Here is a 72,089-nt window from a genome sequence, read left to right as displayed (position 1 = left end):
GGGAGCCTCAAAATATCATATATAGACAAAGGCATTATACTCACACATGCTCCTAAATCACACATGCAGTTAGAAAATACCACACCACCAATAGTACAATTAACCATACATGGACCTGGGTCACTACACTTTTCAGGTAAACCTCCCATTAAAGCAGATATGGAACTACCTAAAGGAATAGTTTCTAATTCTTTAATTTTGTCTTTATGTATACATAAATCTTTTAGAAACTTGGCATATTTAGGTACCTGTTGAATAACATCAAAAAGAGGAACAGTTACCTCAACCTTTTTGAATATTTCTACCATTTTGGGATCAGGTTCCAGCTGCTTCCTGGGCTTCCTTGCAAGTTGTGGAAATGGAATGGGAGTGGTGTCTTCTGCAGTGTCTGCGCCCTTTGGTGCTTCCTCCTATGGTTGAACTTCTTCTTTTTCATCTATATCCTGTATGTCCTCTTCCTCTTTAACATCTTCTATTTCCACTACCTCTTCAGCTGAGGCATGTTCTGGTGGGCTTGGCTCCTCCTGATTCCTCTCCTGTAGTGTGGTTCCAGACCTTAGGGTGATGGCATTAATGCCACCCTTTGGATTGGGTAATGGTTGAGAGGGAATTCCACTGGAGCTCAAAGACTGGTTATTGGAGTTATTCATTGATCCAATCTGTGAGACAAGAGCTTGCAGGGTAGAGTTCAGACCATTTAGTGTAGCATAAAGGTTATTTTCCATGGTCTGTTGTCTTCGATCAATAGATTGTAGTAAGTCATCATTAGCAGATGAAGAAGGATAAGTAATTTGAGAGGTCTGCTGTTGGGTATTCTGTGGTCCTTGAGATTGCCTCAGGTGAGGTGCTCTGTAAGGCTGGTTCTGGTTCTGCTGCCTGTTGTTGTTGTTGTTATTCAACCTCTGATTTCCCTAATTGTCTCTGCCTCCTCTGTTGTTGTTGTCCCTCCAATTCTGGTTAGAATTGTCCTGCCATCCATGGCTGTAATTGCCACCTTGATTGTACCCTTGGTTGGGGCGGTCATAGAAGTTATGAGTGGCTGCCACAGTGTTGTCTTCCTGCTGGAGCTGCGGACATTCGTCAGTATAATGGCTATAATCAGCACAGATTTCGTAAACTCTTTGTGGGACTAACTGTTGGTTTTGCTGTCGTGGAAAAGGTTGAGCTTGCTGAACTTGTTGTTGATTCAATTGCATCTGCTTCAGCAAGTTGGTCATTTCACAGATACTCTGAGTTAGAGCAGCAGCCTCTCTGCTAGAGGATACTTCTGCAATGGCTTTTGAACGGCCTTGTTTCTGCCTGTGATTCCGAGTAGATTCAGCTAAGTCGCTGATCAATTGCCATGCCTCATCAGTGGTCTTGTACTTTTTCATAGACCCATTGCTAGCACTTTCCAATGTGGTCTTATCTTGGGGCCTCATGCCCTATGTGACGTAACTGAGCAACACTATCTTGTCAATCATATGGTGGGGGCATGCTTCCAGAAGATTATTGAAGCGCTCCCAGTATTCATAGAGAGTCTCAGATTCGTCCTGAACAATCATGGAAATGTCTTTCCTCAGTTTATCAGTAACTTCAGCTGGAAAGAACTTTTCCAAAAATTCTCTTCTAAGTGTATCCCAGTTGGATACAGTTGTTGCGGGTTGAGTGTAGTACCACTCTCTTGCCTTTCCCTCAAGAGAAAATGGGAAAGCTTTCAACAAAATTGAAGTTTCATCTGCACCATCACGCCTGACAGTAGAACAGGCTGCTTGAAAATCTCTCAGGTCCTTGATAGGCTCTTGAGCAGGTAAGCCATGAAACTTGGGCATCAAATTGAGCAGTGCAATCTTTATTTCAAAGTCTGTAGCCACCGCTGGGGGATGCGCTTGAAATGGTTGCATTATAAAATCAGGGGCTCCAGCCTCCTGGATAGTAACTCTCCTAGGTTCTGCCATTTTACTTGTACGTAAATCAACCGAATCAGTAGAACGGGAGTTGGTTTCTTCCTTAAATGACATTTCAGATCCGCCCTCAGAGAGGACTAACCGACACCGAGCTTGCCTTATTCATGAAATAGTTCTTTCAATCTCAGGATCGAATACTGGCAAGCTTGGATCAGGAAGTGAACGCGTCATCTGGTGAAAGAAACAAGCAGCTCATTGTAGCAAGATAAAATAAATTACAAATAAATAAATTCCAATTACTAACTTTAGCACTCTATTACAACTCCCCGGCAACGGCACCAATAATTGACGTAGCAGAAATTGGCGAATTAAGAATTGTTATGAGATATGCGTTGCAAGTATAGTTCTTAACCAACTAGAAATCCGCTTATCAATTTAGAAGGATTGTCACAAAAATTAAAATTAAAATACTGGGAGTATGAATCCCAGGTCATCTCCCAATGAGATGCAGAAAGGTGTGCTATTTTATTAATCAGATGTTTTCAAAAAGGGTTTGAGTTGAATAAACAGGAAATTAAATTGGAGAAATTAAGTAAGTTAAATAAAAGCCTTGACTGGGAGTAGATTAGTTGGAAGCCCTATTCTTGTTGAAGTACTCTCAAGATTAATTGATAATTGAAGGTTGTTCTGTTTAGTTATCCCTTACTAGGTAAGGGAAAGTCAAACAAGTTGGAATGCTGTTTCTATTCACAAGTTCCAATCCGCTTAATTGAAAAGGATTAATGTCAGTGACTAGAGAGAATTCCAACAATAAACCCAATTACAATTTTTCTTTTAAGCATCCCAACTCAAGGGTTCCTTTCAATCAACTCCCCATCAAGTTAGGAAACTACTCGCTCATTGTGAATGTAGAACTCATAACATAGGAAAGGGAATTAAAGAAAGACATGATAAATAAAACTCAAAGAAATTAATTAAAAATAAAAGTAATTCTTGTATTAATAAATTCTAAAAGAATCCAATAGTAAAATTAAGTAAATTAAAGGACATGGAAGAGTAAAGCCAAGTAAAGAAAACGAACTAGAATGACGAAGTCTTGATGAGGTAATAACTCTTCTCATTATCCCAATGCAAAGAGCAATAGAAATAAAAATCCTAAGAACTATGAATGTGTAGAGAGAAACCCTAGAGGAGGAGTAAACTAGATCTAAAAAAAACAAAAACTGTGTAGAATGAATGTTGTCCTTGGTTTCTGCATGTTCTCTGGCTCTAGTATGCTTTTCTGGGCCGAAAACTAGGTCAAAACAGGGCCCAAAATTGCCCCCAGCGAATTCTGCAGATTATGCAGATCGCGCACGTCACGCAATCGCGTCATTCATGCGGACGCGTCATTCGGCGTTTTGCTTTGCCACGCGGGCGCGTCGTCCACGCCTCCGCGTCACTTGTGCTATTCCAATCCGTGCGGTCGCGTGAGCCATGCGGCCGCGTCGCTGCGATTTCCTCTCTTTCGCGCGGTCGCGTGAGCCATGCGGCCGCATCACTTCTCGCTGATCATCTCCTTAATTTCTTGTGTTCCTTCCATTTTTGCAAGCTCCCTTTCCAATATCCGACTCATTCATGCCCTATAAAGCCTGAAACACTTAACACACAGATCACGGTATCGAATGGAATAAAGGAGAATTAAAATAAATAATTAAAAGTCTCTAGGAAGCAAGTTTTTAAGCATGTAATAATTTCAGGAAGGAAGTATAAATGCATGCTAATCATATGAATAAGTGGGTAAAGATCATGATAAAACCACACAATTAAGCACATTATAAACCATAAAATAGTGGTTTATCAGATAATCAGGAAATTACCTCGAAAGAGGAGGATAGTAAACCAGAGGAAGAAGATGATGAATTTGAATAGAATATATGTACATATAGTTCTGTGATATGTATTTCTTTAAGAAAATTTGCGGAGAATGTAATATAGGTAGCTTTGTTTCAGATATTTCAATTCCAAGTCATTCTGTATCTTGAATTTAAATTTTTGATATTTCACATTAGGTTTAAGGCACTATTTTAATTATTAATTATTAGGGGTACATTATAGACGGATGGGAAAAATATATTTTAAAAGATAAAAAGACTACCGTCGGAACTACCATCGAAATATTCCAACGGTAACAGCCCAACCATTTTTCAAAAAAAAAAAATTTAAAATCGTTTTCGTCGGATTAATCCGACGATAAGTTGGCGGGTAATGTATGATTTGGCGCCAACGATACCATTGGAAAAATTCTGCCGATAACGTTCATCATAATTCATTTTCATACTCATTATATTCTATCACAAAATTCGACGATAGTTACTGTCAAAAAAAAAATATGACGATAACTATTTACCGGCGAAGTTTATACCGTCTGATTCATTCCGATAGTAAATTTGACGGTAATTTAATTACCATTGGATTTTAATTATTTTTTCGATGGTAAATCTGATAGTACTCATCATTTTTCTTGTATTGTATGAGTGGAAAAACATGTGACTAGGATGAATTCTTGGAGGACAATTATCAAAAGTGGTAATTATTTGATCACTTATTTTTACTGTATCAAAAGTCGTAATTATACCACTATGGGAGATACTGGTATCATATATTATTTCAGCTCCAAAATATCTCTAAAATATTATGGTGAAGTTAAACAGAATAAAGAATATTCGTAAAAGTTTATTATCGGTTGAATTTGGACCCAGTAGTTAAATGTCATCATTAAGAAGTATTTTCTGTCTTATATAAAAGTTAATATTTTAACGGGAACTTTTTTTATTTTTGATGTGGGTCCGTCTTGTTAGAAAGAAGTGAATCGTGATTCTCGAATTTTGCAAATTCTCATAATAGAAATTCCAAAAAATCATTCTATGAAAAATTGGGTTCTTACATTCTACCCTACTTAAAAAATATTTTGCGCTCAAAATTTTAGTTACTTGAGAATAGATGCAAAAACATCTATCCTCATGATAGTCTCTAGTTCCCACGTGTACTCTTCTATTTCATCTCTTTCACAGGCTACCTTAACTAAGGGAACCATCTTGCTTCTCATCTGTTTAACACTCTAATCGACAATCCTTACTGGTGGTACTTGGAATGTCGAGTCATTCTGTAACTGTACTGTCTCAGGCTCTAAAATATGACTCTCATCAGGATTATACTTCCTAAGTTGGGAGACAAAGAATACATCGTAAAGATTTGACTGATACGGAGGAAGAGCTATATGGTATGCAAGTGGTCCGACTCTCTTGAGGATCTGGAAAGGACCTATGAATCTAGGGTTTAGCTTTTTAGTCCTGAGACTACGACTTACACTGGTAGTGGGTGTAACTTTTAGGAAAACATGACCACTCTCATCGAACTCTAAGGGTTTCCTTCTCTCATCGACCTACACTGGTTTTCTTGAACTAGTTCCAGCTCCGAAACACTTGACTCGCCTTGCTCATACCAACATAAAGGTGACTGACTCTTACATCCGTAGAGAGCTTCATATGGTGTCATCCTGATATTTGCATGATAACTGTTATTGTAAGCAAACTCTAATAACGGCAAGTACCTATCCCAACTATCCCTCTAGTCCAAAGCACAAGATCTCAATATATCTTCTAAGGTTTAAATGGTTTGTTTTGATTGACCGTCTGTCTGAGGATAATATACGGTACTCATGTACAAACAGGTCCTAAATAGCTTCTGAAACACTCCCTAAAACTTTAAAGTGAAATGTGGGTCTCTGTCTACCACGATATTGGAGGGTACACCATGTAATCTTACCCGAAAGTAGAGCTAGCTATTTTTTCCAAGGAGTAATTTGTTCGGATAGGAAAGAAATGTGCTGACTTAGTCAATCTATCCAAAATTACCCATATCGCATCATACCCCAAAGCAGTCCTCGGCAATCCTATGACGAAGTCCATGGTAATCACTTCCCATTTTTATAATGGCACTTTGAGAGGCTAAAGAGTCCTTGATGGCTTCAGAAGTTCAATCTTAACTTTCTGGCAAGTGAGGCATTTTAAAATGAATGCTGCTACATCCTTCTTCATTCTTGGCCACCAGAACATCCTGCTACATCCTTTGTCAAAATCTCTCATAGAAAAACTTCGTCGTTCGGCACATATATCCTATCCTTATACCTCTGATAAACCACTATTTTATGATTTATCTTGTGCTCAATTGAGTGTTTTTATCAATTCTTCACCCACTTATTCATAAGAATTGCATGGTTTTAAAATTCCTTCCTTATTCTATGATATATGTGAAAACATGTTTCCTATGCCTTAAAAATATTAATTTTAATTATCCTTTATTACCATTTGATGCCGTGATCTGTGTGTTAGGTATTTTCAGGCTTCATAGGGCAGGAATGGCTTAGAGGACAGAAAGGAAACATGCAAAAATGGAAGAAACGTGCAAAATGGAGTTTTGAAGAAAATGGCAGCGACGCGCACGCATGGACGACGCGGATGCGTGCCTGGCGCAGAGCACAAATGATGCGTACGTGTGAGTGACGCATACGTGTGGCAAGGAAAATCTCCAATGACGCGCACGCGTGACCCACACGCACGCGTGACGGACGCCACGTGCAGAAAATTGCAGAAAATGCCCCCAGCGATTTCTGGACTCTTTTTCGGCCCAAATCCAACCCCAAAAACACATAATAGAGGCTGGAGAATGAGGGAATCAAATCATTCATTCAATGAACATTCAAAATACACAATTTTAGGTTTTAGATGTAGTTTTAGAGGGAAAGAGGCTCTCTCCTCTCTCTTAGGTTTTAGAATTAGGATTTTTCTTAGAGTATGGTTATTTCTTCAATCCAGGTTCAATGTTCCTTTACTTTAGTTTCTCTTCTACCTTTATTCATTCTAATACTTTATTTGATTACTTGATGTTGCCAATTTGGTTTATGAATTCCTATGTTTAATTTGATTTTCCATTTAATATAAATTGAGGTATTTCAGATTTAAGATTGTTTTCTTCCATTTATGATATAAATAATTTAGATTTTTCTCCTTTTGGCTTTGGTTGAGTAATTGGTGACACTTGAGTTGTCAAACTCAGCTGTTGATTGAAAATTGAAAATTGCTTATTAATTTGGATCCCTCTAAAGCTAGTCTTTCCACAGGAGTAGACTAGGACTTGAGGAATCAAATTGATTAGTCCACTTGACTTTCCTTTATTTAGTAAGGGTTAACTAAGTGGGAGCAATAACAATTCTCATCACACCTGATAAGGATAACTAAGATAGGATTTCCAGTTCTCATACCTTGCCAAGAGTTTTTCTAATTATTAATTTATTTTTTTCTTGCCATTTAAATTACTTGTTCCCTATTTCAAAAACCCAATGATACTTTTCCATAACAATAATAAATCATACTACCCTGCAATTCCTTGAGAGACGACCCGAGGTTCAAATACTTCAGTTATAACTTTTATTGGGTTTGGTTATTTGTGACAACCAAACTTTTGTATGAAAGGATTCTCTGCTGGTTTAGAAACAATACTTGCAACGCGATTATTTTTATAAAATTCTTTACTAGCGGAAAGTCTGGTTCGTCAAAATGGCGCTGTTAACGGGGAATTGCAAACGTGTGCCTTATTATTGGTTATTGTAAATATTTTATTTTGCTTGTTTATTTGTTTCTGTTTTTATTTTTGTATTTAATTTTTATTAGCTACTATGAGCTCTCACCCCCGTTGCTTTGAGTTTGGTTCTAATGTTGTTGAAAGGAATAGAAGCTATAACAAGAACATGCATCAAGGTCAAAACAATCACAGATGGAAGGAGCAACGAGGATCTAATCAACCCTTTCGGTAACAACACTTTCCAAAGTACCAGGGACAACGACCATTCTACGATGCATACCCAAACAATAGTTATGGTGGACCCTTTCGTGACAAACCACCTCCACCAAATTACTATGGTCAAGAACCATTCTGAGGTGCATACCAAGATGATCGATACGGTGGACTCCCTTGTAGTTACCAACAAGCCCCATCATATGCCTATAAACTACCTCCTCAACATAGCATTGAACCACCATACTCACAAGCCAACCACAACCATTCACCTCCATATGACCCTAATCCATATCCACCACAATCCTAATCCAATTATTTCCAAGAACCACAACTCCCATATGCACCATATCCATGTCCATCGAACCAAGAATCACAGGATCGTCTCAAGGACACAGTGAACCAATTTCATGCAACCCTTCATCAATTGGAGCAAGCGATAAATCGATTAGCCCCCAGTACGAAGGAGACACTAGAAGCTCCGGTGGACAGTAAAGAGCATAACTTTGTACTGGAACAAGTAGAGGAAGCTAAAATTATCGAAGAAGAAGAATTAGTTGAAGACTTAGGAGACGCCGAACTTCCATGGGAATCGAGAATTGTAGAGAATCCCGCCAAGATATTTGCAACTGATGCTAAGAAAGATAATGCACAACCCCCAAAGCATGTATCTTATGAAGAACTGGACGGAACAGATCAAGAAGCAATTTTTCTTGGTAATGATGATCATAAATCAAGCTCTCCTAACGATGACCTCGCAGTCATAATTGAACTCCTTGAGTTAGAAGAATCTTCCCCAAGTGAATATGAGGATGATGTGGAGGTAGACTTTTCTCAACCTCCAACTTATGACTTGAGTGATGAGGAAGAAATTGAAGACTTTGATCAAGACGAGGTTGCAATTGAAGAGATTTGTCAGGAAATGGAAGAATTCACAGAGGAGTACAAGGAAGTGGAGCTTGAAGAACCACTGGAAACACCTCTCCCAAGGCCATTACCACCCAATACAAACTTCAAGTGGGTAAAATCCTTAGCGTTTATCTTTACCTTTCAACTTGAATATGGTTTGCTTGAAACCAATGGCCAACTTAAAGCTCTTTGTGGCTTTAAGAGTACAAGGGAAATGGTTAGTAATAGGAGCTGGCATCCAAAGTTCAATACGGTTCCATGCTCTAAATGGAAGTGCAAGGATTGGTATAGAGCTCGATTGAATGAATTTCAGAAGAAGTTTGGATATCTCAGTGGAAATTTGGGTTGTGTACCGCCCGGTTGGAATAATGAAGATAGAAGTGAAGACGGGCACAAAAGCAAGGTTTGGGATCCTGGAATTTATCATGAAAATCAATACTCCTAGAGCCTGAAAACCTGCTTTAACTCGCTCAAAGGCTTTACGTGCTTAGTACGGGACCCCGGAGGCTATTGGAATTGCAAACGTTGGTGGAGATTTCTGGATGAGTTCAAGCACAAGCCACCATAACAGGGAGCTCAACAGATGTCCAACTTAAGGACTTTAACTAAAAGTGCTAGGTGGGAGACAACCCACCGCGGTATGATCATTCCTTTTTCAATTTTAATTTTATTTCGTTTTGTTTGTTTTTAGTTTCATTTTATTTTATTTTATCTTATTTTCCCTAAATTCATTCATAACATCCGCATCAGCATCTGCATCTTGCATTCTGCATATCCAAAAAAAAAATCACACCACGCGTGCGCATGGGCCACGCGTGGGCGTCGATTTTAAATCAACGTCGCCATCCAACGCCCAGAAAGTTGGGCTGGAATCATGATGCTGGTATGCGTTAGGCATAATTTGGGCCACACGTATGCGTCAACGACGCGTACGCGTCATTTTCATTTACACACACCACGCGTAAGCGTGGGCAACGCATACGCGTCACGTGAAAATTTTGCCTCCCCTAATTGAAACAGAGAGTTGCGCCAATACGACGCTGGAATTGTGCGTTTAGCACATATCTAGTCGACGCATACGCGTGTCTCACGCGTACGCGTCATTTTCCTTATCCCTCATTCACACGTTCGCGTCAATGACGCTTTCTCGTCGTTGCACTTCTGCCCCAGCCACGCTCTCGCGTGATCCACGCGTCTGCATGGATTTGAAATCACTTAACCCCCCCCCCCGACGCGAAACCCTAACCCCAGCGTCACTTTTCCCCCCTCCCCAACGTTCCACCCCCATCTCTCTCTTCTCCCCCAACCTCCTACTGCCACCGCCGCCCAGCCTGCCGCAGCGCCGCCGTCGCCACCCCTCGCCGCACCGCCCTTAGCCCCCCCCCTTTTCCCCCTTCTCTTCCTCTCTTTTCCTCCTCCTTCCCCCTCTCGCACCACCACTGCCCCTGCCCTGTCACCGCCTAGCCCGCCGTAGGGCCACCGTCGACGCGCTCTGCGGCCGTACCACCCCCTTCCCCTCCTTCTTTTCCTCCCTTCTCTTCCCCTCCCTCTTACACCCCCTGCCACCACCGAGGGACTTCCAATGCCATCGTGCCGCTTCCCAGCGCCGCCGTTGGTGCCAGGGCATTTTGTCCAGTTTCACTGACCTATTCTTTATGGTTTTAAGGTAGTTTCATGCATTTTCTTAGAAAATAAGCAAGTTTTGGGTAAATAATCACTTACGTCTTGATTCAAGCACACATTGTGAATTTTACATGATTTCATGAGAATTACGCATGAATTGAATGACAAATTGGATGATGCATGTCTCATAACTTGGACTAGAGCTTTGATGCACTTTATTGCTTGATTTCAGGACAAAGGAAGCAAGGAAGAACCACGTTAGCAGCCACGTTAGTCTAACTAACGTGACCTCTAACGTGGAAAGGGAGCTAGCTTGCAACGTTAATGAGAAAAGTAATCGCCAATAACGTCCTCGAAGCCATCACAGCCCACGTTAATTGCCACGTTAACTACATTAACGTGGTAGTTAACGTGGAAGAAGAAAATGAAGCCAACGTTAGTGACACTCACCTTTGTCACTAACGTTGGACCAAGCTCATATTGGCCACGTTAAGAGCCACGTTAACTCAGCTAACGTGGACTCTAACGTGGGGAAACAAAAGAATGACCAACGTTAGTGACACTCACCTTTGTCACTAACGTTGAGCTAAGCCACTTTGAGCCACGTTAGCTGCCACGTTAACTCAGTTAACGTGGACTCTAACGTGAAGGGAGCAAAGAATCGCCAACGTTAGTGACACTCACCTTTGTCACTAATGTTGGGATGAGCCACTATGAGCCACGTTAGCTCCCACGTTAACTACATTAACGTGCAAGCTAACGTGAGTAAAAGGGATGATGAGCCAACGTTAGTGACACTCACCTTTGTCACTAACGTTGGAGATGGCTAGCAATACCACGTTAAAAGCCACGTTAACCTAGTTAACATGAACTCTAACGTGGGAAGTAGGGGCATTTTGGAACGTTAGTGACAAAGGTAAGTGTCACTAACGTTCTCGAAGATGTGGCAAGCCCACGTTAAAGGTCACGTTAGCCACACTAACGTGAACTCTAACGTAGGGAGAAAGGAGGATTCTCAACGTTATTGGAAAAAGTAAGTCCCAATAACGTGTGCGAAGGACCAAGAGGCAACGTTAGTGGTCACGTTGGTGCCACTAATGTTGAAGTTAACGTGGACCATTCTTGGGTTAGAAATGTTAGTGAAAAAGGTGATTGTCACTAACGTTCTCGAACCCACACTTTCACTTAACGTTAACGCCACTAACGTCCTAAGCTAGAATCCGTGCCTACTTCACACTTTCTCTCTGCAAGTAAAGCTAAGCCCACTGAAGAAGATAACTACTTAAACTCAAGATCCAAAGGCCCATATCCAAGACTCGAAGAGCCAACTAGAAGATCAGAAGCATAGTATAAACAGGGAGAGCTTTGAACTAGAAAGGAGCTTTTGGCATTATTAGAATTACTCTCTGTATTTTATTTTCTCTGCAACTTTTAGTTTAATTCTCAGAATGTACTCTCCATCTATGCTTTTCATTCCTAGAGCTATGAATAACTAAACCCCTTTCATTGGGTTAGGGAGCTCTGTTGTAATTTGATGGATCAATAATAGTTTTCATTATCCTTCTTCTCTCTTTTCTCTTGATTTTACTAGAAAGCTTTCAATATTCATCCAATTGAGTAGTTATCTTGGAAAAGAAGTTATTCATACTTGGATCTCTTCTGAACCTTGGAAGAGGAATGAAGAGATCATGCTAGAATTGCTTTCTCATGTTGGACCAAATTGGGGTTTGGGCGGATATGGTGACATATAATTCTCCCAATACTTTGATTTGGAAATACATGTGGTATAATCAGTGACCACACTTCATCTCTTCTCATGAGAAATTAGACCAAAGAATTGGCTATTGATCTGATTTGAGAGATTGAATTACCAAGGAATTGGAATTCAATCACTTAAGATTGCCAAGGAGATCAATGAATGCATTGATTGAGGAAGAGATGAAAATGAACTTGATCCGGAGAATGCAACATCTCCTAAGCCCAATGAACTCCCCATTTCTGATCTTACCCATCCTCTTTACTTTCTGCTATTTACTTTCATGTTAAACTCCCCTTCCCCATTTAAGATTCTGCAATTTACCTTCCGTCATTTATTTTCTGCAATTTACTTTCCCGCCATTTAATTTCCTGTAATTCTCAACCCAATTTCTGCTTAGCTCAACTAGAACATTCTTCCAATTAAAGTTTCTTGCCCAATCAATCCCTGTGGGATTCGACCTCACTCTATTGTGAGTTTTTACTTGACGACAATTCGGTATACTTGCCAAGGGAGATTTGTTAAAGGACAAGTTTCCGTGCATCAAGTTTATGGCGCCGTTTCCGGGGATTGATTTTGTATCAACAATGATTAAATTGGTGCATAACTAGATTGAGCATTTGTTTTTATTTTGTTTAATTTAAGTTCATTTGAGTAATTTACTTTCTGTTTAGCTATTTTCTTCCCTTTCCCCTACCCATTTTCTTAGTTGTTTACAATTCAGTCACTAACCCACTAACTGTTTGATATATTGCATCGCTCACACTGACAGCATTTATGTAAAAATTACTGTCTGCATCTATCTCTCTTGCTTGTGCCGTGTTGGTTGTATGACAGGTAGAAGAAGCGGGGCTTCAACTTCCTTTGATTCTGAACCTGAGAGGACCTTTCTTAGATTAAGGAGGGAAGCAAGAGGAAAGAGAGTAGTTGGTGCTGAGAAAGAGGAAGAGTACTTTGAACCAGATATGGATGAGAATATGGAGAACCATCATGAAGAAGAGGCTCACAACCATGGCCGAGAAGGTCCAGCACATCAGGCTAGGCAAAGAGAAGAGTTCTGGGTTCTTACATCAATCCAAACCCAGGAAACTGTGGAAGTAGCATCCAAAGGCCAACCATACATGCCAACAACTTTGAACTAAAGCCACAACTCATCACCCTTGTTCAGAACAATTGTTCATTCGGAGGAAGTGTCCAAGAAGACCCCAATCAACATCTAACTACCTTCCTGAGGATATGCGATACTGTGAAGTCTAATGGTGCTCATCCTGACACTTATAGACTACTTCTGTTTCCCTTCTCACTCAAGGACAAAGCATCTAAATGGCTGGAATCCTTCCCAAAGGAGAGTTTAGCAACCTGGGAAGATGTGGTGAATAAGTTCTTGGCAAGATTCTATCCTCCTCAACGGATCAACAGGTTGAGAGCTGAGGTACAAACATTCAGGCAGCAGGATGGTGAGACTCTATATGAAGCACGGGAGAGGTTTAAGGACCTGACAAGAAGATGCCCGCCAGATATGTTCAATGAATGGGTGCAGTTGCACATTTTCTATGAAGGCCTTTCGTATGAATCAAAGAAGGCAGTAGACCATTCATCCGGGGGATCTCTGAACAAGAAGAAGACCATTGAAGAAGCCATAGATGTCATTGAGACTGTAGCAGAGAATGACTACTTCTATGCTTCTGAAAGAGGCAACACTAGAGGAGTGATGGAGCTGAACAATATGGATGCACTGCTAGCTCAAAACAAGATGATTACTAAGCAATTAGCTGACCTCACCAAGAAGATGGAGAGGAATCAAGTAGCAGCAATCTCCACTTCAGCAGCAACCCAAGAAGGAGTGAATGAAGAAACAGAGGGTGATCAGGAACAAGCCAACTACATTGGGAATTCACCTAGGTAGCATCATGACCCATACTCCAAAACATATAATCCTGGTTGGAGGAACCACCCAAACTTTGGGTGGGGAAATCAACAGGATCAAGGCCAAGATCAGAGACGCCACAACCCCAGCAACAATGCAACTCACCAACATTCCACACAGAGATCATATCAGCACCCACCTAACATCACACCTCAACATCCATACCAAAGGCAAAATGGCCCTTCTCACCCCTCCAATCTCAACTCACCATCATCTAAAGATAGACTCTCCAGGATTGAAACCCTACTTGAAGGCATGTGCAAGGAAATTCAAGATAACAAGGTGTTCAAAGAGGAGGTGCGAGCCAATATCAAGAATCAGGGAGACACCATCAAGAGTCTGGAATTTCAAGTGGGATACCTATCTGAGAAGATTCCCAAACCTATTGATAGCTTTCCAAGTGACACAGAGAAAAATCCGAGAGGTAAAGCAAAGAAAGTCAGATGGGAAGATTGCAAGATGGTTACTATAAGTGATAAGGAGACTGAGGAAGAGCTGAACAAACCATCAGAACAATCTGAAGATACATCAGCAGGAAAGCAGGAAGAGAATCCTCATGAAACCACGATTACGCAGAAAGAGTTGCTGAGGCTCTATGCACCCTTTCCCCAATTACTAAATGGTGGTGTAGAGAAGAGAATATACTCAAGGTTTCTTGACATATTTGCATCCCTCCATGTAAACATACCATTCATCAAGGCTCTCCAACAAATGCCCTCATACATCAAGTATATGAAGGAGCTGCTGACCAGGAAAAGCTCACTCAAGGGAGGACAAATCATAGTGATGAACAAGGAGTGCAGTGCTCTCATTCAACCAGAGCTGCCTACAAAAAGGAAGGACCCAGGGAGTTTTCACATCTCCTGTGCCATAGGAGAAACAATGTTTGACAAAGGACTCTGTGATCTGGGAGCAAGCATCAACTTAATGCCTTTATCCCTTATGAAGAGGCTGCAAATCAATGAGCTGATGCCCACAGACGTAGCCATCAGGCTGGTGGACAAAACTCAAAAATAAGCAATTGGAGTGGTTGAAAATGTGCTGGTGAAGGTTGGGAACTACTTCCTTCCCACAGACTTTGTCATACTGAAAATGGAAGAAAGTCACCTTCACCCAATCATATTGGGAAGACCATTCTTAGCTACAGCCAGAGTGCTCATAGATGTGGAGCGAGGAGAGCTAATACTAAGGATACATGACGAACAACTCACCTTCAACGTCTTCAAACCCTCACAAGAAGCAAGCCAGGAAGGCAAGGAACTAAGGGCAGAGCATGACAGAGCAATGGTGGAAGAAAAAAGCATTGAAGCACAAGCTGTACACCCTGGAATTCCTTTGGGTGATGAACAAGAGAATCAGCAGCTGTCATAGCTAAAGGAAACTCAAGTGGAGCCAAAACCACCAGAATCATATGAGACCAGCAACAAAATCTCCCTAGGGAAAGAGACCACAAAGAGCAGGATAACAGCAAAAGAAACAAAGAAGAAAGTACCAAGGAGATGGAGGAATAAAAAGATCCCTACAGAAGATTTCTCTCCAGGGGATAAAGTGATCTCAGCTTACTTCCTAGATATCCCACCTCATCTCCCCACCATCCCATCTCAGTTACCTAAGGTTTTCACCATCAACAAAGTTCTCTCCCTAGAACATGTGGAGATCATTGATGAAGCCAATGGATATAGGTTTACTACAAGAGGGGAAGATCTGAAGCATTACCAACCACCATGACAAAGGCAGAACGTCAAGCTAGTGACGCTAAAGAAGCGCTTCATGGGAGGCAACCCATGTTTTACATGCTTTTAAAAGTAGTTAATAAAGCAAGGTTCAGGGATTTCAACTCAACTTGACATGCACTTGAATGAATCCTTTTGTGCAACATATAGTGAGGAACAAGTTTGGTGTTCAAGGCACACTAAGAGAACATAAATGTAACCCATATCATGTCACTCTTAGGGGCCTTGAACAAATCTTTTACACCACATGGCACCAAACTAAGTTTGGTGTTGCCAATGTTGCATACATGGATGTTGAGTTAGTCAGTTGGTGTGCACTCATGAACAGCACTTAGTAGTTAGAAACAAAAACTTTAAAAAGTAGTTATTCTTTTAATTTTGCCGCCACTTTCCACAAGTTTTCTTTTAATCACATTTCTTTTATTTTGTAGGAGAATTGATGGGACAGTTGAAGGGTTCGGCTACCACAAAAGGATAGGACTATACACGTGTCTCCAAGGGGATTGCATTGGGAATTGTTGCCATGCAACATTGGAAAAAGAACAAGCTTGGAAACTGAACCAACACCATCATAAAGTTGATGATCCTTGTGCTCATCCCATGCTAAACCCCATCCGTCCATCACACAACCACCCCATCAATCCACACCTTCTATTCACTCACCACTTCTCTATATAAGTGGTTCTTAGTTCATAACCCTTCCACATTCCAATTCCCATTCCTTATACTCCACACCTCTGGAAATCAAATCCCTTCACTACACCCAATCTTAACCCAACCGAATTCCCTTATCTATCCATACCTTCCACCACCTTCACACATCAACTCCTACTCATGGCATCATCAAGCTCCAAGAGGCAAAAGAGGAAGGAACCGGTGGAGAGCATTCCTTTTGATGAAGGAAAGTTCAAAACTGCATTCCATGACCGTGAATTTGAACGGATAAAGCTCAAGAAGATATTGCCTGAGTTAACATTCCAATTCAACGAAGATGAATGCCCACAGATTCGAGAGAAGATCGAACAAAGGGGTTGGCAAAGGCTCACGAACCTAGAAGCAAAGATAAATGCAAACCTCATCAAAGAATTCTATGCAAATGTGGTCAGAGAAGACAAAACCAAGGCCCCCACCTTCAAAAGTTACGTGAGAGGAACAGAGGTGGACTTCAGCCCCAATGCCATAACAAGGGTTCTTCAGCTGAAATCACCACATTTTGATGAGCCCAGTTATCATGTGAGAATAAGTAATGGCCCCGACAATGATGAACTTGAAGAAATTGTGAATGATATGTGTGTTATAGGATCTGACTGGGAAAGGTATTCAGATAGAAGACCTCGGTTCATCAGGAGAGGAGACCTCATCCCGGAAGCCAAGGGATGGTTTGAACTTGTGAGGAGATCTATCCTCCCAGTTGCAAACAATTCTGAGGTCAACGTAACTCGAGCTACTATGGTACACTACTTAGTAAAGGGTGGACGCATCAATGTGAACGAAATTATAGCTGAGGGGATTCAAGAATCAGCCGAGAAGAATGATCCAGGTGCTAGACTTTGGTTACCCAGCACCATCCTCTTAGGCTGTGTACGAAAGCCAAGGTAGTCTTCGAGGACAGCAACCCAACTTGAGTAAACCCTGGAAGGATGGTTACGCTCCAGCGTATAACGTATGTGACACCCGCCCAACAACAAAGAAGGCCTCAAATAGGGAGAAGAACACCACAAGAAGAACCTCACCAAGAAGAACCTCAACAGAAAGAATATCAGCAAAAAGAGTACTATGATCCAACCAACATCAACTTGAATCACATTCACGGAGCCATCGAGGAGCTAGCGAGGAGTTATATGGAGGGACAAGAACAACAATTGCACGTTCAAGCCCAAAGGATGGATCGTCAAGAAGAACTCCTTTCTAATTGGATGAATCAATAAGGGGAGTGGCAGAAACAGCAAATGAAACATTATTCCCAGCTCACTCAAGTCATTAATCAAGTGACTGAAAGGCAAGAGCGTCAAGATAAACGCCTTCAAGAACTCAACCAACGCCAGCTAGCTCAGACGAAGGCATTCAATGAGTTCAGCGTACTGAATGAAGGATGGCAACTACATAGGGAGGAGTTTAACATAAACACTCAAGCCAAGTTGAACTATATGTCTAGTCATATGCATAATCTACACTCTGCAATCCCTAGGTATGATGAGGTCCAAAAAGATCTCACAGAACAAGAGAAAAGGAAGGTGAAACAGCAGAAGAAAACATTGAAAAAGAAGATGGAAGATGCTGGCTTCTGGAAGAAGTTGTTTGGAAAAAACAAGGGAAGTGGGAGTGCAAGCACTCAAGAAAAACACAAGGAGGACAAACAGGAAGGAGAGCATGAGCACCCCCAAGAGTAAAAGGTGGTGGAGTTCCCTCATTGTTCCATCTTTCTTTTTCAAGTTTTTTTTAAATAAGGAAAATCATGTATGAAATAGAACATGCTTCCATAGTAGCTTAGGAATTTTCAATTCTGTCTTTAAGTTTGCTTTTGCCTAGGTCTATGCTTGCTAGTCAAATTGCCTGCCTTCATTTTCATCTTGCTTATTGTATGCTTGTCCTTTTAAGTCCAATAAAAAGAGATGTTATGAAATACCAGAGTGATGTTCAATTTGTGGAGTAAGTTCTTAGATTTGTGGTGTAGTAATCACTTAGCTAAGTTGGTTCACCAACAAGGTGGGAAGGCAACTATCTGTCCTAAATCATATGCTTGAAACACACCCTATGAGACTAAGTAAATAATAAGATCCTAATAAGAAAAAGAAAAAGAACAATAAGGGTTGAAAAAGAAAGAAAAGTTAATAAAGAATAAGGCTAGGCACCAAGGGCTTGAATCTTGAGGGATGTGTCTGTGGTGCTCTTGTACCAAGGATCTGCTTGGATGAATAAGTTCTTAGGAGTGCTTCATCACTTGGTAACTTGGGTTAACTAACCCGGGATGATCAACTGAAAATCCACTATCAAGAGCAACCTTGCTACAGAACATTTAGTAACCCAAAGAGGTGCTGGACACCAAGACCTCAAGGAAAGAAAATAACAAATCATGTGCCTGTGGTGTGCATGTATGGGGGAGAGAGACTTGAGGGAGTAAGTCCTTAGGGGTGTTTCAACACCTAGCACCTTGAACTAACTGGTTCGGGAGTGTTGGCTGAAAGCTTATCTTAAAGAGTCACCCCCTCACAGAACACTTAGCCTAAGGAAGAAATAAACCTTGGAAAGACAAAGGGATCAATAAATAAAAGTCTCAAAGGGTGCAATCAAGTGAGTATTCCAAGGCATGATAAAGGTCTGAAAGCCAGTAAAGGAATGAACCTAAGTTGCTATGCATGAAACCCCATAAAACCAAGAACATGACTTCCACAATAATGATTCATTCATTTTGTCATTTCATTCATCATTCTCTTGTTCCAGTACTTGCTTAGGGACAATCAAGCTTTAAGTTTGGTGTTGTGATGCCAGGGTATTTTGGCCAGTTTCACTGACCTTTTCTTTATGGTTTTAAGGTAGTTTCATGCATTTTCTTAGGAAATAAGCAAGTTTTGGGTAAATAATCACTTACATCTTGATTCAAGCAAACATTGTGAATTTTACATGATTTCATGATAATTATGCATGAATTGAATGACAAATTGGATGATGCATGTCTCATAACTTAGACTAGAGCTTTGATGCACTTTATTGCTTGATTTCAGGACAAAGGAAGCAAGGAAGAACCACATTAGCAGCCACATTAGTCTAACTAACGTGACCTCTAACGTGGAAAGGGAGCTAGCTTGCAACGTTAATGAGAAAAGTAATCGCCAATAACGTCCTCGAAGCCATCCCAGCCCACGTTAATTGCCACGTTAACTACATTAACGTGGTAGTTAACGTGGAAGAAGAAAATGAAGCCAACGTTAGTGACACTCACCTTTGTCACTAACGTTGGACCAAGCTCATATTGGCCACGTTAAGAGCCACGTTAACTCAGTTAACGTGGACTCTAACGTGGGGAAATAAAAGAATGACCAACGTTAGTGACACTCACCTTTGTCATTAACGTTGAGCTAAGCCACTTTGAGCCACGTTAGTTGCCACGTTAACTCAGTTAACGTGCACTCTAACCTGGAGGGAGCAAAGAATCGCCAACGTTAGTGACACTCACCTTTGTCACTAACGTTGGGATGAGCCACGTTAACTCCCACGTTAACTACATTAACGTGGAAGCTAACGTGAGTAAAAGGGATGATGAGCCAACGTTAGTGACACTCACCTTTGTCACTAACGTTGGAGATGGCTAGCAATACCACGTTAGAAGCCACGTTAACCTAGTTAACGTGAACTCTAACGTGGGAAGTAGGGGCATTTTGGAACGTTAGTGACAAAGGTAAGTGTCACTAACGTTCTCGAAGATGTGGCAAGCCCACGTTAAAGGTCACGTTAGCCACACTAACGTGAACTCTAACGTAGGGAGAAAGGAGGATTCTCAACGTTATTGAAAAAAGTAAGTCCCAATAACGTGTGCGAAGGACCAAGAGGCAACGTTAGTGGTCACGTTGGTGCCACTAACGTTGAAGTTAACGTGGACCATTCTTGGGTTAGATATGTTAGTGAAAAAGGTGATTGTCACTAACGTTCTCGAACCCACACTTTCACTTAACGTTAACGCCACTAACGTCCTAAGCTAGAATCCGTGCCTACTTCACACTTTCTCTCTGCAAGTAAAGCTAAGCCCACTGAAGAAGATAACTGCTTCAACTCAAGATCTAAAGGCCCATATCCAAGACTTGAAGAGCCAACTAGAAGATCAGAAGAATAGTATAAATAGGGAGAGCTTTGAACTAGAAAGGAGCTTTTGGCATTATTAGAATTACTCTCTGTATTTTACTTTCTCTGCAACTTTTAGTTTAATTCTCAGAATGTACTCTCCATCTATGCTTTTCATTCCCAGAGCTATGAACAACTAAACCCCTTTCATTGGGTTAGGCAGCTCTGTTGTAATTTGATGGATCAATAATAGTTTTCATTATCCTTCTTCTCTCTTTTCTCTTGATTTTACTAGAAAGCTTTCAATATTCATCCAATTGAGTAGTTATCTTGGAAAAGAAGCTATTCATACTTGGATCTCTTCTGAACCTTGGAAGAGGAATGAAGAGATCATGCTAGAATTGCTTTCTCATGTTGGACCAAATTGGGGTTTGGGCGGATATGGTGACATATAATTCTCCTAATACTTTGATTTGGAAATACATGTGGTATAATCAGTGACCACACTTCATCTCTTCTCATGAGCAATTAGACCAAGGAATTGGCTATTGATCTGATTTGAGAGATTGAATTACCAAGGAATTGGAATTCAATCACTTAAGATTGCCAAGAAGATCAATGAATGCATTGATTGAGGAAGAGATGAAAATGAACTTGATCCGGAGAATGCAACATCTCCTGAGCCCAATGAACTCCCCATTTCTGATCTTACCCATTCTCTTTACATTCTGCTATTTACTTTCATGCTAAACTCCCCTTCCCCATTTAAGATTCTGTAATTTACCTTCCGTCATTTATTTTCTGCAATTTACTTTCCCGCCATTTAATTTCCTGCAATTCTCAACCCAATTTCTGCTTAGCTCAACTAGAACATTCTTCCAATTAAAGTTGCTTGACCAATCAATCCCTGTGGGATTCGACCTCACTCTATTGTGAGTTTTTACTTGACGACAATTCGATATACTTGCCGAGGGAGATTTGTTAAAGGACAAGTTTCCGTGCATCAGCCGTGCCGCCCACCAGCGCCACTACACCACCACCCTCTCTCTTCGTTCAATTTATGTCACTGCGCACACCAGGTTCCACTGCACTCCGATTCCTTTCCCGTTCCAGTTCGTTAGTTTGCATATTTTGTTTCAATTCTGTTCAAATTAGGATAGTTAGAGATGCATGTTTATAGTGGATTTTAGGTGGTTAGGTAGCTAGGATGTGGTTAGTGGATTTAGGCCTGATAATTGCGCCGTTCTTGCTGCTTGCTTTATCTGTTTTGCAATTTTGAAATTGTTGTGCTATTGATGGTGCTCATAATCTGTTCATTACTGTTTAATGTTGTTTTGATATTATTCCATTTAAATTACAATTCTTGCTGCAGATTGAATTCATTTTTTCTAAATTCATATGACTTGCTATTTGATACTCTTTTATGCACTACTTTAATGTCATATGAACTGAATTTCTGCTGCTGTTTATTACCCGAGAACATCCAATTTATAGCCGGAATGCTGCCCGATTTTCCGCACATCGTTTCACTCAACCCCCATTCATAAATTGGCTTTGGTACTTTTGAACTCTGCAATAATTGATTTCAACCAAGCCAATTCATGGATGAATGGGCTAGCATTCCTAATCATTCTGGTTCCCTTCTTAGTTAAATCACATTATTGATGATTTTATTCATTTTGCACTTCTTTTTATCATCATTAATCTGCATTCTCTGCTTGAATGTGAGTTGTTGGTTCTTCAAGTTTATGCAATTTTTGTTAATCAGGAACTACAATACCATGCCACTCACTTTAACTACACTTTTTAACTCTTAACTGCATTAACCTTCTAACTTCTCTCTTAGTTTTTCAACTACCTACTTTCAACCCATTTCAAAGCATGATTATTGTTGTTCCTGATAAACAAGCATTCCGCATATCATAGATCTTGGATTGTGATTTTTATTTCAATTCTTTGACTCTTAGCTTGCATACAGTCCAACATTCTACATCTATCAAACTCACTTCATGCTTCTATTGTTATTCTATTCCTCTTTTGCCCAGCTATGCTTCTATTGCTCAAATACGATTTGCTTACCTATTTTCCTGCGTTAGTTTAATAAACTGTATCCTGGAACCTCTGCTTTTCAGGATGTCTGACCCAAAAGGCAAAGGAAAAGCCAAAACAGGCATAGGAAAAAGGAAAAGAGGAAAGTCCTCTATGGCTATCCTGGATATCCTGCATGATGATTCCTAGCGGGAGAAGAATTTTACTCTGCAAGAAAAAGCTGACCATTTAGTGCCTACAACCGACCCAGTCAAGTTTGCCAACCGATACTGTGAACTGAAGTATCCAGTCTTTGAAACTTCAAAGAACTTATATCTAGAAAAGACCCTCCAAATTCCAGCCGAATTACTACAGTACACCATAGACCAAATCAAACAGAGAGGCTGGTTCTTTCTGGAGAGGAACTTGACTAAGGTAAATGTATCCTGGGTCAGGGAATTTTACTGCAACTATTTTAAAATGACCCTGGATGCAGTGCAGCTCAGAGGCAAACAGATTCTAGTTACTGAGGAGGCGATTGAAGACGTCTTCTATCTCATGCCTAAATCTGATCAACCGGATGGTTATCAGCAGGCTGAAGACGATATGAGATTTATGAGGTTTGATTGGGAAGCAGTGAAGTGCACCATAGCTATTGACCCTGCTGTCCCATGGGTTATGGGTAAGTCAATAGTGACCCCAAAAGGCATCAAGATCAATTACCTAAACGATGAGGCTCAGCTATGGCAACAAATCCTAAGCAATTATGTGATGCCGAGCACTCACGAGACTGAGGTGCCAGCTGCCATGATTACTTTTATCTGGTGCGTGATGGAGGGCAAGAACCTGTACCTTCCCAGATTTATCCGGTATTCCATGTCCAGGGTTTATGTCCGAGGCACTCTGCCCTTCCCCTATTTGATTACTCAGATGGGCCGCTGAGCTGAGGTACCCTGGGAGCTTGCGGATGAGAAGCCACCAGTTGCCGACTGCAAGAAGTTCATCCCACATGGCAGAAAGTTCATGGCTCTGGGATACAGACCACCCTTTCTCACTGCCTCTGCTAATGCAGCCACATCCTCTGATGCTCCTTCAGCACCTGCCGTACCAGCCACCACCACAGCACCTTCACCTGCTTCCGAGCCCATTTACCACTTAGTGCACCGCCTCTTTGAGCGGCTAGACCAGATGGAGCGCCGCAACCAGCGGCGATATGAGAGGTCTGAGAGTCGCAGCAAGCGACGCTATGAGCATTTGAAGTTGATGATCCGGTCAGGCCACGATGACATCCCCTCCGAGCCTGACACACCATCATAGCCATCTGAGGAGGAGGCGGATGACCAAGAGGAGGATGCACGAGCAGAGGCTTGATGAGCGGATAATTTATACGGTTTTTGGCATTGTTTTTAGTATGTTTTTAGTAGAATCTAGTTGCTTTTAGGGATGTTTTTATTAGTTTTTATGTTAAATTCATATTTCTGGACTTTACTATGAGTTTGTGTGTTTTTCTGTGATTTCAGGTATTTTCTGGCTGAAATTGAGGGACTTGGGCAAAAATCAGATTCAGAGGTTGAAGAAGGACTGCTGATGCTGTTGGATTCTGACCTCCCTGCACTCAAAGTGGATTTTCTGGAGCTACAGAACTCAAAATGGCGTGCTTCTAATTGCGTTGGAAAGTAGACATCCAGGGCTTTCCATCAATATATAATATTCCATACTTTGGCTGATTTTATACGATGCAAAAGAGCGTTGAACGCCAGTTCTACGCTGCTGTCTGGAGTTAAACGCCAGAAACACGTCACAAGCCAGAGTTGAACGCCAGAAATACGTTACAAACTGGCGTTCAACTCCAAAAGGAGCCTCTGCACGTGGAAAGCTAAAGCTCAGCCCAAGCACACACCAAGTGGGCCCCAGAAGTGGATTTATGCATCAATTACTTACTTTTGTAAACCCTAGTAACTAGTTTAGTATAAATAGGACTTTTTACTATTGTATTAGACATCTTATGATTTTTTAGTTCATCTTAGGATCATATTGATTACGTTTGGGGGCTGGCCATTTGGCCATGCCTGGACCTTCATCACTTATGTATTTTCAAACGGTAGAGTTTCTACACTCCATCGATTAAGGTGTGGAGCTCTGCTGTTCCTCATGAATTAATATAAAGTACTACTGTTTTTCTATTCAACTCAACTTATTTCGCTTCTAAGATATTCATTCGCACTTCAACATGAATGTGATGAACGTGACAATCATCATCATTCCCCCACAAACGCGTGCCTGACAACCACTTCCGTTCTACCTTCGATTGAATGATTATCTCTTGGATCTCTTAATCAGAATCTTCGTGGTATAAGCTAGATTGATGGCGGCATTCATGAGAGTCCGGAAAGTCTAAACCTTGTCTGTGGTATTCTGAGTAGGACTCTGGGATTGAATGACTGTGACGAACTTCATACTCGCGAGTGCTGGGCGTAGTGACAGACACAAAAGGAGGGTGAATCCTATTCCAGTATGATCGAGAACCTTAGATGATTAGCCGTGCTGTTGATGCGGGAGAAACTTGTCTCTCAACAAATCTCCCTTCGGCAAGTGTACCGAAGTTATCGTCAAGTAAAAACTCACAATAGAGTGAGGTCAAATCCCACAGGGATTGATTGATCAAGCAACTTTAATTAGAAGAATGTTCTAGTTGAGCTAATCCAAAAATTGGGTTGAGAGTTGCAGAAAATAAAATGGCGGGAATGTAAATAACAGAAAAGTAAATGCTAGAATTAAAGGACTGGAAGTAAATGACTGAAAATAAATTGCAGAATTGTAAATGGGAATGGGGGATTTGCTCATAAAAGTAAATGGCAGAAATTAAAGAGAATGGGTAAGATCAGAGATGGGGAGTTCATTGGGCTTAGGAGATGTTGCAATTCTCCGAATCAAGTTCATTTTCATCTCTTCCTCAATCAATGCACTCATTGATCTCCTTGGCAATCTTAAGTAATTGAATTGCAATTTCTTGCAATTCAATCTCTCAAATCTTGATCAATAGCCAATTCCTTGGTCAATTGCTCATGAGAAGAGATGAAGTATGGTCACTGATTATACCACATGCATTTCCCAAACCAAGTATTGAGAGGGTTATAGTCACATACCCATCCAAACCCAATTTGGTCCAGCATGAGAAAGCATTTCTAGCTTGATCTCTTCATTCCTCTTCCAAGGTTCAAAAGAGATCCAAGTTTGAATAGTTTCTCTTCTAAGATAACTACTCAATTGGATGAAGATCGAAAGCTTTCAAGTAAAATCAAGAGGAAAGATAGAAGAAGAATAATGAAGATTAGTATTGATCCATCAAATTACAACAGAGCTCCCTAACCCAATGAAAGGGGTTTAGTTGTTCATAGCTCTTGAAAATGAAAACAAAGATGGAGAATACATCATAAAACTAGAAATTTGCAAAGAAAGTAAAATACAGAGAGTAGTTCTCCTTTTTCCCCCAGCTTCCAGAACTTCTTTACAATTCAAAGCTACTCCTATATATACTACTCTTCTCAGCTTCTAGTTTACTCTTCAAGTCTTGGGCCTTTGGATCTTGAGTTTGAAGCAGTTCCTTTCTTTATTTGGGCTTGGCTTTACTTGCAGAGAGAAAGTGCGAAGTGGGCAGAGACTTCAGCTCAGGGCGTAAGGAGTGTTAATCATTTAGTGAAAGTCTAAGTTCGGGAACGTTAGTGACACTTAACATTGTCACTAACGTTCCAATGCACCCCTTTGCCTCACGTTAAAACCCACGTTAACTAGGTTAACGTGGCTTTTAACGTTGCCTTGTCAACCTTCGAGAACGTTAGTGACACTCAACATTGTCACTAACGTTCCAGTGTGCCCCTTCTTGCTTCACGTTAAAGCTCACGTTAACTAGGTTAACGTGGCTTCTAACGTGGCCTTTGCCATCCTTCGAGAATGTTAGTGACATTCAACATTGTCACTAACGTTCCAATGTGCCCCTAGGTCTCACGTTGGAGTCCACGTTAACTAGGTTAACGTGGCTTCTAACGTGGCCATCTTTTAGCTATCCCAACGTTAGTGACAATGTTGAGTGTCACTAACATTGGCTCATCCTTCATTTCTCATTGTTAGCTTCCACGTTAACCAAGTTAACGTGACTCTTGGGGGTTGTGTGGTTGCTTCAACGTTAGTGACAATGTTGAGTGTCACTAACGTTGTCGACAACTCTTCATCCTCTACGTTAGTTCCCACGTTAACCAAGTTAACGTGGGAGTTAACGTGGTACTTTGCACCATAGGCCAACGTTAGTGACAATGTTGAGTGTCACTAACGTTGGCTCAACTTCTCTTCTCCACGTTAGAGTTCACGTTAACTTGGTTAACGTGACTCTCTAACGTGGGCATTGATGGCTTTTTGAGAGTGTTATTGGCAATCACTTTTCTCATTAATGTTGCAAGTTACCTCCCCTTTTCTTGCTTCTTTTTGGTCCTGAAATCAAGCAACAAAGTGCATCAAAGCTCTAGTCCAAGTCATGAGTAATGCAACATAATATTTGTCACTAAACTTATGCAAAATCCTCATGAAATTATGTAAAATGCACAATGTATGCTTGAGTCAAGGCATAAGTGAATATTTACCCAAAACTAGCTTATTTCCTAAAGAAATGCATGAAACTAACCTAAAAACAGTAAAGAAAAGGTCAGTAAAACTGGCCAAGATGCCCTGGCATCACAACACCAAACTTAAAGCTTGCTTGTCCCTAAGCAAGTACTGGAACAAGAGAATGATGAATGGAATATCCAGAGGAATGAGTCATCCTTGTGGAAGTCATATTATTGATTTTATGGTGGTTTCATGCATAGCAACTTAGGTTCATTCCATTACTGGCTTTCAGACCTTTATTCTGTCCTAAAACACCCACTTTGTTCATATCCCATGAGACTTTTATTCATTGATCCTTTTATTGTTATTACAAGGGTTGTTTGTGTTATTTAGGCTAAGTGCTCTGTAAGGGGGCAACTCTTTAAGATAAGCTTTCAGCCAACACTCCCGAACCAGTTGGTTCAAGGTGCTAGGTGTTGAGACACCCCTAAGGACTTACTCCCTCAAGCCTATCCCCCATACATACACACTACAGGCATTTAGTTTATTTATTTTCTTTTCTTGAGACCTTGGTGTCCAGCACCTCTTTGGGTTACTAAGTGTTCTGTAGTGAAGGTTACTCTTGATAGTGGACTTTCAGCTGATAATCCCGAGTTAGTTAACCCAAGTTACCAAGTGATAAGGCACCCCTAAGAGCTTATTCATCCAAGTAGATCCCTCACACAGGAGCACCATAGACACTTGCCTCAAGCTTAAAACCATTGATGCCTAGCCTTATTGCTTACTCTTTTTCTTTTGTTTTTCACTTCCATAGTTATTTCCCTTTTCTCTTCTTAGGATCTTGTTATTAACTTAGTCTCATGAGTGTATCCAAAGCAAAGTATTCAGGATAGATAGTTGTCCTCCTAGCCTTGTGGTTGAACCAACTTAGCTAACTTATGACTACCCCAAAGATTCATGAATGCACTTCCACAATATAAACTCCACTATGGTCTTTTACAAACATAATCATTCTCTTTTTATTTGATTTAAAAGGGACAAGCTTACAAGTAGGTTAAGTGATGGTGCAGTGACATTTAAACCAGAAATCATGGACCTATTCAGATGCAAAACTTAAAAGACAGAATTTAAAAAGGGTTCAACTACGAGTAACTGCAAATCAAAAGTGCATTCGGACCTCCAACTTTCAACAATTCTAAGTACAATGGAATTAGGTAACAATACAACCTTCGGGTGATGATCTCTGGTCCCTCTCTCTCTTTGTCATCATCCTAGTTTTTGCTACCTCGCTTCTTTGGGTGAAGGTGCACCATTTCCTTATAAGATTCCTACAAGGTTACTGGAAGTTGCTTGTTCCCAAAGCACTTGAGACATAGTTAGCTTACATGTATGCTTGTGCCTCTTGAACTCAATTTGGTGTGTGAACACCAAACTTAGTTCTTTGCCCAGTACACAACATTGCATATATGCAGAGACCCTCATATCTTGTTATCAACAAAGCAATGATCACCTATAGTCTAACTACATCTAAGTGATTTCTCTTGATTGGATGGAGCTAGCAATGTTTTTTGGGAGTGGAGTGTAATTCTAACCAATGTCCTTTAGTGGAACACCAAACTTAGAATTACACTATCACTCTTGGATTGTTCTGGTGTGGAACACCAAACTTAGCTCCTTACAATACAGGAGAAACAACTTGTGACTTTTATTGAAATAAAGATGAAAGTGAAACTACCTGAGGTTGGGTTGCCTCCCAACAGAGCGCTCTTTTATCGTCGCTAGCTCGACGAGTCCTTAATTACTTGAGATGGTACTTTACTCTGGGGTCTTCCCCCATGTTGCCCAGATAATGCTTGAGTCTTTGTCCATTCACTGTAAAAGTCCTCTCTGAACCTTCATCCGATTTCGATGTGGCCATATGGTGATACTTTTGTAACCAAGAAAGGTCTGGACCACCTTGACTTGAGTTTTCCTGGGAACAACCTTAATTTAGAATTGTAAAGGAGTACTTGCTGCCCTTTTTCGAAACTCCTGGGTGCCAAATGCATGTCATGTTTTCTCTTTGCCTTCTCTTTATACATCTTAGTGTTTTCATAGGCTTGTGACCTGAATTCCTCCATCTCTTGCAGCTGCAAGATTCTTTTTGCACCAGCAGCATTCCTGTCAAAATTTAGTATCTTGATAGCCCAAAGAGCTTTGTGTTCCAGCTCCAGTGGTAAATGACAAGCCTTCCCATAGACTAATTGATATGGAGACATTCCAAGTGAAGTTTTGAATGCTGTTCTGTATGCCCACAGAGCATCATCCAACTTCTTCGACCAATCCTTTCTAGATGCGCCCACAGTCTTTTCCAGGATCCTCTTCAGCTCTCTGTTGGATATCTCAGTTTGCCCACTTGTTTGAGGATGGTAAGGTGTGGCTACTTTGTGTTTTACCCCATATCGTAAGAGGAGAGCTTCTAGTGGTTTGTTACAAAAGTGGCTCCCTCCATCACTGATGAGGGCTCTTGGGACTCCAAACCGGCTAAAGATATTCTTCCTGAGGAAGTTCATGACTACCTTGTTATCATTAGTTGGGGTTGCAATAGCCTCTACTCACTTGGAAACATAATCTACTGCTACCAGGATGTAATTGTTTGCATATGAGGTTGGGAATGGTCCCATGAAATCAATTCCCCACACATCAAACAGTTCAAGTTCCAAGATGAAATTTTGTGGCATGGCATTTCTTTTGGGCAGGTTTCTAGATCTTTGGCATTCATTGCAGCTTTTTACTAGTTCCTTGGCATCCTTGAAAAGAGTGGGCCAAAAGAATCCGCTTTGTAACACCTTTGCTGCAGTTCTGTCCCCTCCAAAGTGCCTGCCATAGCATGAACCATGGTAGTTCCACAGGACTTCTCTCCCTTTCTCTTTCGAAACACATCTTCTAAGAATTCCATCTGAACATTTCTTGAAGAGATATGGCTCGTCCCAAACAAAGTATTTTGCATCATTCATGAGCTTCATCTTTTGATGTTTATTGATCCCTGGGGGTAATGTCCCAGTTGCCTTGAAATTTGCAATATCTGCGAACCATGGTGCTTTATGAACTATCATCAACTGCTCATCAGGGAAGAGCTCGTTCACATTTGTATCATTTTTTCCACCTTGATCATGAGGGATTCTAGATAAGTGATCTGCCACCTTGTTCTCCACTCCCTTCTTGTCTCTGATTTTAATATCGAATTCCTGCAACAGTAAGATCCACCTTATTAGTCTTGGCTTTGATTCTTGCTTGGCAAACAAATATTTAAGTGCTGTGTGATCTGTAAAAACGATCACTTTAGCACCAATGAGGTATGATCTAAATTTGTCAAATGCAAAAACTATTGCTAGCAACTCTTTTTCAGTAGTGGTATAATTTCTTTGAGTTTCATTAAGGACTTTGCTAGCATAGTATATCACACGAACTAGGTTATCTTTCCTTTGTCCTAACACTGCCCCAACTGCAAAATCAGATGCATCGCACATCAATTCAAATGGTAGGTTCCAATTAGGTGGGGAAATGATAGGAGCAGAGGATAACCACATTTTCAAATGTGCAAATGCTAGTATGCATGTTTCATCAAAGATGAATGGTGTATCAGATACAAGAAGATTGTTTAAGGGCTTGGCTATCTTTGAAAAATCTTTAATAAATCTTCTGTAAAAACCAGCATGCCCTAAAAAACTTCTAATTGCCTTGACATCACTGGGTGGGGGTAATTTTTCAATAAGTTCTACTTTAGCTCTATCAACCTCAATGCCTTGGTGAGAGACCTTGTGACCAAGGACTATCCCCCCTGTCACCATGAAGTGGCATTTTTCCCAGTTCAAGACCAAATTGGTCTCTTGACACCTTTTTAATACCAAGGCGAGGTGATGTAGGCAACTAGGAAAAGAATCTCCGAATACCAAGAAATCATCCATAAAAACTTCAATGAATTTTTCTATCATATCTGAAAAGATAGAAAGCATACAGCGTTGGAAAGTTGCAGGGCCATTACATAACCCAAATGGCATGCGCCTATAGGCAAACACTCCATACAGACAGGTAAATGAGGTTTTCTCTTGGTCTCTTGGATCAACCACTATTTGGTTGTATCCTGAATAACCGTCGAGAAAACAATAATAAGCGTGCCCTGCAAGTCTTTCCAACATCTGATCCATGAATGGAAGGGGAAAATGGTCCTTTCGTGTAGCCTCATTGAGTTTCCTGTAGTCTATGCACATCCGCCATCCTGTGACGGTCCTTGTAGGTATGAGCTCGTTCTTCTCATTGGTAACCACAGTGATCCCTCCCTTCTTTGGTACAACATGTATGGGGCTAACCCAAGGGCTGTCCGAAATTGGGTATATGACTCCTCCTTGCCAAAGCTTCATAACCTCTTTCTGTACCACTTCCTTCATGATTGGGTTCAGCCTTCTTTGGGATTGAATGGATGGCTTGGCGTCATCTTCCAATAGTATTTTATGCATGCATATGGCTGAATTGATTCCCTTCAAGTCAGCAAGGGTCCATCCAATGGCATCCTTATGCTCCCGCAGCACCTTGAGTAGCTCGTCTTCTTGATCTTGACTGAGGGATGAATTTATGATCACTGGGTGGTTTTCATTTTCTCCTAGATATGCATATTTGAGAGTGGGTGGCAATACTTTGAGTTCAGGTTTGGGTGCTTCTGATTTTTCGTTCCCTTCCTTTGGTGCATCTGGTATATGTATTTCTGCTGTAACTGCCTTTTCACTTAATTCAGCTTCTTCCTCCACCAATCTCTCGTTTTCTTCAGGTTCATCTTCTTCAAAATTCTCCTGCACTTCATCCTCAAGTGCATCTAACCTCATGCATTCCCCCAATTGTTCCGGTGGGTAACTCATGGCCTTGAACACATTGAATGTCATCTTTTCATTGTGTAATCTCAGGGTGAGGTCACCCTTCTGAACATCAATGACAGCCCCAGCAGTGGCCAAGAATGGCCTTCCCAAGATGATGGAGGTCTTGGCATCTTCCTGCATGTCCAGCACCATAAAATCTGCTGGGAATATGAAATCTCCTACTTTTACTAGCAAATCCTCGACTATCCCGTGAGGGAATTTGAACGACCGGTCTGCCAGTTGTAGAGCCATTTTTGTTGGTTTAGCCTCCTCAATTTTCATCTTTCTCATCATAGCTACTGACATCAAATTGATGCTGGCCCCTAAGTCACAAAGAGCTTTTTCTACTGTGATTTCTCCTATAATACAAGGGATCTGAAAACTCCCAGGATCCTTCAGTTTCTGAGGTAGTTTATGCTGAATGATAGCACTGCACTCTTCAGTTAGTATCACAGTTTCATTGTTCTTCCAACTTCTCTTCTTAGTCATTAGCTCCTTCAAAAACTTGGCATAAAGTGGCATTTGTTCTATGGCTTCGGCAAATGGTATGTTGATTTGTAGTTTCTTGAAGATTTCCAAAAATCTCAAGAATTGGTTGTCATCTTCCTTTTTCTTCAATAGCTGGGGGTATGGAGCTCTTGAGATGTTTAGTTGGGGTATCTTCTTTTCTTTCTGCAGACTTGGCGTGGGGGCTTGCATTCCATCTTGCTCTTCTCCCTTTTCATTTGAGCCTTCTTCTTGTGGTTTTTGGGGATGTTCCTTCAGTTCCTTTCCACTCCTAAGTGTAATAGCTTGACACTCCTCCCTTTTGCTTGAATGGGCATCATAGCAAAAATTGTGGTTAGGAAGTTGCTTAAACAGATAGCTGATTTGTGTTTCCAGTTTTGTGATGGCAGCATTTTGATTCTGCATGTTTGACTGCACTTCCTCTCTGAATGCTTTACTGTCTTGAATGTCTCTGCATATTCCTTCAATGAAGGTTTCAATCTTAGAGAGCTTGTCATCAATTGATGAGTGGTTCGGAGCAGATGTGCTATTTTGGTTTTGATAAGTATGTGGAGAAGTGTTGTTGTGGGGGTGTTGAGATGTCCTCTGGGTGAATTGTTGGTGCGCTGCATTGTTGTTGGAGTTGTAACGTCTCTGGTCTTGGTTTTGATCTTGCTCACTTTCCCACCCAAAGTTTGGGTGGTTTCTCCATCCAGGGTTGTAAGTCTTAGAGTATGGATCATAGTTTTTCCTTGGTGAATTCCCAATGTAGTTGGCTTGCTCCTGACTCCCCTCTGCTTCTTCGTTCACTCCTTCTTGTGTTGTTGATGAAGTGGAGATTGCTGCTACTTGGTTCCTCTCCATCTTCTTGGTGAGGTCAGCCAGCTGCTGGGTAATGAGCTTGTTTTGGGCCAACAGAGCATCTATATTGTTTAGCTCCATCACTCCTCTTGTGTTCCCTCTTTCGGAAGCATAGAAGTAGTCATTTTCTGCTACTGTTTCAATAACATCTATGGCTTCCTCAATGGTCTTCTTCTTGTTCAAGGATCCTCCAGATGAATGGTCTACTGCCTTCTTTGACTCATAAGAGAGCCCTTCATAGAAAATGTGCAGCTGGACCCATTCGTTGAACATGTCAGGTGGACACCTCCTTGTTAAGTCTTTGAACCTCTTCCATGCTTCATACAGAGTCTCACCATCTTGTTGCTTGAAGGTTTGAACCTCAGCTCTCAGCCTATTGATTCGTTGAGGAGGGTAGAATCTTGCTAAGAATTTGTTCACCACATCCTCCCAAGTTGTCAAGCTCTCCCTTGGGAAGGATTTCAGCCACTTGGCTGCCTTGTCTCTGAGTGAGAAGGGAAATAAGAGCAGTCTATAGGCGTCAGGATGAACACCATTAGATTTCACTGTGTCACATATTCTCATGAAGGTGGTCAAATGTTGATTGGGGTCTTCTTGAACACCTCCTCCAAACGAACAGTTGTTCTGAACAAGGGTGATGAGCTGTGGTTTAAGTTCAAAGTTGTTGGCATGGATTGTTGGCTTTTGGATGCTACTTCCACAGTTGCCTGGGTTTGGATTAATGTAAGAGCCCAAAACTCTTCTATCCTCCCCAGCATGATTTGCTCCACCTCCTTTGCCATGGTTGTGAGTCTCTTCTTCATGATGATTTTCCATGTTTTCTTCTATGTTTGGTTCAAAGTATTCCTCAAACTGTTCCTCCTCTTCTTCAGCACCAACTACTCGTTTTTCTTTTGCCTCCCTCCTTAGTCTAAGGAAGGTTCTCTCCGGTTCAGAATCAAAGGAAGTTGAAGCCCCACTTCTTCTCCCTGTCATACAACTAACAAGTACAAGCAGAGAAATTAGGTGCAAACAGTATTTGTGTCAGAATTGCTGTTAGTTGTGGGTGATGCAATATATCAAACAGTTAGTGGGTTAGCAAACAGAATTGAAAATAACAAAGAAAAATAAAAGAGTAGAGGGAGAAGGGAAGAAGTTTAACTAAAACAAAAAGTAAATCACTCAAACAGAAAATGAAATTCACAAAATAAAATGCTCAATCTAGTGATCTTCCAATCTAATCATTGTTGATGCACAATTAATCCCCGGCAACGGCGCCATAAACTTGATGCGGGGGAAACTTGTCTCTCAACAAATCTCCCTTCGGCAAGTGTACCGAAGTTATCGTCAAGTAAAAACTCACAATAGAGTGAGGTCGAATCCCACAGGGATTGATTGATCAAGCAACTTTAATTAGAAGAATGTTCTAGTTGAGCTAATCTAGAAATTGGGTTAAGAGTTGCATAAAATAAAATGGCAGGAATGTAAAATAACAGAAAAGTAAATGCTAGAATTAAAGGACTGGAAGTAAATAACTGAAAATAAATTGCAGAATTGTAAATGGGAATGGGGGATTTGCTCATAAAAGTAAATGGCAGAAATTAAAGAGAATGGGTAAGATCAGAGATGGGGAGTTCATTGGGCTTATGAGATGTTGCAATTCTCTGGATCAAGTTCATTTTCATCTCTTCCTCAATCAATGCACTCATTGATCTCCTTGGCAATCTTAAGTGATTGAATTGCAATTTCTTGCAATTCAATCTCTCAAATCTTGATCAATAGCCAATTCCTTGGTCAATTGCTCATGAGAAGAGATGAAGTATGGTCACTGATTATACCACATGCATTTCCCAAACCAAGTATTGAGAGGGTTATAGTCACATACCCATCCAAACCCAATTTGGTCCAGCATGAGAAAGCATTTCTAGCTTGATCTCTTCATTCCTCTTCCAAGGTTCAAAAGAGATCCAAGTTTGAATAGCTTCTCTTCCAAGATAACTACTCAATTGGATGAAGATCGAAAGCTTTCAAGTAAAATCAAGAGGAAAGATAGAAGAAGAATAATGAAGATTAGTATTGATCCATCAAATTACAACAGAGCTCCCTAACCCAATAAAAGGGGTTTAGTTGTTCATAGCTCTTGAAAATGAAAACAAAGATGGAGAATACATCATAAAACTAGAAATTTGCAAAGAAAGTAAAATACAGAGAGTAGTTCTCCTTTTTCCCCCAGCTTCCAGAACTTCTTTACAATTCAAAGCTACTCCTATATATACTACTCTTCTCAGCTTCTAGTTTACTCTTCAAGTCTTGGGCCTTTGGATCTTGAGTTTGAAGCAGTTCCTTTCTTTATTTGGGCTTGGCTTTACTTGCAGAGAGAAAGTGCGAAGTGGGCAGAGACTTCAGCTCAGGGCGTAAGGAGTGTTAATCATTTAGTGAAAGTCTAAGTTCGGGAACGTTAGTGACACTTAACATTGTCACTAACGTTCCAATGCACCCCTTTGCCTCACGTTAACTAGGTTAACGTGGCTTTTAACGTTGCCTTGTCAACCTTCGAGAACGTTAGTGACACTCAACATTGTCACTAACATTCCAGTGTCCCCCTTCTTGCTTCACGTTAAAGCTCACGTTAACTAGGTTAACGTGGCTTCTAACGTGGCCTTTGCCATCCTTCGAGAACGTTAGTGACATTCAACATTGTCACTAACGTTCCAATGTGCCCCTAGGTCTCACGTTGGAGTCCACGTTAACTAGGTTAACGTGGCTTCTAACGTGGCCATCTTTTAGCCATCCCAACGTTAGTGACAATGTTAAGTGTCACTAACGTTGGCTCATCCTTCATTTCTCATCGTTAGCTTCCACGTTAACCAAGTTAACGTGGAAGTTAACGTGACTCTTGGGGGTTGTGTGGTTGCTTCAACGTTAGTGACAATGTTGAGTGTCACTAACGTTGTCGACAACTCTTCATCCTCTACGTTAGTTCCCACGTTAACCAAGTTAACGTGGGAGTTAACGTGGTACTTTGCACCATAGGCCAACGTTAGTGATAATGTTGAGTGTCACTAACGTTGGCTTCTCTTCCCTCCTTAACGTTAGAGGCCACGTTAACTAGGTTAACGTGGCTTTTAACGTGGCCACTTATGAGTAATTGCCAACGTTAATGACAATGTTGAGTGTCACTAACGTTGGCTCAACTTCTCTTCTCCACGTTAGAGTTCACGTTAACTTGGTTAACGTGACTCTCTAACATGGGCATTGATGGCTTTTTGAGAGTGTTATTGGCAATCACTTTTCTCATTAATCTTGCAAGTTACCTCCCCTTTTCTTGCTTCTTTTTGGTCCTGAAATCAAGCAACAAAGTGCATCAAAGCTCTAGTCCAAGTCATGAGTAATGCAACATAATATTTGTCACTAAACTTATGCAAAATCCTCATGAAATTATGTAAAATGCACAATGTATGCTTGAGTCAAGGCATAAGTGAATATTTACCCAAAACTAGCTTATTTCCTAAAGAAATGCATGAAACTAACCTAAAAACAGTAAAGAAAAGGTCAGTGAAACTGGCCAAGATGCCCTGGCATCAGCTGTGATAGAGCATTTGGACCATTTTCACAAGAGGATAGGATGCAGCCATTGACCACGGTGATGCCTCCAGACGATTAGCCATGCAGTGACAGCGCATCGGACCATTTTCCAGAGAGGATGAAAAGTAGCCATTGACAATGGTGATGTCCTTACACTTGTAAATTCTCACCAATGATATACATAAGTGTTTCTATCTTTATTTTCTGTCTATTTATTATTTATTTTCGAAAACTCCATAACTATTTTATATCCGCCTGATTGAGATTTACAAGGTGACCATAGCTTGCTTCAAGCCGACAATCTTCGTAGGATCGACCCTTACTCACGTAAGGTTTATTACTTGGATGACCCAGTGCACTTGCTGGTTAGTTGTATCGAAGTTGTGAATGAAAAACAATTTATTAAGACGTGCGTACAGAGTTTTTGGCGCCGTTGCCTGAGATCACAATTTCGTGCACCAAGGCTGCGCAGGCAGGACCCGAGCAGGCTGCGCCACATCATGAGGAGCCCCAGCAGATACAGCCAGCCGATCCACAGGTCCCTTTACAGACAGAGCCTCCGCTTCAGCAGGCAGATCCCCAGACACTCACACAGACTGCAGCCCCTCAAGCCACCATAAAGACACCAGCAGAGCACCCTTCCGGAGATGACACTTCTTCACACCCTTCTTAGATATTTAGCTTAATTTTCACTTTTAGCTTATTAGTTGTGATATAGAAGATATGGATTATTTAGTTTAGTTTACCCTTTTAGCATATAATAATTTGGTTTAATTGAAAATAAAAGAGTAAACTAGAAATTTTAGGCTTTCAGAATCACAACAATCCACCCACTTTATATATATATAACAATAAATGTTGGTAAATTGACAACATTTTTCAAAGAAAATACTTATTTTTATACGAGCCACTCAAAGATTCACATTGAGTTGAATGGAAACTCTTAATTCCTACTTGCATGATATACATAACTGATATATGGTTTTTGAGCCAAAGAACACACAACCCGTGAGTTTTTGAGCCTAATTGCATGGTTACATTATTTAACCATAGTTTTCATTCCTGTGTGTTTTTCCCTTCTTCACTATAATTGCAGACTTTACTTTGTTTCATTCTATATGTCCAATATTCAATGTATTTACATTCTTGCATATGATTGAGGCCATCACTTGTTCTTTGCTCACTTTTTCCAAAATAAGACTATCCTTTTATGTCACCCTTGTTAGCCTCCTTGAGCCTTTTAATCCTCTTCTATTCTATAACCACATCACTAGCCTTAAGCAGAAAAACAAATCAATTATCCCAAATTGAATCTTTGGTTAGCTAAAGATAGAGACTGTGTAACAATTAAGTGTGGGAAAATGTGGGAACATGGGTTGATAGGAAAGGATTAAATGGATAAAATAATCAGAATTTGGGAGCATGCTCGTGTGAAACTTAAATAATTAAAAGAATCCATGTGCATTGATAATGTTATGTTTTCTTTTTTAAAAAAAAATCTTTTAAGTAAATAAATAAATAAGGGGACAAAATTACCCCAATAATAAGTTTAGTAAAAAGATCAATGCACATAGGATAAAATTACAAAAATTTTGATGCATGAGTATGTGACAAGAAAGTGGGAAAATTATGGGAAGCTAGGCATAATTTTAAAATTGTACAGAGTATGTATATACTAAGTGAGATCTTAGACTAATCAAGGATTCAATTTATAGCTCACTTAGCCTTATATATATGCCCCACCTTTACCTTATCCCCATTACAACCTTGAAAAAGACCTCATGATATTTGCATGTGTACATTGAATATTTGTAGATTGGTTTGATGAAGAACAAAGTTTTAGAAAGCATGACTAGAGAAGAATAAAGTGATTAACCCCAAACACTGAGTGACTAGAGTGTATACACAAATCCAGTGAGGGTTCAATGGCTCATTTCCATATATCCATATTTAATTATTGATTATCTTGCAAGTTTGTGAAATCTTTTGATTAACTCAACTCAATTGTGAATGTGTTTTAACATAATTTAGCCTTGGCTGTGCATATATGTTTCCTTGAAGAATTTAACTCAATTTAACCACATGTAAGCTCTATATATATAGGTGGATAATAATTAGAATTGCATGATGCATTTTGGTAGCTTGCATTTAGAATAGATTGCATTGCATAAGATTTCACCATTCTACTTTCACTCTTTTTCATTTTCTCTTAAAATTAGCATGAGGACATACTATTGTTTAAGTGTGGGGAGGTTGATAAACCACTATTTTATGATTTATCTTGTGCTCAATTGAGTATTTTTTATCAATTCTTCACCCACTTATTCATAAGAATTGCATGGTTTTACAATTCCTTCCTTATTCTATGATATATGTGAAAACATGTTTCCTATGCCTTAAAAATTTTAATTTTAATTATCCTTTATTAGCATTCGATGCCATGATCTGTGTGTTAAGTATTTTCAGGCTTCATAGGGCCTGCTTAGAGGACAGAAAGGAAACATGCAAAAATGGAAGGAACGCACAAAATGGAGTTTTGAAGAAAATGGCAGCGACGCGCACGCATGGACGACGCGGATGCCTGCCTAGAGCAAAAACGCAAGCGACGCGCACGCATGGATGATGCAGACGCGTGCCTGGCACAGAGCACAAATGACGCGTACGCGTGACTGACACATATGCGTGGCAAGGAAAATCTCCAATGACGCACACGCGTGACGGACGCCATGTGCAGGAAATTGCAAAAAATGCCCCCAGCGATTTTTGGACCCTTTTTCGGCCCAAATCCAAGCCCAGAAAAACATAATAGAGGCTGGAGAATGAGGGAATCAAATCATTCATTCAACGAACATTTAAAATACACAATTTTAGGTTTTAGATGTAGTTTTAGAGGGAGAGAGGCTCTCTCCTCTCTCTTAGGTTTTAGAATTAGGATTTCTCTTAGAGTATGGTTATTTCTTCAATCCAGGTTCAATGTTCCTTTACTTTAGTTTCTCTTCTACCTTTATTCATTCTATTACTTTAGTTGATTACTTGATGTTGCCAATTTGGTTTATGAATTCCAATGTTTAATTTGATTTTCCATTTAATATAAATTGAGATATTTTAGATTTAAGATTGTTTTCTTCCATTTATGATATAAATAATTTAGATTTTTTCCCTTTTGACTTTGGTTGAGTAATTGGTGACACTTGAGCTGTCAAACTCAGCTATTGATTGAAAATTGGAAATTGCTGATTGATTTAGATCCCTCTAAAGCTAGTCTTTCCACAGGAATAGACTAGGACTTGAGGAATCAAATTGATTAGTCCACTTGACTTTCTTTTATTTAGTAAGGGTTAACTAAGTGGGAGCAATAACAATTCTCATCACACCTGATAAGGAAAACTAGGATGGAATTTCCAGTTCTCATACCTTGCCAAGAGTTTTTCTAATTATTAATTTATTTTTTTTCTTGCCATTTAAATTACTTGTTCCCTATTACAAAAACCCAACGATACTTTTCCATAACCAATAATAAATCATACTACCCTGCAATTCCCTGAGAGACGACCCGAGGTTCAAATATTTTGGTTATAAATTTTATTGGATTTTGTTACTTGTGATAACCAAACTTTTGTACGAAAGGATTCTCTGCTGGTTTAGAAACTATACTTACAACGCGATTATTTTTATAAAATTCTTTACTAGCAAAAAGTCCGGTTCGTCAAACTCTTCAACCCCCTCAAAGAACTCAGGTTAAACACCCCCGATCCACCATTATCCCTATCATAGATCCACAGACGAAGACTGATGAGCGGATAATTTATACGCTTTTTGGCATTGTTTTTAGTATGTTTTTAGTAGGATCCAGTTACTTTTAGGGATGTTTTTATTAGTTTTTATGTTAAATTCACATTTCTGGACTTTACTATGAGTTTGTGTATTTTTCTGTGATTTTAGGTATTTTCTGGCTGAAATTGAGGGACTTGAGCAAAAATCAGATTCAGAGGTTGAAGAAGGACTGTTGATGTTGTTGGATTCTGACCTCCCTGCACTCAAAGTAGATTTTCTAGAGCTACAGAACTCAAAATGGCGCACTTCCAATTGCGTTGGAAAGTAGACATCCAGGGCTTTCCAGAAATATATAAAAGTTCATACTTTGGTCGAGTTTAGATGTCGCAAAAGGGTGTTGAACGCCAGTTCTACGCTGCAGTCTGGAGTTAAACGCTAGAAACACGTCATGAACCAGAGTTGAACGTCAGAAATACGTTACAAACTGGTGTTCAACTCCAAGAATGACCTCTCCACGTGTAAACTTCAAGCTCATCCCAAGCACACACCAAGTGGGCCCCGAAAGTGGATTTATGCATCAATTACTTACTTATGTAAACCCTAGTAACTAGTTTAGTATAAATAGGACTTTTTACTATTGTATTAGACATCTTGGGACGTCTAGTTCTTAGATCATGGGGTTTACAGAAGTAAGTAATTGATGCATAAATCCACTTTCGGGGCTCACTTGGTGTGTGCTTGGGCTGAGCTTGATATTTACACGTGGAGAGGTCATTCTTGGAGTTGAACGCCAGTTTGTAACATATTTCTGGCGTTAAACTCTGGTTCGTGACGTGTTTCTGGCGTTTAACTCCAGACTGCAGCGTAAAACTGGCGTTCAACGCCCTTTTGCGTCATCTAAACTCGACCAAAGTATGGACTATTATATATTTCTGGAAAGCCCTGGATGTCTACTTTCCAACGCAATTAGAAGCGCGCCATTTTAAGTTTTGTAGCTCCAGAAAATTCACTTTGAGTGCAGGGAGGTCAGAATCCAACAGCATCAGCAGTCCTTCTTCAACCTCTGAATCTGATTTTTGCTCAAGTCCCTCAATTTCAGCCAGAAAATACCTGAAATCACAGAAAAACACACAAACTCATAGTAAAGTCCAGAAATGTAAATTTAACATAAAAACTAATAAAAACATCCCTAAAAGTAACTGGATCCTACTAAAAACATACTAAAAACAATGCCAAAAAGCGTATAAATTATCCGCTCATCACAACACCAAACTTAAATTGTTACTTGTCCCCAAGCAACTGAAAATCAAATAGGATAAAAAGAAGAGAATATACTATAAATTCCAAAATATCAATGAAACATAGCTCCAATCAGATGAGCGGGACTTGTAGCTTTTTGCCTCTTGAATAGTTTTGGCATCTCACTTTATCCATTGAAGTTCAGAATGATTAGCATCTATAGGAACTCAGAGTTCAGATAGTGTTATTGATTCTCCTAGTTCAGTATGTTGATTCTTGAACACAGCTACTTTATGAGTCTTGGCCGTGGCCCTAAGCACTTTGTTTTCCAGTATTACCACCGGATACATAAATGCCACAGACACATAATTGGGTGAACCTTTTCAGATTGTGACTCAGCTTTGCTAAAGTCCCCAATTAGAGGTGTCCAGGGTTCTTAAGCACACTCTTTTTTTGCTTTGGACCTTGACTTTAACCGCTCAGTCTCAAGTTTTCACTTGACACCTTCACGCCACAAGCACATGGTTAGGGACAGCTTGGTTTAGCCGCTTAGGCCAGGATTTTATTCCTTTAGGCCCTCCTATCCACTGATGCTCAAAGCCTTGGGATCCATTTTATTTACCCTTGCCTTTTGGTTTTAAGGGTTATTGGCTTTTTGCTCTTGCCTTTTGGTTTTAAGAGCTTTTGGCTTTTTCTGCTTGCTTTTGTATATATTTTTTTTCGCTATTTTTTTTTCTTCTGCAAGCTTTTGTATTCACTGTTTTTTCTTGCTTCAAGAATCATTTTTATGATTTTTCAGATTATCAAATAACATGTCTCCTTGTCATCATTCTTTCAAGAGCCAACATATTTAACATTCATAAACAACAACTTCAAAAGACATATGCACTGTTCAAGCATTCATTCAGAAAACAAGAAGCATTGTCACCACATCAATATAATTAAACTAAGTTCAAGGATAAATTCAAAACTCATGTACTTCTTGTTCTTTTGAATTAAAAATATTTTTCATTTAAGAGAGGTGATGGATTCATATTCATTACTTTAAGGCATAGACACTTAGACACTAATGATCATGTAATAAAGACACAAACATAGATAAACATTTAACATAAGAAAACGAAAAACAGAAAATTTAAGAACAAGGAATGAGTCCACCTTAGTGATGGTGGCATTTTCTTCTTGAGAAACCAATGATATCCTTGAGCTCTTCTATGTCTCTTCCTTGTCTTTGTTGCTCCTCCTTAGTTGCTCCCAATAATTGTGTGGGGGAAAATGTATCCCCTGAGATATCACAGGGATCTCTTGATTTGCAGTCAAATGTTCTACCACTGAGCTATAGATCCTTTACATGAATCTCTCCATCTCCCATGACTTGGAGGTGGAAGCTTTTGTCTTCCCTTTTCTCTTCTCTCTCTTTTTTTTTGAGGTTTCTCTGGCCTTGGGTGCCATCAATGGTTATGGAAAAGCAAAATAAGCAATGCTTTTACCACACCAAACTTAGAATGTTGCTCGCCCTCGAGCAGGAGAAGAAAGAATAGATGAAGAAGAATATGTAGAAGAAACTAGGATTATGAGGAGGGAAGGTGGGGATCCTGTGGGATCCACAGATCCTGAGATGATCCTGTGAGGTTCACAGATCTTGAGGTGTCAAGGATTTACATCCCTGCACCAATTAGGCATGTAAAATGCCTTTGCATGCAATTCTAGCGTTTAAACGCCGAACTGATGCTTGTTCTGGGCGTTCAACGCCCAGATGCAGCATATTTCTGGCGTTGAACGCCAGCTTCATGCTTGTTTCTGGCATTCAGCGCCAGCTCCATGCTCTGTTCTGGCGTTGAACGCCAGCCAGATGCTCCTTACTGGCGTTTGAACGCCAGTGAACTCCTCCTCCAGGGTGTGCTGTTTTTAATGCTGTTTTTTATTTTTCTTCAATTTTTTCAGTTGTTTTTGTGACTCTACATGATCATGAACATATGAAGACATATAACTAATAAAAATATAATTAAATAAAAATTGGGTTGCCTCCCAACAAGCGCTTCTTTAATGTCAATAGCTTGACAGTGGGCTCTCATGGAGCCTCACAGATGTTCAGAGCATTGTTGAGACTCTCCAACACCAAACTTAGAGTTTGGATATGGGAGTTCAACACCAAACTTAGAGTTTGGTTGTGGCCTCCCAACACCAAACTTAGAGTTTGACTGTGGGGGCTCTGGTTGACTCTGTTTTGAGAGAAGCTTACTGTGCCTCTTTTCCATATTTACAGAAGGATGTCCTTGAGTTTTAAACTAAAGGGAGTCCTCATTCAATTGAAGGACTAGTTCACCTCTGTTAACATCAATCACAGCTTTTGCTGTGGCTAGGAAGGGTCTTCCAAGGATGATGGATTCATCCTCATCCTTCCCAGTATCTAGGATTATGAAATCAGCAGGGATGTAAAGGCTTTCAACCTTTACTAACATGTCCTCTACTTGTCCATAAGCCTGTTTTCTTGAGTTGTCTGCCATCTCTAATGAGATTTTAGCAGCTTGCACCTCAAAGATTCCAAGTTTCTCCATTACAGAGAGTGGCATGAGGTTTATTCCTGATCCCAGGTCACATAGAGCCTTCTCAAAGGTCATGGTGCCTATGGTACAAGGTATTAGGAACTTTTCAGGATCCTGTTTCTTCTGAGGCAATCTCAGTTGATCCGATGCATTTAGTTCATTGGTGAACAGGGGAGGTTCATCTCCCCAAGTCTCTTTACCAAATAAATTGGCATTCAGCTTCATGATTGCACCAAGGAACTTGGCAACTTGCTCTTCAGTAACATCCTCATTCTCTTCTGAAGAGGAATACTCATCAGAGCTCATGAAGGGCATAAGGAGGTTCATTGGAATCTCTATGGTCTCTAGGTGAGTCTCAGATTCCTTTGGTTCTTCAGAGGGGAACTCCTTATTGATCATTGGACGTCCTAGGAGGTCTTCCTCCTTGGGATTCACGTCCTCCCCTTTCTCCTTGGATTCGGCCATGATGGTTATATCAATGGCCTTGCACTCTCCTTTTGGATTTTCTTCTGTATTGCTTGGGAGAGTACTAGAAGGGGTTTCAGTGATCCTTTTACTCAACTGGCCTACTTGTGCCTCCAAATTTCTAATTGAGGACCTTGTTTCATTCATGAAACTTACAGTGGTCTTGGATAGATCAGAGACTAAGTTTTCTAAATTAGAGGTATTTTGTTCAGAGTTCTCTGTCTGTTGCTGAGTGGATGATGGAAAAGGCTTGCTATTGCTAAACCTGTTTCTTCCACCATTATTAAAGCCTTGTTGAGGCTTTTGTTGATCCTTCCATGAGAAATTTGGGTGATTTCTCCATGAAGGATTATAGGTGTTCCCATAAGGTTCACCCATATAATTTACCTCTGCTATTGCAGGGTTCTCAAGATCATAAGCTTCTTCTTCAGAAGATGCCTCTTGAGTACTGTTGGATGCAGCTTGCATTTCATTCAGACTCTGAGAAATCATATTGACTTGCTGAGTCAATATTTTGTTCTGAGCCAATATGGCATTTAGAGTATCAATTTCAAGAACTCCCTTTTTCTGAGGCGTCCCATTACTCACAGGATTCCTCTCAGAAGTGTACATGAACTGGTTATTAGCAACTATGTCAATAAGTTCTTGAGCTTCTGCAGGCGTTTTCTTTAGGTGAATGGATCCACCTGCAGAAGTATCCAATGAAATTTTAGCTAATTCAGATAGACCATCATAGAATATATCCAGGATGGTCCATTCTGAAAGCATGTCAGAAGGACACTTTTTGGTCAGTTCCTTGTATCTCTCCCAAGCTTCATAGAGGGATTCACCTTCCTTCTATCTGAGGTTTGAACATCCACTCTAAGCTTACTCAGCTTTTGAGGAGGAAAGAACTTGGCTAAGAAAGCCTTGACCAGCTTATCCCAAGAGTTCAGGCTATCTTTGGGTTGAGAGTACAACCACACTCTAGCTCTGTCTCTTACAGCAAAAGGGAAAAGCATGAGCCTGTAGACTTCAGGATCTACTCTATTAGTATTAACAGTATCACAGATCTGCGAGAATTCAGTTAAGAACTGAAAGGGATCTTCAGATGGAAGTCCATGAAACTTGCAGTTTTGTTGCATCAGAGAAACTAGTTGAGGTTTAAGCTCAAAATTGTTTGCTCCAATGGTAGGGATGGAGATGCTTCTTCCATGTAAATTGGAATTAGGTGCAGTAAAGTCACCAAGCATCCTCCTTGCATTATTATTATTTTCAGCTGTCATCTCCTCTTCCTGTTTGAAAATTCCTGTAAGGTTGTCTCTGAATTGTTGTATTTTAGCTTCTCTTAGTTTCCTTTTCAGAGTCCTTTCAGGTTCAGGATCTGCTTCAACAAGAATGTTCTTGTCCTTGCTCCTGCTCATATGACAAAGAAGGGAACAGAAAATAATAATAGGGATCCTTTTTACCAGAGTATAGAGGTTCCCTTGTTGTGAGTAGAAGAAGAAAAGAATGTAATGTAAAGAAAGAGAAGGGAGGAGAATCCAAACACAAGGGTGAGGATAACAGAGATGTGAGATGTAGAGAAGTGTTAGTAAATGAATAAATAAATAGAAGGAGATGAGAGAGAGAGAATTTTCGAAAATTATTTTTAAAAAATGGTTAGTGATTTTCGAAAATTAAAAGAAGAAATAAATTAAAATTGAATTTTGAAATAATTAGTTAATTAAAAAGAATTTTTGAAAAAGAGGGAGATATTTTCAAAAATTAGAGAGAGAGAGTTAGTTAGGTAGTTTTAAAAAAGATAAGAAACAAACAAAAAGTCAATTAGTTAGTTGAAAAAGATTTGAAAATCAATTTTGAAAAGATAAGAAGATAAGAAGTTAGAAAAGATATTTTAAAATCAATTTTTTGAAAAAGATATGTTTTAAAAGATATGATTAAAAAGATATGATTTTGAAAAAAGATAAAAAGATATTTTTGAAAAGATATGATTGAAATTAGTTTTGAAAAAGATTTAATTTTTAAAATCACAATTAATGACTTGATTCACAAGATATGATTCTAGAACTTAAAGTTTGAATCTTTCTTAACAAGTAAGTAACAAACTTGAAATTTTTGAATCAAAACATTAATTGTTGATAATATTTTCGAAAATTATGAGATAAAATAAAAAAAAATTTTGAAAAATATTTTTATAATTTTCGAAAATAAATAAAAAAATGAAAAAGATTTGATTTTTGAAAAAGATTTTGACAAAGATAAGATTTTTAAATTGAAAATTTGATTTGACTCATAAGAAACAACTAAATTTTAAAAATTTTTGAAAAAGTCAATCCAAATTTTTGAAATTTATGAGTGAAAAAAAGGAAGATATTTTTTTTTATTTTTGAATTTTCAATAATGAAAGAGAAAAACATGAAAAAGACTCAATGCATGAAAGTTATGGATCAAAACAATGAATGCATGCAAGAATGCTATGAATGTCAAGATGAACACCAAGAACACTTTGAAGATTATGATGAACATCAAGAACATATTTTTGAAAATTTTATATGCAAGGAAAACATGCAAGACACCAAACTTAGAAATCTTTCATGTTCAGAGACTATGAATGCAAAAATGCACATGAAAAACAAGAAAACACACAAAACAAGAAAACATCAAGATCAAACAAGAAGACTTACCAAGAACAACTTGAAGATCATGAAGAACACTATGAATGCATGAATTTTTCGAAAATTTTATGCAAACTTTAAAACATGCAATTGACACCAAACTTAAAATTGACTCAAGACTCAAACAAGAAACACAAAATATTTTTTATTTTTATGATTTTATGATTTTTTTTATTTTTAGAAAATTATTTGAAAAAGAAAAATAAGGATTCCAAAATTTTTAATATGAATTTCAGGAATCTTGCACTCTTAGTCTAAAGCTCCAATCTGAGGGTTAGACATGGCTTAATAGCCAGTCAAGCTTTAGCATGTAAATCAAGTGGATCAGGAACAGCAGCAGGTGGATTAGCAAGAACTAGCTTGCTCTTGATAATGTTAGGTTGGAAGCCCCAGTCCAAATGAATTTAGACATGGCTTTATAGCCAGTCAGACTTCAACATGCTTCATGAAACTCTAGAATTCATTCTTAAAATTTCTGAAATAATTTTTGAAAACAAAGGGAAAATTTTTGAAAGATTTTTGAATTTTTTTTTTTTGAAAACTTTTTGAAAATAACATAAGAAGAAAATTACCCAATCTGAGCAACACGATGAACCGTCAGTTGTCCAAACTCGAACAATCCCCGGCAACGGCGCCAAAAACTTGATATATGCGAAATTGTTACTCAAAGGTTGTAAAATTTGTTGTTCGTTCTCTCCCTAGTAATGGCGCCAACAAACTGGTGCACAATACCATGGTCCAAGCATAACTTCACAACTTCGCACAACTAACCAGCAAGTGCACTGGGTCATCCAAGTAATAAAACCTTACGTGAGTAAGGGTCGATCCCACGGAGATTGTCGGCTTGAAGCAAGCTATGGTCACCTTGTAAATCTCAGTCAGGCGGATATCAAATGGTTATGGATTTTTTGAATAATAATAAATAAATAGAAAAGATAGAAATACTTATGTAATTCATTGGTGAGAATTTCATATAAGCGTATAGAGATGCTTTTGTTCTTCTGAATCTCTGCTTTCCTGCTGTCTTCATCCAATCAGTCTTAATCCTTTCCATGGCTGGCTTTATGTAAGGGCATCACCGTTGTCAATGGCTTCTTTTCATCCTCTCTGTGAAAATGGTCCGATGCGCTGTCACTGCATGGCTAATCATCTGGAGGCATCACCATTGTCAATGGCTACATCCCATCCTCTTGTGAAAAAAGTCCAAATGCTCTGTCACGACATGGCTAATCATCTGAGGTTCTCGATCATACTGGAATAGGATTCACCCTCCTTTTGCATCTGTCACTATGCCCAGCACTCGCGAGTTTGAAGTTCGTCACAGTCATTCAATCCCAGAATCCTACTCGGAATACCACAGACAAGGTTTAGACTTTCCGAATTCTCATGAATGCTGCCATCAATCTAGCTTATACCACGAAGATTCTGATTAAGAGATCCAAGAGATAATCATCCAATCTAAGGTGGAACGGAAGTGGTTGTCAGGCACGCATTCCTGGGGGAATGATGATGATTGTCACGTTCATCACATTCATGTTGAAGTGCGAATGAATATCTTAGAAGCGGAATAAGTTGAATTGAATAGAAAAACAGTAGTACTTTGCATTAATCCTTGAAGAACAGCAAAGTTCCACACCTTAATCTATGGAGTGCAGAAACTCTACCGTTGAAAAATACATAAGTGAAAGGTTCAGGCATGGCCGAATGGCCAGCCCCCATGATCTAAGAACTAGACGTCCCAAGATGTCTAATACAATAGTAAAAAGTCCTATTTATACTAAACTAGTTACTAGGGTTTACAGAAGTAAGTAATTGATGCATAAATCCACTTTCGGGACCCACTTGGTGTGTGCTTGGGCTGAGCTTGAAGTTTACACGTGGAGAGGTCATTCTTGGAGTTGAACGCCAGTTTATAACGTATTTCTGGCGTTCAACTCTGGTTCGTGACATGTTTCTGGCGTTTAACTCCAGACTGCAGCGTAGAACTGGCGTTCAACGCTCTTTTGCGTCATCTAAACTCAGCCAAAGTATGGATTATTATATATTTCTGGAAAGCCCTGGATGTCTACTTTTCAACGCAATTGGAAGCGCTCCATTTTGAGTTCTATAGCTCCAGAAAATCCACTTTGAATGCAGGGAGGTCAGAATCCAACAGCATCAGCAGTCCTTCTTCAACCTCTGAATCTGATTTTTGCTCAAGTCCCTCAATTTCAGCCAGAAAATACCTGAAATCACAAAAAAATACACAAACTCATAGTAAAGTCCAGAAATGTGAATTTAACATAAAAACTAATAAAAACATCCCTAAAAGTAACTGGATCCTACTAAAAACATACTAAAAACAATGCCAAAAAGCGTATAAATTATCCGCTCATCAATGACTTGGAATCATTTTGTCACAAACAACGTAGAATTCAACCAATAATACAACTTATTAAAATTTTTAGAAAATTCAGCAGAGTTTCTTCTATAATTAGAATCTCCCACCAAATCCAATTATCATTTCAAACAATTTAAACAAAAAATCAACCGAACTTCTACTTAATTCAGACACATCCACCAAATAAATTTATCAATTTTGCATAGAGAAAACAGTTGCAGGCATAAATTAGAACAAACAGGCACTCAATAAAATATCAAATCCTAACCGTTCTAGTGTGCAACCCCTTATTACTCCACAGTTTTCTAACAAACAAGGATTTCGAGAAGGTGCCTCGGTTCTGAAATTCTATCTTAGAGAAAGTAAGTCCAGCATATATAAAACATAAACAACATAGTATATTTAGAGATAGAAAATCAACCTGAGAACTACACAAACAACCTACGATTAAAGCTACACGACTTTAAAAAAAATCCTAAAATAGAAGTGAACTTAGTAAAATCTAAAAACTAATAATCAAAACTTAAAAAATCTAACCTGAAAAATTAATAAAGCAAGTAAAAATAAAAAATTAATAATCCTAAATGTATATTTACTTTCATCAAATTTTAACATGAAAAATTTGTAATTGATCTTATGTTTTAGACAAAAAATTAAAATTAACAACTTATAACTTAGTAATCGTCATTCTAATTGCATATTTTCTAACACATAACAAATTGAAATTTTATAAACTAAGGTTTAAGGTTTAACTAATCTAAATTTCTTGGTCAGTGAGTTACCTAGAGACAGTGGCAATGCAAAAAACTTCTCTGGCAGGGTAGACTCAGCATGTACGATGCAGTGGTAGCGGCGATGACCAACTTGCAAGACTGTATTTTGGGTTTTAGTTAAAAAAATGAAAATGTAGGATACAATATAAAGAGGAAGGACGACAACCTTCCCAGACAGAGGAAGGAGGCAGCTCTGGCGAGCAACAACGGCGACAAAATCAGCTGCGACACGAAAATGTTCCACGCGACGAAAGTTGGTGGTGGCAACGACCAGTACACACAATCTTTAGAGGCTGTTGTGGTGGCCAACGATGGCGGAGAGGCTGTCAAAGGTGGTTTAATTTGGGGGAGGGAGATGGAGAGAGAAAAGGGAACACCAATGTTAGAGATAGTTGTCTTTTGAAATGAGGGAGAAAGAATGCGCGATTCCAATTTAGCGCCAATTTTATCGTTGGATTTACCGACGTATTTGTCCGCCGGTAACTTCATTGCGCATGACAAACACAGCATTTCATTAAGTAAGATTTACTGGCAGATTTATCCAACGGTATAGAACGCGCCAAATTTCCTTCTCTTCTCTCCAAATATTATTGGCGTATATACCTGCAAAAAATCTAATCCAACAGTAATATCTTTACCAGATGAATTTATTGCCTGATCCACCGGTAATTATGACAGTAAATCCGTTGCTAATACCCGACACTAAATTTGTCGATAAATTTGATAGTACTCACCGTTTTTCTTGTAGTGATCTAAAGGCTGATAGTCCGGCTGTGGCTCCTGTGGAACAGTTGATTAAGGTTCTGGATCAAACCACTGAGAGGAATCAAGGTGCAATAATAGTGGGGACTCAGGCTCAAGATCCACTGGATTAAGAAACTAAGGTCAAAATATCCAGGATGCAACTCCATAGCAAAAAGCCATAAGGCATATTGGTGTCGAACTCAAAACTAAATAAAAAACGTGAAAATGGGCTATGTAGAGTGCGTGCATGTGCCATATTTGATAGTTGTCACTGCCACTAGACTTTGATAACTGCCAGCAATTGTCATGGAGATTTGTAGTACTTATATAGGCATACCACTTCATATGCATTGCGGCCCATCGTGATACTACGACATTATAGATTTTTATTGTTGATGTCTAAGATATACCACATACCATGGTTCTTATTCAAATGTTAGCGTTAACAGAATATTTTTTTATAAATTAAAAGTACCCATAACTAAAAACCTAATTAGATTTTTTACTACATATTTTTTAGGAGGAATATTCTATTAATTTTAATATTTTTGACACAGAAAAAATTTAATTACAAAATTTTAAAATATATATATATAAGGATTTAATTGAAAGAAAAAAAATGTATAGAAATTTAATTACAAATTTGGTGAAATTATAGGGAGTAAGAGAGTAATTAAATCTAAAATTCATGACTAAAATAATTGGAACATGGTATTACTGAAATAATTGAAAGTTTTCATATACTTAAACTTTAAAGTCTTGAGTCCTGAAAATGCAACTTAAATTGTGAAGCCTCCATCTGCAGTTATAGTTTGTCCAGTGATAAATGAAGCAGCCGAAAGACAAAGAAAAACAACCAATGATGATATTTCTTTTGGTTCTCCAATGCGTTGCAGTGGAGTTTGAGACGTCATAGCACTCGCAATCTTTTCACCTTCGCCAATATTTTTCTACAAGAAAAGTAGGCATAGTTCACACTTCACACTTATCAGTGACTAGAACTTTTTTAATGTATTGGCTTTAAAGGGGTGTAATTTCCAAACATGATTGAATATATGTGTTGTATAAGATTGTGAAAAAACACAATATGGCATCTCCATTTTGATTTTTTAAAAATTAGAAAATGATAAATGACAAAACAACACTATCGTTTTGTATTTTTCAAAAATTAAAAAATATAATAAATGATAAATTGACACTGTCAAATTGTGTGTTAGATTCCTCCACATTTATGTAAAACATGAAAATCACTACATATTTTAAAAAAATACTAAAATTACCCTAATATTTAAAAATTTAGCCTTACGTATTGTACTAAAAAATGGTTTTATTGATTTTTTATTTGGTCAAAAAGTTGTTGAATAAAATCTAAAACACTTCTCGAAATTTGTATTACGTCTTAAGATTGCTCTCAAAATTTTTGAACAAGAGCTTTGCGTACCAGGATATCATTCAAAAGTTTGGTCTGAACATTTCCTGGTGCTACAGAATTTACACGAATATTATCCTTTGCCCATTCCAGTGCTAAGTTTTTGGTGAGTTGATTCATGGCTCCTGTTAACATCATAAGTTCAAAATGGTTATATGTTACTTCTATGCTCAAAACTTTTTACGTTAAGTTTTGACCATCGTCATTGTAAACTGCAGAACATATTGTATAATTTGAATGCAATATTATGGTTGTGTACTTGGTCCATTTTCAATATGCAAGGTGTGAATAATCTTATAATGTTTGTATGAAAAGGAAAGCAGAGAAAAGAGAATAGAAGAATTATAATTAGAAAAGGTAAATTGTTATTTCTGTTATTGATACAAGGTGGTGTATATATTACACTAGTTTTAACCAACCTAACGAACACTGTTATAACAGAAACAGTTAAACCAGTTATAACAACCCACTCTTAACTAAAACTAGAGTATTATGATTATATATCCTTACAGTTTGTGTAGTCGAAAGATTACTACGTCTTGGATTAACCCAATTATTTATTGTAAACTTCTACAGAAAATTAAAAAAATTTAAGTACTTGATTAAATAAAAAATATCATATCTGTATATAAAGATACTGTATCAAGTGATCTATTGTATCAATAGCAGTTGGGGCTATATTTCAAACTATAATTGCAAACTAAAATTCTAATTTTGCCTTTGACTTAAAAGAATTTTGAGAAAAGAGAACATACCTTTTGTTGATGCATAGATAGAAGAATAAGGCAAAGCTTTCAAACCAGCAACGGAGGACACAAATACTATGCTCCCATATCCAGAAGCTTTTAGAAGTGGGTAAGAAAGTTGACACAAATAGTAAGCAGATTCAAAATTGGTACTCATTATAGTTGTCACATCTTCAGCAGTATAATCTATGGCGTGTTTAGGTGTGGTTGTTCCAGCATTATTTATCTGTGAAATAAAATCTAACAAATCAATTCGAATTAATGAATTTGTGGAAAAAAAAACCAGGAAAATAATAGCTTTTCTATTTTCTATGTCAATGTAAAAAATAATGCACATTTTCTTAACCATGTTATAATGGTGATTACAATTTTTGGTCTCTGAAATTTTTTGTGCTTATTAAGATGGTCTTTGATTTTTGAAAATGATTAAATTGGTCCTTAAATTTATATATTGTGACTTCTGAGTCTCTATTATCTTTAATTCAACTGTTATTAATACAGTGCTAACATTAGGGTTATAGTGTCGATATGACATCTCTAATAGTAAGGTGAAGTGGCTAATATTTTAGTATGATCAAATAAATATACTAAATTAGTTAACAGATTTTATATTGGTATAAAGACTAAAATGAGTTCAATTAACTAATTTGATATTTATAAAATTATTTTATTATAAAAATATTTAATTATACTACTGCTTCAAAAAAGTGATATTTTATTTTTAAATTAATTATTTTAATAATTAATTAACTTGCTGAAGACAAAATATATATTAAATAAGACATGGCAAATGATTTGTCATAGCTAATTTTTAATATTTGTGAAAGATTAATAATTAAAAGTGAATTTGGCCTACATTGAAACCAGAGTATCAATATACAACATCAATAAGTACAGTTTACTGTTTAATCAAGTTTGTAAAACTAATAACTATCTAAAATAATATTTTTGTCTAACCCAAACTTAAAATATAACTTACTAGAATGTTGAGTTTTCCATGAAAGATGGAGGCAACAATTTCTATTAAATGTTGACGTTGATCACGGGATGAAACATCACAAGCAGATCCCGTAACATTTAATCCTTTGTTTTTCCACTCTTCCACACACTTATTAATATCTGCTTCATTTCGTGCACATACATGAACTGCTGCTCCAAATTCTGCTAACTCTTCCACTATTGCATACCTAAAGAAATGGAGGATTGTAAAACTTTCATGAGAAAACAAAAACACACGTCTTTTTTAAAAAGTAGTAAATAAAACAAAATTAATTTCTGTATACAAATTATATATATATATATATATATATATATATATATTTGATATTAACAAAAAAATTTTTTACTATGATATTAAATATTCGATTATTTTGTTATGATAGTTTTAGTTACTCTAGTGATTGATTAATTTGTTAAAAAAACAAACGTAAGTGATGTGTATAAATATATATAAATATATAGTAGTTAATATTTTTATATTCATCTAATATTTTTTATATATATTATAAAGATGAAGTGGGATTAACATAATTAGAAAACTCACCCAATACCTCGAGATCCTCCAGTGACTAGAGCTGTCATCCCATGGAGTGACCATCGTTTATCTTTGAAGTTCAACTTCCTTTCCGCCATTTTTCTTGTTCACAGCAAAGACTTAGCGAAACCCTTTAATTTGGACTCCTCAAAATTACATGCATAGTACAATATAATTATCTCGGATTTGTTGTACCACAGGCTTTATGTTTTCAAAATATGTCTTATATAATATAATATATTACTAGTGGAGATATTTATAGAGAACAGATGATTATTTGTCCGATCAATCTTGTGGTTCTTGCATTGTTTGTTTCAATCTTATCACAATGAATAAAGTCAGAACACGCCTTGTGTTTTGTTGAAGAAAACGCTAGATGTGATTTGTTTCAATTATAACGTCTTTTTAGTACGTACTACTAAGAAAATTTGTATTCATAATTTCATATGTAGGCCAGTCTAATAAAACAAATCAAAATCCAAAATCAGTGGTCCAAAGTAATTAAGGAGACTTGTTCAGGTGATTTCTAATTTATTTATTTATTTTTTAAAAAAATAAAAAAAAAAGTAATTTAATATTTAAATTCAGAAATAAAAATATTTTTATTTATTAATTACATTTAAATACAATAATATAAAAATATTTTTTGTTTATTCATTATATTAAAATATTTTTTTTAAGTAAAAATATCTTTTCAAAAAAATATAAATTATAGCTTTTAGAAAGAGATATTTTTTTAAATTTTTAGTATTTTTATTTTTACTATTAAAAATTTATCAAACACACTATAAAAATTGAAAAAAAGAATTTTATTAAAAAAATATTTTTCAATAATTTAATAGCACTCAAACAAACTTATTAAGATGTTAATAAAATATTTTTTTTTAAAATTTTTTTATTTTTTAGTATATTTGATAATTAAATTTTTAATAATAAAATAAAAATAATAAAAAATTAAAAACATCTTTTTTAAGAGTTACAATTTATAAATTTTCTAAAAAATATATTTTTATTTAAAAAAAATACTTTAACATAATAAATAAATAAATAAATTATTTTTATATCGATAGAAAAATATTTTTACTTAAGATACTCAAACATTAAATTATTTTTTTTATTTTTAAAAAATCACTTAATTTTTTTTTCTTAAAAACTCATCAATACAAGCTCTAAATAAGAAAGACCATTAATGCATTAACATTTAATTATGAATAGGAAAAATAACTATTTATAGCATGAACTTTATAAATGTTAACAAAAATATCCATCAAACAAGAAAACTAATGTTATACCCATAAAAAATAAGTTTTGTGTGACAAAAATATCCACCTTAGATTTTTTTTTTTGTTAACTTTTTAATAAAATTTTTAAATTACTCCCACTCTTTATCTTCAACCTCAACTCCACCACCATCTCTTCTTTTTCAAATTCCAAACTTTCAAAACCCTCACCACCACCTCGCCCTTGATTACAACTCCCTGGCCTCCCCTTCCCTCTCCATTACCACCACTCACCATTCATCTTCTTGTACATCATCATCATCATCATGCCTTTTACAATGAAGATTCAGCCGATTAATTCTAACGTCTGTTAAGAGATGAGGAGGTAGGAATTGGTGAAGCTGGTGGCCAAGTGGCGGTTGAAGCGCCTCTTCAAGCGCCAATTCCCCAGTATTCTGAGGAGCTCGGCAGTGGTGGTGGAGAAGAATGCCAGTGACGATGCGTATTTCGGCAAGATCGTAGCTGGTGCCGATTTAATTTGGAACTAAATTATGTGTCTAGTGAGAATGGTGCACAGTTTCATAGAAGATAATCATGATAATAAGCACTCAGTTTTCGTTAAGTGTTCCCATAATCGCGCTATAACTAGTTCAACGACAACTCCAACGACAACTCTGATGTTGAATCGGACGCCGCTTTTGAAAAAACTAACTAGACTTCCTCCAGAGAAACTAACACTGCTTTTTCATATTGTGCAACAAGTATTATGATTATAGCAAGTAGTGGCAATGGAGAGGGAGATGGGAGGCAGTGGTAATCAAGGAGGTGGTGGTAATGGTGAGGATTTCAAAAGTTTGGGATTTAGGGAAGAAGAGATGGTGGTGGAGTAGAGGTTAAAGATAAAAGATCACTACAAGATTTCTATTTATTTATGGGACTTTTTTATGGAGGTTTTTTAAAACCTCACCAACACATTTTATTTATGGTAATTTAAAAAACCTCCATTAATTAAAATTCAAAATTATTAATGGAAAGTATATCGTGTGAAAATGAAATTTGAGCGTGGTTGCTTGATTTCCATTTTGTTCCATGCTCATTTTCTCTTTTTCCCCAAATGAGAGGCACTGAGTTAGCCGAGAGAGGGGCATGAAACCCTAAGTTTTCTACCACCATTTTTGCTACCGTTCTCGCTGCTGTTTCTGCCGCTGGCACCGTTATCACTGCCGTGTCTATTGCAAGAGAGAGCTTCTAAATCGAGCCACCTCTTCTATTAATGCATCTGTTCTCTCTATGCTGTCGTTGCTGCCACTATTGCCACTGCAGTTTTCGTCGCTGTTGCCGCCACAGTTTCTGCCGTCGATGCCACCGTAGTTGCCGTGGTACAACGGATTTTCAGATCTATTCACTTCGGAGCTTCTTCTTCAATGACGCTTTTTCTCACTCCGATTTCTCCTTTGAACTGCTGCTGGTACTTCTTTTTCTTCTTCTTCCCTATTAATTTGCTGATATTACTCCTTTGAATGACGCATTGTTTATTATATTTCAGGATTGCGGTGTTCGAACAAACAGGAATTGGAAAGAATGCCAGCCACGTATGTTTCTTCAATTTCAATCACTTCTCGATGATTTGATTCTTTTTCATGAGGCTTTTTTTTCTACAACGAAGATCATTGTTATTCTGTTTGAATGTTACTTAATTTTGTTTTCTTTGCCAAAGTCTCAATGCAATTATCTTATTGACTCAATGCAATGATCCTTTTGGAGCATTCAGTAATCCGACTCTATTAGACTACTACTTTTAAGCAGGTGAAGATTTGATTTTTTTATACACACTATGACATGAACCTTTCCAATGTATTTGGACATAAATGTGTCTAGATACATTGATTTTTTGATGTACCGAAAAAGTAAGAGTGCTAATTGGAATGGAGGGAGTACTTTTCTCTTGATCTCATTATGTTTATTGACCAGTACTCCTATTTATGCAGCCTAATGCAATAGAAAATGGTCCCTATGATTATACCAGATGTGGAAATCCCACTCGAGATGCTTTAGAAAGGTTCACTATGTCCTGTTAGTTGTGTTTGTTTACCATTGCAACTGCCAATATTGTGGCATTAATGTTTTCTTTTCTCACCATGTTTTACCTTGCATGTTGTGTTCTTAGTTTGTTGGCGAAACTTGATAAGGCGGATAGAGCTCTATGCTTCACCAGTGGAATGGCTGCTCTGAGTGTTGTTTCTCATCTTGTTCAAGCTGGTGCCTTTTCTTTCTTCATTGTGCTATAATATGGTTTTTCTTCATTTTTAGTTGTGAAATTTAGATTAAATTCATCACTGAGAATTTAAGAATATGAGTAGTTTCATGCTTTGGAGTCTCTGCATGCATTCACTCATGCAGTGCCGTGTCATCACTATTGGTATTTTTCCTAGATTATTCGTTTGTTGGATTCATTTTTAAAACTTACCGATTAATGCACTATGGGACTGAAAGCCATGAATTCTCAAAGGACAGTTCTTTTTTCCCCTTTTTGATGCAAAAATTATATTTTCTGATATTTTGCGCTGATAATATAATATAATGTAAGTGAGGAAATTGTTGCTGGAGATGATCTATATGGTGGAACAGACAGGTTGCTGTCCCGAGTAATTCCAAAGAATGGCATTGTAGTCAAGTTAGTTTAACTTGTCAGTTATGCTTGTTCATTTTTTTTCATAACCAGTAATTAATTATGGCAACAAACCAATCAAGTTTGTTTGTTCCATGAAGTAAAAGACTAATTACTCTTTGGTGGTTTGATTCTTTTAGGCAAATTAAATGAAAAAGACCAATTACTAAATAAGCAATTAAAATAAAAGATTGATTCTTTTAGGCAGTCGAAAAGATTGGCAACTATTAATTTTTAACATTAATGATCTTGACATTCTACCCCTTAGTCACCGTGTTTAGTGAGTTAGAAGGATAGGAACATTTTTCCCCTTGTTAATGTCTTTTGCAATTATTGAAAGGCTGTAAGCCACTAGTATCATGCTTAGAACTAGAACTTCTGGATGCATAATTTAGATCGCACATGATCTGATTTGTTGTTGCTGAAATTTGATAATGGCAGACTTTGAATCATACTTGTATCATGAGTTGCAATGATTTCAAAACACCCTTTACAATTAGCTGTTTGCTGAGATTCAGTTCTTATTTTTTCCCTTCAATTTTTAGTAACTGCATTTTTTTAATTGGATGTTTGTTAAAAGTGCTATTTTTCACTGCTTTGGTTGTTACTTTTCTTGATTGTTCTTTTACTGCTTTGTTAAAACTTTTTCTAGTACTGTTTCCATTCCCACTTTTGATTCTAGCTTCTAAGCACCCTTTGTGTCTGTGTTTTTGTGTGTAATTGCTGTGTGGGTCATAATTTCAGTTGACAACTGTGAGCTGTGTCCCACCTAAAAAAGCAGCTTGTTGAATAGTGAGCCTGTTATTTGCATTCTATCAAGTTTACATTTCATATGTTGCAGACTAATTGGAAAGGTGGCTTTTTTCCCCTTACAATGCACTTCAGTGAAGACTACCCTAGCAAGCCTCCGAAGTGTAAATTCCCACAAGGCTTCTTCCACCCTAATGTCTATCCATCTGGAACTGTTTGCTTGTCTATACTTAATGAGGATAGTGTAAGTTCATCTCTCTTGTGTAGGACTGCTTGAGACTAACTTATATAGTTTGATTTGCATGTCAGTGAGCAAACAGGTTTACAGATTTATTGTCATTGTAGGGGTGGAGACCAGCTATAACAGTGAAGTAAATTCTTGTTAGTATCCAGGATTTGCTTGACCAGCCAAATCCTGTTGATCCTGCTCAGACAGAGGGATATCATCTATTTATCTAGGTATCTAACCTAGGAAATTGGACATTTTTTTCTTTCTTATTATAAAAGATCTCTTAACATTGTAGTATTGTCTTATTTTTGCAGGATGCTACAGAGTATAAAAGAAGGGTCAGGCAGCAGGAAAAGCAATACCCACCAATAATCTAGTGATACCACAGCTCACCTTAGGAACTGTTTTTGCATCGTAAATTCTCTCATGCGCTATAGCTTAAAACTGTGCAGCGTCAGCAGCAGCACCTGAAATAAACTCTGGTGATTGTCCTAATAATAATAATCATAATAATAATAATAATGGTTCTTCTTCTTCTGTTTATGTTATGTGATTATCAATAATACAATTATTAATTATTATTGTGATGGGTGGAATTGAATAAGTGCAGGTTGATAGGAAAAGTTGCTGCAGATCAGAGTCACAAATGGATATACAAAGAGCCTAATGAACAAGAAATCAACTTCTTGTCAGCGTGGCATAATTCAACTGATTCAGTTAATACTACTTATTAATTAATTCATTAATAATCTTACTCTTATTACAACTTCATGATTTCATGCTTAATTATATTCTTAATTACAGCATCCTAGGACTTGGGAAGCACAGTTCCAATCTCGACTAAAGGTAGTATTATATATGATGATTATGATAAGAAAATAATAAACATTTATATTCATGTGTCTACATTATAGGATCTTTATTGTTTCTTGATGCAGACCATAGCTCTCATTGCTGTAAGAGAAGGTGTTGTTCAATTGGGAGCAATTCACAAGGTTCTGTCTCTACTCTATATATATGATTTGAAATAATTAAGTGTGTAATTGTGGTTAATTAGTGATTAATGAATTAAGGTGATTGAGGACTTGAGCTATGTGGTTCTACTGAGGAAGAAATTCAGCTACACAGAAAGTAACATAAATTAACTTGATAATGTTAAAAGGTCTTTTAGGATTGGGACCTTCAGTGTAATTATATACTATTAATGTTAAAATTTTAGAGCTTAGTTTGTGTGTATGCTTTAAATTTTTTTGTGTATTTATTTTATGTAATTAGATGATATTGAGATATTAAAGTTGTTTTATTTTACTTTTTAAAAAAAAAAACAGTAATAGTTATGTAACACAATACCATATACAATTATGTTTGGAACTACTGACATTGAGAAATTTTTTTATATATAGAATTGTTTTATATGGAGAAATTGTATTATAAAAGATTTAGTTTTTAAATTGATATTAAAAAATAAATTTCTAATTTGAGAGTATGTAAATGAGATGAGATTAATGAATGATTTGAAATTAAAAATAAATAAATAATTACAGGATTTGTGGAGGTTTGAAAATCTCACAAAATAGTTAATTTTTGTTAAATTAAAAAATTAATTTGTGGAGGTTTTAAACTGCCACAAAAGTGATTTAAAATTGCCACAAAAATTCAATACAAAACCCCACTAAACACATACAAAACTCCCACTGAATAGATTGTGTAGGTTTCTAAAAACTACACAAAAGATCTCGTGGCACCTCAAATTTTGGGGGTTTTAGAAACCTCCGCAAATCATTTGGTGGGGGTTATAAACCTCCACAAATAAGAAAAAAAACTGCCACAAATAAAGAAAAATCTTGTAGTGGATGTGGGTGATTTGAAAATTTTTTTATTAAAAAGTCAACAAAAAATTAGGATTTAGGTAATTTTATCACACGGAGCCCATCTTTTATAGGTATAATGTTAATTTTTTTGTTTGATGAGTACTTTTATTAACGTTCGCAAAATTCATGAATACAAATAGTTATTTTTTCATATAAAAAAATATCTATTAAGAATTAAGATACTATAAATAATTTATTATTTTGTTAAATACCTTTTAATAATATTTTTCACTGTCAGAATCATTGCACGAGTTACATCCTATAGTAAAACAAACTTCTTTTTGTTTTGTGAATGGAACAAACTTCATTAATATAGAGTCATAGAGATAAAATAGATATTGAATTCTATGTAAAAATTCACTCATAACTAGACATTTTTTCCATGCCTAAGAAACTACAGAGACCAGCAGAAGCAGCACTCTTTAATTGGAAGGAAAAAAAATGGAGGAAACAAAGTTGAAGTCCAAAGGCGAAAGATGGTCATTCCACGGAATGACCTCACTGGTGACCGGTAAAACAAGAGGCATAGGGTTCGTTCGTGCCTAAACTTTAATTATCTCTTATGTTATAAAAGCTATATTTTTTATTTTTATTTTGAATTAGGCATGCCATTGTGGGAGAGTTGGCTGAATTTGGAGCAACTGTTCGTACATGTTCACGTAACAAAGCAGATTTTTATAAGTGTTTGGAAGAGTGGAGAAGTAAGGCGCGGCATTAGGGATATCTATGTATGCCAAAGATAGAAATACGGTAGGACGTGTTCTTTGTTTGGTACGTAAGACACAAAATTAAAAGAGATACGGTTATATAGAGATATCTATAAAAAAAATATGTATTGTGTTTTTCCAATAGGTAAGACACTAATATTCAGTCTAAAACACTAAAATTTTTATAATTTTATTCCTCTAATATTTTTGTAATTCTATTCGTATCCTTAGTATCTTTAACCTAATTTCCTTTTCTTCAACCATTCTTCATTTTCTCTCTGTAGCCTCCATACTTTGCCATTGTTGTTGCATGACTTTGGGCTTCGATGGTGTCGCCTCCATCCTTTCTCTAGCGGCGATGTTCGTCTTCTTCTTGGTAGCGTCACAGCAAAAAAGAGATCTTTTTGCCTCACCATTCGGTCAGCATCAATAGCGACAGCAGCGACAGTTGCTGTAACGACGGACTCTCTCTCTCCCTCCCTCCCTCCCTCCCTCCCTCCCCAGAGCAACTGTAGATTTACAATGAAAGCAACCACATATCTCATCGTCGTTATAGATCTACTGGTATTTTTTTAATTTGTCGGCCTTGCCCTTTTTTCACCTCTTTTCATCTTTATCTTTTTTTCATCATTCTTTATCTCCTTCTTTTCTTTTGTCTACTTTGTTGTCTTATTCTACCTCAGATTCAATTTGTATTTGTTTCAAAATTTATATTTTAATAAAATTTTGAATCTGTTTGTATTATTCAATTAGGATAATATTAAAGAACTTTTGTTTATTTTATAAATATTGAATAATTGAATTTGGAATTAAATTTTATTTGTGGTATTTTTTATTGTAGGTGGGATGATAATTTATTCTCTCTTTGAGTTGATGGAGATTTGTGTTTGTTATGTTAATAATTTTTAGCAATTTTGCTTTGATGTTTATAGAGTTGATTTTATTTTGGATGAAGAATTACTAAAAATAAAAAAATTTGTGTTGGTTTTAAAAACAGTGATACCATGATAAATTGTGATAATTTTGAAAGAAGAAGAATAAAAAAAACAAAAGTAATAATGATAATAGCATAATAAGAATAAAATTAACTTTTTAATAGAATTATGAATAGTATATTTTGTCTATTTTTTAATTATCAAACACAATGTAAAATTAATATTTTTTTATATTTATATATTATATTTTTATATATTTGTGTCTCTATTTTTATAATTTTGAGACGATAACCAAACACAGTCTAAAAAATTTAGTGTCACAGGGTCCGCTTGTAATTACATATACTACCTTCTGATTGTCACAAAAAAAAAATACTACCTTCTGATCAACGCAAAAAATTAATGGAAACCGTTGCCTCCATTTTTCACGGGAAAGCTCAATATTTTAGAAAGATTTTATTTTCTTTTCTTTTTATGTCTTAAATAAATATTTAAGTACATACAATTTCAGTTCTCTCTCTCTAACTAATTAATTTAGATTAATCAAATAATTAATTCAATTGCATATTAAACAAGTCACAAAATTTAAATTTTTTTGGGGGGGGGGGGTGTTAAATTTTGTAGCTAGTACTAGTTTACTATATATTATATAATTATTTTAAATTTTCTATTTTATCATTCAACCACATAACATCTTCATCCTTTGATTCCTTTCCTAAGGGCAAAATAAATACATGCAGATGCCATATATATACGACTTCTTTTGTTTCCAGAAGATGAGAAAATTATTTAACCAATTTATTTTTGTTACATCATTATTTTAATTAAAATAACTACAAGAAAGGGAATATATATTTTATATAAAAACAAATTTGATACAAAATAATATAATATTTGTTACATCGTATAAAATTCTTAATTTTTAATGCATAATAAGTATAAATATATTATTATAAAATAATATGTACAAATATTTTTTAAGAATTTAATTCAATTATAAAAATTTGAAAACTATTGAATTTTACATGGATATTGCCTGCCAATACCTAATAAAGTTGTGGGTAATTTATTTTAATAAAACAGTTGGACATCAAAATTATATAGATGTCTTAATTCTTTAGTTTGGTTATACATCAGTTGTATTTTAATCTATGTAAATCGCATAAGCTAAGTTCGATTATCCATTTACACATAAATCGAAAAAGCCAAATTTGATCTATGTTCAAAAGCTCAAAAGACGTAAATTAACATTAACCACATCGTCGATTTACTTTTTGAAGGAGTTTAGGGTTTAGATAACCTATCAAATCAATGCAGGAAAAATTGATTTATAGAAAGAGGAAAGTATAGGTAAATTGAATCAGAGTAATTTGATTTACACCTTAATATATTACGAAATAAGGTAATCCAATTTAGCAATAGGTAAGGTCTGTAAATACATCCAAAACATTTGTTGTTATTTAAAGTGACATTCACAATGACTAGTAATGATAAATTTCTAATTCTTGAGCACTATAGAGAAAATATTAAAAAAAAAAAGTGCAAGAAGGAATAAAATTTACTGATAAAGATTTATTGAATGTCTTTATCTGACAATCTACTACTTTTGTTGAGCTGCAAAGTACCATGCTACAGAAACTAGAAGTCCATGACATCAATCATGTGGAGTATTTATTTTATATCATTTTCATTTTTGTTGTGCGAGATTTTGTGAAGTACGATTATTATGTTATAGAGAGTGATGAAGATTTGTAAATTTTGTTTTAATGTCATCGTCAGTTTCTAGCTCGAGGTGAGAATCCATGAATTGCTGGCCAAGCTTGGAGATGTGGTTGCTAATTCAGGAGGATCGAATCATAATTCTCAATCTGTAGAACTTTCAGGAGCCTTTAGCTCAATGCTTGTAGTTGCCTCTAGATTTGAGCTTGCAGTTGCACTTGAAGTAATGTTAGTGGTATCTCCGTCCTTCGCAGTTGATTTAAATTGTGTTAATGATAATGCTTGTGACATTGGTGATAATCGTTTTTTTGGTGAGCTTGTGATTGCAATAGTTGCTTCTCCTGGGAAGATACCATCTTCAGCTAGGGGTGAAAAACCAAATCCTATGGAAGATGCATTGCAAGATGACGAGGATGTGGAGCCCCCCATGATAGTTGAGGATAGCAATGAGAATTTAGGAAGAAACATTTCAGTCAATCAGGGTGGCCCCTCAAGTTTCGGAATGTAACAATATCTACTGCACTTTTCAACTTTAAACTTGGAGGCCATGGCACACCACGGTTTGTCAAATGTATGATCCAGATTTGAGGGCAGAGATTCACATGATATATCTACTCCAAATGCGTTTCAAGTTGAACAATAGTTTCAAAGTAAAGAGGAAATCATGCTTAGTGCTCAATGTCATGACTTACAACATCCATCATAGGGTTGTTGAGTTAGATCACATCAAGTACCATGAAAAGTATAAGAAATTTGTAACAAGTTCAGTTGATTTATTCAGATCACTCTTAGACAGCAAAAGGGTACTTAGGAGATCAGAAAGTATAACGGACCTCATACATGTCTAGCCACAAAGATTTTTAGTGATTACAAAAGCTTGATTACCATCTCATATGTGCTTTTTCATCTTTCCTATGGTTAGAGCTAACACGGTTATGTCGATTTAGGCCTTGCAAAATGCAACAGAGGCAAGTTATGATATCAGATCAAGTTACATGAAGGTTTGGTTGGTGATGAAAGAATAATTTATATCCTTTTTGGCATTGTTTTTACATAGTTTTTAGTATGTTTTAGTTACTTTTTATTATATTTTTAGTAGTTTTTATGCAAAAATTACATTTCTGGACTTTACTATGAGTTTGTATATTTTTCTGTAATTTCAGGTATTTTCTGGCTGAAATTGAGGGACCTGAGCAAAAATCTAATTCAGAGGCTAAAAAAGGACTGCAGATGCTGTTGGATTCTAACCTTCCTGCACTCAAAATGGATTTTTTGGAGCTACAGAAGCCCAATTGGTGCGCTCTCAATTACCTTGGAAAGTAGACATCTTGGAATTTCCAGCAATATATAATAGTCCATACTTTGCCTGAGATTTGATGGCCCAAACTGGCGTCTAAACGCCCACTTGAGACCCTTTTCTGGAGTAAAACGCCAGAAATGGCACCAGAACTGAAGTTAAACGCCCAAACAGGCACCCAAGCTGGCGTTTAACTCGAAGAGTGGCCTATGCACGTGAAAGCTTCAATGGTTAGCCCAAGCACACACCAAGTGGGCCCCGAAAGTGGATTTCTGCACTATCTGCACTTAGTTACTTATTTTCTATAATCCATAGTAACTAGTTTAGTATAAATAGCACTTTTTACTATTTCATTCGCATACTAGGAGACTTAACCATCTTTGATCATTTTTAGATCTGAGACTTGGACTTGGAGGCTGGCCATTCGGCCATGCCTAGACCTCTTTTCACTTATGTATTTTCTACGGTGGAGTTTCTACACCCCATAGATTAAGGTGTGGAGCTCTGCTGTTCTTCATGAATTAATGCAAGTACTATTGTTTTTCTTTCAATTCACGCCTACTTCTTCTCCAAGATATACTCTCATACTTAATTCAGTTAAGTCAGAATGAAGGGGTGACCTATGACAATCACCCAAGCTTCGTTACTCGCTTAGCCAAGATCTGCGTGCCTGACAACCACAAAGCGGTCTACATGATGTTCAACGTAGTCATTGGACAACAGCCGGGGTATATTCTCTTGGGTCTCTAATACACAGACCGAGTCCCTGAGATTAGGATCTTCATGGTATAGGCTAGAACCATTGGCAGCCATTCCTGAGATCCGAAAAGTCTAAACCTTGTATGTGGTATTCCGAGTAGGATCTGGGAAGGGATGACTGTGACGAGCTTCAAACTTGCGAATGTTGGGCGCAGTGACAGTGTGCAAAAGGACAAGGGTCCTATTCCGATGCTAGCGGAAACCGACAGATGATTAGCCGTGCGGTAGCTGTACCTGGTATTTTTCATCCGAGACGAGAAATCCGACAGTTGATTAGCCGTGCAGAGATCGTACCTAGTATTTTTCATCTGAGATGATCATACAACTTGCCATGGAAGGGAGTGTGCAAGGTTGGAAGAAGACAATAGGAAAGCAGAGGTTCAGAAGCAACAAAGCATCTTCACACGCTTATCTGAAATTCCGACCAATGAATTACATAAGTACCTTTATTTTATTTTATGTTTTATTTATCTTTTAATTATCAAAACCTCATAACCATATGAATCTGCCTGACTAAGATTTACAAGATGACCATAGCTTGCTTCAAGCCGACAATCTCCGTGGGATCGACCCTTACTCACGTAAGGTATTACTTGGACAACCCAGTGCACTTGCTGGTTAGTTGTGCGGAGTTGTGAAAAGTGTGAATCACAATTTCGTGCATCAAATTTTTGGCGCCGTTGCTAAGGATTGTTCGAGTTTGGACAACTGACGGTTCATCTTGTTGCTTAGATTAGGTAATTTTATTTTATGTTTAAGCCTTTTATTTTATTTTCGAAAAAAAATACAAACAAAAATTGTTCTTCAGAGTTTTTAAGAATGAATTCTAGAGTTTCTTGAGATATGTTGAATCCTGGCTGGCTTTTAAGCCATGTCTAATCCTTTGGACCGAAGTTTTCATTTATCTTTGCAAGAGCCTTTTGGTTCCCATCAATTTGGCTGTTGTATGTAATGCTCTGCTAAAGCTTGGCTGGCCATTTGCCATGTCTAATTCTTTTGGACCAAAGCTTTAGACTAGCATTGCACGAATCTTGGAATTCTTATTAAAAATTTTGAATTTCTTTATTTCCTTTTCCAAAATAATTTTTGAAAAATACAAAAAAATTTTAATAAAATCATAAAAACCAAAAATTTTGTGTTTCTTGTTTGAGTCTAGTGTCAAATTTTAAGTTTGGTGTCAATTGCATGTTTTTAAAATTTTCTTAATTTTCGAAAATATATGCATTGTGTTCTTCTTTGCTTTTCAAGTTGTTCTTGATGATTTTCTTTGTTTAATCTTGTGATTTTCTTGTTTTGTGCTTTTTGTTGTTTTTCATATGCATTTTCAAATTCATAGTGTCTAAACATTAAAAATTTCTAAGTTTGGTGTCTTGCATGTGTTTCTTTTCTTAAAAATTTTCAAAAAATATGTTCTTGATGTTCATCATAATATTCAAAGTGTTCTTGCATGAATTATTTGTTTTGATCTTAAATTCTTATGTCATGTGTCTTTTTTGTTGTTTTTCTCTTCCTTCATTAATTCAAAAATAAAAAAATAATATATTTTCCTTATTTTACTCAAAAATTTCAAAATTTTGGATTGACTTAGTCAAAAATTTTCAAAATTTGGTTGCTTCTTGTTAGTCAAGCCAAAATTTCAATTTAAAAATTTTATCTTTTCAAATCTTTTTCAAAAAAAAAATCAAATCTTTTTCATTTTTATTTCATAATTTTCGAAATCATTGCTAACATTTAATGTTTTGATTCAAAAATTTCAAGTATTGTTACTTTCCTGTTGAGAAAGGTTCAATTTTTAAATTCTAGAATAATATCTTTTAGTTTCTTGTTAGTCAAGTCATCAACTTTAATTTTAAAAATCAAATCTTTTTAATTTCCTTCTCAAATCTTTTTCAAAATAAAATTCAATCATATCTTTCAATCATATCTTTTTCAAAACTTAATTTCAAAATCTTTTTTCTAACTTCTTATCTTTTCAAAATTGATTTTCAAATCTTTTTCAATTAACTACTTGACTTTTTGCTTGATTTTAAAAAGTTTTCTATTTCTTATCCTCTTTAAAACCACCTAACTACCTTTCTCTCTCTCTAATTTTCGAAAACTATTACCCACTTTTTCAAAATTCTTTTTATTAACTAATTGTATTAAATTCTAATTTTATTTTATTTCTTTTAATAAATTCAAATTCTAACTAATAATTAAAATAAAAAAAATATTTTTCTTTTCTTTTAAATTAATATTCGAATACTCTCTCTTTCTCATCTCTTTCTATTTATTTATTTAATTACTAACACTTCTCTTCTTCTTAAAATTCAAACCCTCTCCCTCTCTCTGTGTTCGAATTCTCTTTATTTTCTCTCTACCTCATTCTTCTATTCTTCTATTCTTTTACTCACATAAAGGAATCTCTATACTGTGATATAGAGGATTCCTCTTCTTTTCTGTTCTCTTCTTTTTCATATGAGCAGGAACAAGAATAAGAACATTCTTGTTGAAGCTGATCCTGAACCTGAAAGGACTTGAAGAGGAAGCTAAGAGAAGCTAAAGCACAACACTTTGGAGAGGACCTTACAGAAATTTTCAAAAAAGAAGTAGAGATGGCAGCCGAAAACAATAACAATGGTAGAGATGCCAGGAAGATGCTTGGTGACTTTACTGCACCAACTTCTGACTTCTATGGAAGAAGTATCTCAATTCCTGCAATTGGAGCAAACAACTTTGAGCTTAAGCCTCAATTAGTTTCTCTAATGCAGCAGAATTGCAAGTTTCATGGACTTCCATTAGAAGATCCTCATCAGTTCTTAGCTGAATTCTTGCAAATCTGTGACACTGTTAAGACCAATGGGGTTAATCCCGAGGTCTACAGACTTATGCTTTTCCCCTTTGCTGTAAGAGACAGAGCTAGGATATGGTTGGACTCACAACCTAAAGAAAGCCTGAACTCTTGGAAAAAGTTGGTCAATGCTTTCTTGGCCAAATTTTTTCCACCTCAAAAGTTGAGCAAGCTTAGAGTGGAAGTCTAAACCTTCAGACAGAAGGAAGGTGAATCCCTCTGTGAAGCTTGGGAAAGATACAAGCAATTGATCAGAATGTGTCCTTCTAACATGCTTTCAGAATGGAGCATCTTATGTATATTCTATGATGGTCTGTCTGAATTGTCCAAGATGTCATTGGATCACTCTGATGGTGGATCTCTTCATCTAAAGAAGACGCCTACAGAAGCCTAGAAACTCATTGAAATGGTTGCAAATAACCAGTTCATGTACACTTCTGAAAGAAATCCTGTGAATAATGGGATGACTCAGAAGAAAGGAGTTCTTGAGATTGATACTCTGAATGCCATATTGGCTCAGAATAAAATATTGACTCAGCAAGTCAATATGATTTCTCAGAATCTGACTGGAATGCAAGCTGCATCCAGCAGTACTAAAGAAGCTTCCTCTGAAGAAGAAGCTTATGACCCTGAGAATCCTACAATAGAAGAGGTGAATTACATGGGAGAATCCTATGGAAACACCTACAATCCTTCATGGAGGAATCATCCTAATTTCTCATGGAAGGATCAACAGAAGCCTCAACAAGGCTTCAATAATAATAATGGTGGGAGAAATAGGTTTAGTAATAGCAAGCCTTTTCCATCATCTTCTGAGCAACAGATAGAGAATTCTAAGTAGAGCCTCTCTAACTTAGCAACCATAGTCTCTGATCTATCTAAGACCACTCTAAGTTTCATGACTGAAACAAGGTCCTCCATCAGAAATTTGGAGGCACAAGTGGGTCAACTAAGTAAAAGAGTTACTAAAATCCCTCCTAGTACTATCCCAAGCAATACAGAAGAGAATCCAAAAAGAGAGTGCAAGGCCATAAATATAATCAACATGGCTGAACCTATAGAGGAGGAAGAGGCAATGATTTCCAGTGAGGAAGACCTCAAAGGACGTCCACTGATCCCTAAGGAGTTACCTATTGAGGAACCAAAGGAATCTGAGGCTCATACAGAGACCATAGAGATTCCACTAAACTTACTGTTGCCATTCATGAGCTCTGATGAGTATTCTTCCTCTGAAGAAGATGAAGATATTATTGAAGAGCAAGTTGCTTAGTATCTAGGAGCAATCATGAAGCTGAATGCTAATTTATTTGGTAATGAGACTTGGGAGGATGAACCTCCATTGCTCATCAATGAACTGAATGCCTTGGTTCAACTGAAATTACCTCAGAAGAAACCGGATTCCGGAAAGTTCTTAATACCCTGCACCATAGGCACCATGACCTTTGAGAAGGCTCTGTATGACCTGGGGTCAGGAATAAACCTCATGCCACTCTCTGTAATAGAGAAACTAGGGATCTTTGAGGTACAAGCTGTAAGAATCTCACTAGAGATGGCAGACAAATCAATGAAACAGGCTTATAGACTTGTAGAGGATGTCTTAGTGAAGGTTAAAGGCCTGTACATCCCTGCTGACTTCATAATCCTAGACACTGGGAAGGATGAGGATGAATCCATCATCCTTGGAAGACCCTTCCTAGCCACAGTAATAGTTGTGATTGATGTGGATAGAGGAGAGTTAGTCCTTCAATTGAATGGGGACTACCTTATGTTTAAGGCTCAGGGATCTTCTTCTGTAACCATGGAGAGGAAGCATAAAAAGCTTCTCTCAATACAGAGTAAAACAGAGCTCCCACACTCAACTTCTAAGTTTGGTGTTAGGAGACCATCATTAAGCTCTGAGTCTCTGTAAGGCTCTCTAAGAGCTCACTGTCAAGCTATTGACATT

General features: G+C 37.4%; 1 protein-coding gene, 4 non-coding genes and 1 pseudogene across 6 annotated transcripts; 4 read left to right on the top strand and 2 right to left on the bottom strand.

The window, feature by feature from the left end:
* The first annotated feature begins 1,457 nt into the window (after positions 1-1,457).
* LOC148568602 (small nucleolar RNA R71) lies at positions 1,458-1,565 on the top strand. The gene has a single exon (XR_015882299.1). It is a non-coding gene; the product is annotated as a small nucleolar RNA R71 (small nucleolar RNA).
* A 32,014-nt stretch (positions 1,566-33,579) lies between these two features.
* LOC148568601 (small nucleolar RNA R71) lies at positions 33,580-33,683 on the top strand. Its single transcript, XR_015883074.1, has one exon. It is a non-coding gene; the product is annotated as a small nucleolar RNA R71 (small nucleolar RNA).
* An 11,975-nt stretch (positions 33,684-45,658) lies between these two features.
* Positions 45,659-45,765, top strand: LOC148568600 (small nucleolar RNA R71). Its single transcript, XR_015881638.1, has one exon. It is a non-coding gene; the product is annotated as a small nucleolar RNA R71 (small nucleolar RNA).
* A 6,373-nt stretch (positions 45,766-52,138) lies between these two features.
* Positions 52,139-55,370, bottom strand: LOC107639396 (tropinone reductase homolog). 2 transcript variants are annotated; one of them, XM_016342875.3, is made up of 5 exons: positions 55,169-55,370; positions 54,605-54,812; positions 53,635-53,851; positions 52,892-53,004; positions 52,139-52,400 (listed from the first exon to the last, which is right to left on the bottom strand). In XM_016342875.3, the coding sequence occupies exons 1-5, from the start codon at positions 55,255-55,257 to the stop codon at positions 52,230-52,232; spliced, it is 798 nt and encodes a 265-aa protein (XP_016198361.1). In that variant the 5' UTR covers positions 55,258-55,370; the 3' UTR covers positions 52,139-52,229. The 2 variants fall into 2 exon arrangements, with proteins under 2 accessions (XP_016198361.1, XP_088341492.1); XM_088485366.1 differs by having other exon boundaries at positions 55,176-55,355.
* A 2,991-nt stretch (positions 55,371-58,361) lies between these two features.
* LOC107639397 (cystathionine beta-lyase, chloroplastic pseudogene) lies at positions 58,362-59,063 on the top strand (annotated as a pseudogene).
* An 11,250-nt stretch (positions 59,064-70,313) lies between these two features.
* LOC148568599 (small nucleolar RNA R71) lies at positions 70,314-70,421 on the bottom strand. The gene has a single exon (XR_015882974.1). It is a non-coding gene; the product is annotated as a small nucleolar RNA R71 (small nucleolar RNA).
* Positions 70,422-72,089: the final 1,668 nt, after the last annotated feature.

The sequence above is a fragment of the Arachis ipaensis genome, chromosome B4, assembly GCF_059453495.1.
Source record: "Arachis ipaensis isolate K30076 ecotype BB chromosome B4, ASM5945349v1, whole genome shotgun sequence".
NCBI lineage: Eukaryota > Viridiplantae > Streptophyta > Magnoliopsida > Fabales > Fabaceae > Arachis > Arachis ipaensis.
This window is presented reverse-complemented; position numbering and strand designations above follow the sequence as displayed.

Bases quoted from the DNA above. Each gene is read 5' to 3' on its own strand.
- LOC107639396 (XM_016342875.3), bottom strand. From the start codon at position 55,257: ATGGCGGAAAGGAAGTTGAACTTCAAAGATAAACGATGGTCACTCCAT. The intron at 54,813-55,168 runs GTGAGTTTTCTA...CCATTTCTTTAG, and splicing joins GGAGGATCTCGAGGTATTGG to GTATGCAATAGTGGAAGAGT. The intron at 53,005-53,634 runs GTATGTTCTCTT...TGATGTTAACAG, and splicing joins TATCTATGCATCAACAAAAG to GAGCCATGAATCAACTCACC.